Here is a 72089-nt window from a genome sequence, read left to right on the forward strand (position 1 = left end):
GTAGTAATGAACTATATTCAATAAATAATGAACCAAATGAAGTTTGTTATGAAGTAATTTTGACATGTTATTGAAATACATTAATGATACAACAAATTTTAGTGTTAAACGTTAAGCGGTAGTAATGAACTATATTCAATAAATAATGAACCAAATGAAGTTTGTTATGAAGTAATTTTGACATGTTATTGAAATACATTAATGATACAACAAATTTTAGTGTTAAACGTTAAGCGGTAGTAATGAACTATATTCAATAAATAATGAACCAAATGAAGTTTGTTATTGAAATACATTAATGATACAACAAATTTTAGTGTTAAACGTTAAGCGGTAGTAATGAACTATATTCAATAAATAATGAACCAAATGAAGTTTGTTATGAAGTAATTTTGACATGTTATTGAAATACATTAATGATACAACAAATTTTAGTGTTAAACGTTAAGCGGTAGTAATGAACTATATTCAATAAATAATGAACCAAATGAAGTTTGTTATGAAGTAATTTTGACATGTTATTGAAATACATTAATGATACAACAAATTTTAGTGTTAAACGTTAAGCGGTAGTAATGAACTATATTCAATAAATAATGAACCAAATGAAGTTTGTTATGAAGTAATTTTGACATGTTATTGAAATACATTAATGATACAACAAATTTTAGTGTTAAACGTTAAGCGGTAGTAATGAACTATATTCAATAAATAATGAACCAAATGAAGTTTGTTATGAAGTAATTTTGACATGTTATTGAAATACATTAATGATACAACAAATTTTAGTGTTAAACGTTAAGCGGTAGTAATGAACTATATTCAATAAATAATGAACCAAATGAAGTTTGTTATGAAGTAATTTTGACATGTTATTGAAATACATTAATGATACAACAAATTTTAGTGTTAAACGTTAAGCGGTAGTAATGAACTATATTCAATAAATAATGAACCAAATGAAGTTTGTTATGAAGTAATTTTGACATGTTATTGAAATACATTAATGATACGACAAATTTTAGTGTTAAACGTTAAGCGGTAGTAATGAACTATATTCAATAAATAATGAACCAAATGAACGTTAGTAATGAAGTAAATATGACCTTTTATTGAAATACAATGTTAACTGTGTTAAACGTTAAACAGTAGTAATGAGGTTATTACTTCATTTAGTCATGTTATTACTTCATTCCATTAGTTTAATACTTAATTCCGTCAGTTTATTATTTCATTCAGTCATGATATTACTTCATTCCATTAGTTTATTACTTCATAATATGTTATGACATATTTATCTTTTAGTTGAAGTAAATTCGGTATGTAATGAATGCGAAAAACTACTTCATAACATACGTTCATTTAGTTCATTATGTAGTTAATATAGTTCATTATTTACTCCAGCAAGTTTTTATTGAATAAAAAAATAAAAAAAATTTAAAAATAACAAAAAAAATTTAAAAAATTTAAAAAATAAAAAAATTAAAAATTAAAATAAAAAAGTTTTTATTGAATAAAATATTAAATTAATTGTAAATTAATCCTAACCAAAAGATTAAGAAAAATGGATGGTCCAAATTTGGTCTCAGGTTCGATCTTTAAGACTATATTTGAGGATAATGGGACTCTCTCTCTCTCTCTGCAACGCTGTCTCTTATCCGTCCCTTAACCGTCTCTTAAATTACTATTCATGGGCCCCACTGTACTTTTTAACTTCATCTCTTAACTAAGGAACAGAACCCGCAACCCTTCATCTATTATCCGTCCCTTAACCGTCTCTTAAATTACTATTCATTCAATTTCATTTTTTATTTTTATTTCCAACAAATTCAATTAATAAAAACACACTTCATTAAATAATATAAAATTACAACATAAAATTCGTAAAATCCTAAAAAATTAAAAATACATAATTTAATAATTTCCTCCGCCAAATTTTACTCAAATCTGCTCCATTAGATCATCTTGAAGTTGGGAGTGGGCGGTAGAGTCACGTGTCCTTGCTTGAATAGACAACCTTTCTTGTACAGACGAATGCACTCCACTGCGAGGCGGACTACTTGCGGTAGAGCTTCCGGGGGCTTCAGGGTCGAACCAATTTCCCACCTCAGGTCCTTCGTGTTGGACAATCATGTTGTGCAACATTATGCACGTATACATGATGTCGACCATACTCTCCATGAACCACGTACGAGCCGGGGCTTTGATTATGTTGAAGCTCGCTTGAAGAACCCCGAACGCCCTCTCCACATCCTTGTGAGCAGCCTCCTGCTTCTGCGCAAAAAGAGCTTGCTTTGCGTTCACAGGCATGTTGCACGTCTTCACAAAGGTTGGCCACTTGGGGTAGATGCCGTCGGCAAGATAGTACCTCATTTTATACCGCCAGTTGTTAGCGATGAAGTTGATGGCCGGCGCTTTACCATCCAAAACTTCGGTGAAGAGGTCGGATTGGTGGAGCACGTTTATGTCGTTGTTCGGTCCGGGGACCCCGAAGTACGCATGCCAGATCCATAGCAGGTAGCCGGCAACGGCCTCGAGTATAACGGTGAGGTGGGTGCCTTTGTGGCCGCTAGTGTACGACCCCATCCACGCCACAGGGCAATTCTTGCATTGCCAATGCATGCAATCGACGCTGCCAAGCATTTAGGGGTCCGTGCACTTCTTCGTCAAGGTGGAGCAGAAACTGACAATCTGTCGTGCTAGGCCTCCGGAGAAATTCGTCGGTGAAGGCTGCCCGGACGCCTTTGCAAAATTGGATCAAGCACATTCTCCTAATGCTTTCTCCAATGTGGAGGTATTCGTCGAACACATCCGTCGTTTGTCCAGTCGCAAGTTGACGGATTGCTGTAGTACATTTCTGCAGCGTCGTGTTGCTGTGACGGCCGACGGCGTCGAACCTTTCTTGGAAGAACTCTTCCCAAGCTGCCAATGTATTTGCGAAGTGGAGAAATAGCGGTTTCCGATTGCGGAAACGTCGACGGAAGTAGGTATCTCCCCAAACCGGGTTATCGCAGAAGTAGTCGCGGACAAACCCTGTGGCGGCTTCCTCCCGGTTACGATGGATGTAAGTCCGGGAGCGTCTTTGGGGCGGCGCGGCTTCCTCCGCCTCCCCGGAGTCGATCTTCTTCATGTGATTCTTCCATTATTTGACGCATTTGCTCATATGGATCCATTAGATCGATTAACTTTGGGGAAGAATAAAAGAGTTGATTTGAGATGAAAATTGGAGTTGAAAGAGAGATGATTTGAGAAGAATAGATGTGTGTTTGTGTGTGAAATGAGGATGAAATAGGAGTATTTATAGAGTTAAAATTTTTTAAAAAAATAGGAAAACGGTCGAAAAACGGTAATATTACCGTTTTTCATATTTTTTTTAATTAAATTCAATTTTTAAAAATAATTGATTTATTGTGTCAGCGTGCGAAACCCACTCGCGGGCCGGCGAGTGGGCGTCACGCATGGCGCCGGAGCGCGCCACGTCGCGCACGCGCGTGGCGAGACGTCTCGCAGGCCGTCTCGGAGAGACGGGTGTCTCGGCGGGCTGGGGACGCTGCAACGCGTCCCGCGCGCGTCTCGTCACTGAGGAACGGGCTTCGGGCCACCCGCGTAACGCGTTGCGGGTGGCATTAGAAGTTAAATAGTAACTGTTAATTTAATTCTTGTTATCATCATTGCATATTGATAATCTTGATCAAATTAAATAGTACAAGATGTATTGATATATAAGGCATCATTTGATTGTGATGGTTAATTATCATTAGATAATTAATTTAAAATTAAGTTTTGAAATTATTTTAGTTGAAAGGGAATAACTATAACTAATTATTACACAATTATTTATTCAGAATTAAACTGTAAGACTCGGTGTCATGAACAAAACAAAATATATATTTAATTATGAGATCTAATTTTGCAAAGCGAATAACTTCATAGCTTATAACAATGCATATTTGAATGTGGGAGTAAACATTACCGATGCATTTTTTCCTTTTCATGTTTATTACTCCCTCTATTCTTTGAAAATGAAAAACTTCATAAATGAAAAAGATTTTAATGCAAAAATAAAAAAAAATAAGAGAAAAATAGAAAAAAAAATAAATAAATTATTTAATAGTGAAGAATGGGTCTCACTTAGGGTGCTGAAACGGGTTACTCGCGGTACTCGTACCCGATTTTAGCCAAATTTGTTGCCCAATACCCGCCCCGCTACATACCGGGATTACCCGATACCAGTGTCCGGTATCCTGTACCCGACTCGAAATCCTAATATAAAATTTGAAAACCATAATAACCGTCAATATTCCCTAATTTAGTTTATTAACATCGATGGTAAGCTTTGAATAGACTAGGAATAAAAATGAGGGGACACTCTATAGCTAGTTCCGGTGAGTTTTCAACTGTATATCGTTGAAATATAAAAATGTTTCAAAAGAACTCATTTTGGAAAAATACTCTTCTATTCCGCCTTAATAGAGGCGGAATAAAAAGTTTTCAATTCATGAATACTATTCCGCCTTAATAGAGGCGTTTCATTTTCTTCACTCATTTTAGAAAAATAATAATATAAATACTCTTCTAATAATAATATAAATACTCTTCTCTACATTATTGTCTCTCGTATTTTACTTTTTCTCCATTTTAACTATTTATTTTTAATTTTTCAAAATAATTGCTTATATGGCTATTATTATTTAACTATTTACTTTTTATCTCCCCTTTAACTATTTAAAACACCTATATTAATATGGAACAAAGGGAGTATTAAAAGATGGTATATGACTAGTACTAATAATAACGGGTAATATCGGGATTAAAGGGTATACCGGTTACTCGCAAAACTCTAAAACACACTACCCGATCCTGCCATGTTTCCTGTTATCGTCGAGTAGCGGATACCTGATACCCAGCGGGTCGAGATGGAAATTACCCATTACCTGCTACCCATTTTACCACCCCTACTCTCACTATATATATATATATATATATATATATATATAGGGAGATGATCAAAATAAGTATGTGTTTAAATCCAGAAATGCAGACCAAATCTTGGCCCTAGGATTAGATGATCTAATGGTCAATAATTAACCAAAAACACGGAAGGTCATAATTAAGCAATTTTAGGTCATATTATAATATTTGGGTTTAATGTCATGCTAAGATCGTTTTAGGTCATGCTTTGTTAGCATGACCTAAAAATTACCTAATTATGACCTAAAAGTGACCTAATTATGATATTGTTCTGTGTTTCTGTATTTAAATCTAGTTTTGCATAGATCAAAACCCTATATATATATATATATATATATATATATATAGGGATGTATTCATTTTCTTTTCCTATATTTCCTCATTTTTCCTTCTTAATATCAGCCATTAGATTAGAGAAATGGACGGTCAAGATCAACATTGGGTAATTAATCTCGTGTTGCATTATTTGTCCTATTTTGTGCATTATGAGGGTACAATAGTAATCTAATAATGGCTGGAAACCGCTACGAATAATGCACCACATGGTCACGAGTAATGCATATAATTGCCTATATAATGCACAATATGTTAACTGCAATGCATACGAATAAGATGTACCATGTTATGATGTTTGACACACGTTTCTTGTTTCCCCTAAGGGTTTAATAAGCTTAGGGGCTAGGGTATAGTACGTACGCATTAATAACAAATTATAAAACGATACGAATAATTCACCAAATTGTCACGAGTAATGGATGTTATTAACTATATAATGCACAATATGTTAACTGCAATGCATACGAATAAGATGTACCATGTTATGATGTTTGACACACGTTTCTTGTTTCCCCTAAGGGTTTAATAAGCTTAGGGGCTAGGGTATAGTACGTAGACATTACTAAATGCACGTATGTAATCTTCAATCCGTTGATTAACCCATATACACAATACCTCTAATAATGCATAATATACTGAGATAATGACAATTAACAGCTACATAATGCACTACCTAAACCAAATAATGCACATACGTATATTCCAATAACAACAATTTGTTAGTAATGTCTACGTACTATACCCTAGCCCCTAAGCTTATTAAACCCTTAGGGGAAACAAGAAACGTGCGTCAAACATCATAACATGGTATATCTTATTCGTATGCATTGCAGTTCACATATTGTGCATTATATAGTTAATAACATCCATTACTCGTGACAATTTGGTGAATTATTCGTATCGTTTTATAATTTGTTATTAATGCGTACGTCCTATACCCTAGCCCCTAAGCTTATTAAACCCTTAGGGGAAACAAGAAACGTGTGTCAAACATCATAACACAGCACATCTTGTTCATATGCATTGCAGTTCACAAATTGTGCATTATATAGTCAATTATATCCATTACTCGTTACCATGTGAAGATTACATACGTGTCTACGTACTATACCCTAGCCCCTAAGCTTATTAAACCCTTAGGGGAAACAAGAAACGTGTGTCCAAACATCATAACATGGTACATCTTATTCGTATGCATTGCAGTTCACATATTGTGCATTATATAGTCAATTATATGCATTACTCGTGACCATGTGGTGCATTATTCGCAGATACCAAAATGTGGCAGTTACTTTTCCGTCAAATGTCAATAATAACCCTGTAATGCATACAACCACCTTCTATAATGCAACACGGAACCAGTTTTATAGAATCAATCTGATCCGTTGATGCCTTAGATCTAATGCGTAATATTAAGAAGGAAAAAGGATCTAAGATGTGAAAATGAGAATAACGCTCCCCTATATATATATATATATATATATATATATATATATATATATATATAGAGGATGTTGATCAAAACAAGTATGGCTTTAAACAAAGAAATACAGGTCAACTTTCAGCCTTAGGATCTGGCGAGATCATCTTGATATTAAAAGATCTAATGGCTAAATGAATTCCTTAAATCTTATTATTTTATTCACTAAAAATCCAATAAGGTTAATTAAGTCATTAGCTACATCTCGTTGGTTATGACATCTCCTATAATTTTGTCATTTCTCTTTCCACTAACAAATCATATGCGTCAATTATGATTTGAATTGACTCAACTTCTTCTCCTTCGTATATACATCTTCTTCAGCCACAGTACCATCAAACTTCCATTACAATTGTTCCAGATTAATCTATTCCATTCTCAATTCTATATCATCGTCATTGGAAGATCCCAACTCCAATCGTGTTCCAGATTAATCTGTTCCATTTTCAATTCTATATCATCCACGTTGGCAGATCGCAACTCCAAAAATGGAATCCGACACACATTCTACTTCGCCCGTAGATAATCAATCACACTCCGATGACGTTGTTGGGAATACAGGTTATGGTTATGTTTTTTATTTTCATTTGTTTGTTATGCTCCGATTCACATATTTGTATCTGTGTATGTCATCGTCTTCGGTTGTATGAATCTTTTCAACTATATTATTTGATCGATTTGTCCGCTATGCTTCGATTTGTGTATAGTATGACCCATTTTCGTATAAGATAGTTGTATGAGTTGTATGCCACGATTTCTTCATATTATGACATATTATCATTCTACATCCAGTAGATGGAAACTTGTCTTTTCTTAATCGTTAGTTTTTTGGTGTTTTCTGATTAGGAATTATTACAGATTTAAATACACCAGAATGCCCTATAGAAGAAACTAATTGAGGAATTTTATGGGGCTAAGGCACCCCAGGAAGTAGATGTTCAACCACCCGAAGTCGTCAGCACGAAGGGATGTGGTAGTAGACTCCATTCAAGAGTGGAGAAGGCTTTGAAGCTTAAGAGGAAGCCTTTGCGTCAATGCAAGAAATGTCAGGAGTGGGGTCACCACGATTCAAAGAATTGTGACAAATTCAAAGAGAAAGAAAAGCGACGGTCTAGAAGAAATTCTGAAGTAACGTCAGTTTAAGTTTTTTTTAGACCATTTTATTTGCAATGTCACGTTGTTAGAAATTACTGAGTTCATTCATATTTGTATTAGGCATTCTATTTCTCAGTTGTTTTATGTCATGACTGGAACATTGGATTATTATGACTCAGTTTACCAGTAAGTATTCATGACCCATATATTCATCTAGTATGACCCAAAAGAATAGATTAAGTTTTTGGCATATAAAACAGTAGTTTTACGTCATGACTCTAATATTGCATTATTATGACCCAATATACCCACATACTTTTATGACACATAAAATCGTTTAGTATGACCCAAAAGCATAACTGTTGTTTTTAATAATTATTTTTGCATGCTTCAACCGTACTAGCTTTTTTAATATGTTTAAAACATGAGTAGAATCGCGTATTTGGTTTTTTAATATGTTCAAAACACGAGAATATTCTTCGTTCGTACTACTAATCAGTTTGTTTCATGCAAACATATCTATCAAATTGTATGAGGCATTCTGGTATTCAGTAGTTTTACGCCATGCCTCGACTGTTGGTATATTATTACACAAATTAACCTAACAATTCTATGACACACATATTCATTAATTATGACCCAGTGTATCGAGTAATGTTCATCGCATGGACTATCGTCTACAAGAAACAAGAGGAAAGCATTCAAAGGTCATTGTAATGGAATTTTTTCTCATCTTATAGATGAAACAATATATAGTACCAATGACATCCAGCCGCCGTATAAACATGATTCAAAAACAAGAGAAATACTATCTTTAAAGAAATGAACAAAATGTTTCACTAATTTAAGTTACGACATAACCATTTGGCGAGATCCATAGTTAGCTATCATATTTTCTACGTTGATCTTTTTTTCTTGTTCTCCTTTGCATAATGTTTAGATGCCGCCTCTTTATTCAGTAATACGCTATGATTATTTCATGCCACCATCAACACACGGTTGTATTTAGCTCTTAAATACTGAAGCACGCCTTTGTTTTTAGTCGATAGTCCACAATTCCACTGACCCTCTCTTTCACTCATGTAGACTTCAAGGTGTCTAAGCAAATAAACCCCGTTGTCATCAACATTGTTTGTCATTCTCCAACTCATCTTCAACCTCTGAATAGGTACGTTGATCACTGATTTGCATTGATTGTGACAACCAATCATTGCTAAATACTTACAAAAGAACGTCCTATGTAAAACATGCAATGTGTTAGATCTGTTTACGTATGTCATAGATCTGCAATAATAATTTCTACATATCGTACGATAATACCATTATAGAACCCTATTTATAGCATTAATCAATAAACGTAAAGAATTATTACACAAGAATTACCTTGTTTACTCCAGCCTGTGGTGTAACAACACGATTTTGTAATTCATTTATGTTAGTTCTGTTTCCTTGTTTCACACCGATTCTTCTTGCGAGACCACCCTGCAATTCACTATGTTTGTCGAACCGAATACTTTGGATAATGGTATCAAACATCAAACTAAAAGAGCAATTGTATGAAATATATCAGATAAGCTGGTCATGGGTTCCAAATATTAGTACGACCGAAGAATACACTAACAATAACCAAAATCAGATAAGCTGGTCATGGGTTCCAAAATATGCTTTTGGGTCATATTAATCGAATATTTGAGTCATGGAAACATATGGTTAAATCGGGTCATAACAAGCTGGAACTGGGTCATACGACCAAAGCATACACTAACAATAATGAAAAATATCAACAACGACTTTTGGGTCATACAAAACGAATATTCGAGTCATGAAACATATGGTTAACTTGGGCCATAATAAGCAGGCCCTAGGTCATACGACTAGAGAATACACTAACAATAACCAAAAACCATCAGCTATGCTTTTGAGTCATACTAAACGAATATTTGGGTCATGGAAATATATGGTTACACATCGTGCAAAATAAGTTGGCCCTGGGTTCCACATTGTCAATGCACCATTACAAATTACATAATTCTCACACACAACAGTGTTCAAATATATAACTTTAACCTTGATTTATGTCATGGCTAGCAGGAATCACTTCAGTTGAGGGTTTGGTGGAAGTTTGGCCTTTTGCTTATGAAACAAAAAACCACAATTAAATACCAAAGTTCCAAAATCGAAACAAAACTACATGCATCCAAATCCCAGAATGTGAAATCAACTTACCTTTCGGTGCTTTTGGGATCCGCGGTATCTTCTTCTTCGCGTTCGTTCTCTGATACACTACGTGTCGAACAACGAACTGAAGTTAAAGTTTGGCCTGATTTTGACAAATTTAAGTCAAGGGTAACAAAAACTTACTAACCTTTTCCGTCATGACTAGCAGATCCAGTTGCTCGAGTGTTGACCATTGTTGAATTAGGTGTTTGGTTCCCCTTCTTCGTCGATTTTCTGGAGTAGGAATAGAGTTTTTGTAGAGGAAACGATTTTCTGGAAGAGGCGACGTTTTTGTGGAGGAGACGACGAATTTGTGGACGAGACGTCGATTTTGAGCCGCGACGATTTTTTGTTGGAGGATTTTTTTTTATTTGGCGGTAGAAGAAGAAGATTTGAGGGAAATTGGAGAGTTTTTGTTTAATGAGAGTGAAATTGAATGGCGTGGGAATCCAAGCACCAACTTAAGCGTGTGCAGTAATTACTCCCAAATCCCAATTAATCAGCGCCTAAAAAACGAAACGACGGTTCCTAATATTTTCGATTCCTAAATTACCCCGCACATGACACAGATCGGTCTTATTATGACCCATAAAAAACGAGGAGTCACTCCAAATCTTAGCCATTAATCTCCAGATCCGGCGGTATAAATATAGTCTGTATTTCTATACTTAAGGACTTATTTTGGTAAATGAAGACCCTATCTATATATATATATATAGGATTGTATTCAAATCTTTTTTTCATATTTTCTCCTATTTCCTTCTTGATCTCAGCCCCACGATTTTGTCATCCGACGGTTAGATTGATGCCACGTATCATTTAATAATGCAGATTTTCAGTTAAATAATGCACACCGACTAATAATGCACCGTTATAGTGTAATAATGCAGATTTTCAGTTGAATAATGCACACCGACTAATAATGCACCATTATAGTGTAATAATGCAGATCATCTGGACCGTTGATGAATGAGATCTAACGGTCCAGATTAAGAAGGAACTTAAATCTAAGGGGAAAAAATGAGTTTAACACTACCATATATATATATATAATAGAAAAAAATAATTGAATTATTTAATAGTGAAGAATGGGTCTCAGAGAGAACAAAATTTTTCATTTTTGACTAACGAACTAAAATAAATATAATTTTTTATTTATAAAAGATGTAGAAAATGTAATATTAGGTTGCATCGTCTGAAAGATTACGTTAAATTTTTTTAACCGCATGAAAAATTATCTCATAATTCGATGTCGATTTATGACATATAACACGAAATTACTGAAACAACATTTATCAGGTCAATATTGCATGTATTCCATCCTCAAAGAAGAATTAGTACACATTTCAGTGTTCAGGCCAAAAAGTTGTCCACCCTAAAATATCACAATGAAATGCAAGACGAGCCTGGATTATTTAACACATGCTTGCCACATACTACAACTCAAATTCTAAAGATCCACAACATAATTAAAAGTTTCACAAAGGTTAAACTAAAAGGAAATGGATATTAATGTGAAATACGTTTATAAACATAGCTAGCAAGTTCAACAACCATACATTAAACCTTCAACATAAAATCTAAGCCCCCATGGAATACTGTAAAGGGCGTACCATATTAACATAGCCAACCATTTATTCATATCCATTATATGTATGGATCTTTAACCATCCTAAACATCCTCCTCTCCAGCGATAAGGTCCATGACGACGCGCTTGATGCTCCCATTATTCTTCTTCAGCAACTTCTTGTTCATTTCTGTGTTACGAAAACCCTACACGTTACAAATGCACACACAAGAAAGTTACATAAGTAACGCAGATGTGGGTGGTAAGGCAAGCAAACGTGATGATCAAGTTAGGGAGCCTACCATCTCTTCGAGCTCTTCGAGGATGGGATCCCACTCAGCCACACCACAGAGATCATCCACTGCTTGCTCGAGATCATACTCGTTCATCCTCAAGACTTCCTTGTTTAGATCAACCTGTTTGAAGCCCATTTCAGCGAGTTCCTTCAGAAGTTTATCCTCCATTAGATGCTTTTCGGGAAGTTCAACAGATTCGGGTACAACGGCAATGGGTACTGCAGGAGGTGGTGGTGGTGGCGGCGGCAGCATGGGGATGTACATAGCAGGAGATGCCGGGAGGACAGGTAGTTCCATATCAGAAGGGACAGGTGGTTCCATATCAGTCAGGTCAATGATAGGATATGCAACTGACGAAGAAGCAGGAAAGGGAGGAGAGTTCCATCCAGCTCCATTGCCAACCAACAAGCTATCATTAATAGGGAATTTCAGCTCATTTTCTGTGTTTTTCAAGTTATCAGCCTTCTGACGACTGGCCTCTGCTACTGCTTCACAATCCACGCTAATAGTTTCAAGACCATTCAAGTAGCTGCTTGCCGGGGGCAAGTTAAGGTTCAAATTTCTTACAGCATCACGAGGCGATTCTTTAACAATAGAAGCATCAACCTAAGGAGAAACTCACAGAACCAATCTAAAAATCAGCTTTCATGAAATACGCTTAAAATGCAGTCACAATGACATCAAAGCTACAGACCTGGATTAAAACCCAAACCCGCTGTCCAAACTTTTGGCCAGATGGCGAGGCCATTCTCCAATATGAGATATAGCGCCCTGGAAGCTCTGGAGAGATGAAATCAATGGTGACATCAAGCTCCTGGTCTACTTGCAATCCAGCAGCAAGAACCTGGCAAACAAACGCAACCAGATGCATATTAAGAATTTCTCTTGACACGACCATATAGCTATCTAGAGGGAAGGGAACTACATGAAAAACATACTAGATACACAACAATTTAGAAACATTAGCAAAGAATCAATTACTATACAAGGTTATATAAATTATAACAACCTAACTGCCCATGTCATCATCCCAGCAAACCTTATCACATCACCCCCCCCCCCCTCAAACACGCACAGACGTACGAAAAGGCAAACACCATATGTAAAAAAAAATGCTAAACAAGGAACCATACAAACTCCTGAAATGGAATGTAGTTCTAGCAAACGAAGATATTTAATGAATTAAATTTCTTATCATATGCAATAGAATATCACTTACTTGAACTTCAGTAGAAAGGGTATCAGTCAATTTATCACCTCCAATCCAAACAAGTTGTGTTTTTGGGGGCCATGCAACTCTACCATTGTTCCTCATCCGCCATATCTTGGTAAATGGAGTGAAAGGTGCCATAACAGTACCATCAAATATGTTAACATCTTGAATGAAGCGACTATCTAGCTTCACCGAACTTAGTTTGACCTTAGAACCTCTGTAAACATGAGGGAACACACCCTGGTCCCTAACCCGAAAATGTGGCAAATGATGTCGATAAACTACTGGGGTTTCCATTCTGACATAATCATTGCCATTCCCCATTTTGTCATAGCATACACGGCACAAGTCATAATTCACCTTCCTGCAAGTGGAAAACTCTTGTTAGTAACAATAACCCAAATTAAAATATGTATCCAACTAATCAAATTCATAAGTAAATAGACTCATATGAGTTTTTACACTTTAGACTTGAATCTGGGGCCAACTATAGGGTGGACGCCACAACCATCACAACAAACCCCCCGATGGACGATATTCCCACCAGTATCATTTTGACAATGACTTCTCCTAAAGAGATTTGCCTCAGAAGGAGAAAGTGGTGGAACAGCTGAGATATTTTCCAGTGGTGTACCAGAAAATGGGCATGCATTCATGCCACCAAAACCACAAAGTGAGCCCAACCCTTCACTTTTGTAAGGAGATGTTTCCTTCTTGAAATCATCAATTATGGAAGATCTCACATTTCCGGGGCCATTCAAGCGATCAGAGAAAATATCACACTGATCACGCGGGTTCGGTCCAAATTCTGCAGCCTTTTCAAACTGATAATGGAGATTCGGACCAACTTCTGCAGCCTTGCCGACATTAATTGCAACAGATGGAGGGTTACTCGTCAGGTTCGACTTTCCATTAGAACATTCACCACTCAACCTGACTTTTTCTCTGCCACGAATAGTAAAGGGAACACCATCTGATTCAGGCTTGCCACTGGAATTCTCAGATTCAAGGGCTGCAGCCACAGCATTAAAGTCAAAAGTTGGACAATCCTTCCTCGGCCCAGTAACATTTTTAATTTTGACATCCTTCTTTTCAGTGCTAGCATATGTCTTAGGCTTTTCCACTGTGGCAGAAACCGTGACGTCTTCAGCATATTTGTTATCTGCAGCTGAGCTACTCTCAGGAACAGCATTCCGCATATTAGACATCGCAGCAGGGACCGATCGCTGGCCCAAATAAGATAAGCTGACTTTTGACAGGTTTTCAACCATGTCACAGATACCAGGAGAAGTGGATGTAGCCTTAGATGCCAACTCTTCAGAAAGTTTCACAAGTGCTTCACGCAGAGGCTCAGGGACATTCCTCATAACCTCAGACACACCAGCACTCAGATTGGGTAGAGGGTGCACAGGAGCAGACCTTAGAGGTGTGGAACTAAGGTTAGGATAAGTTGGACTGTCAATTTTATCCCTATTCACTTTCACAGTTACTCTTACGGGATTAAGGCCCTGTTTCACGACGTCACGAAGATCATCATCATCAACAAGAGCAACAACATCCCCATCTTCATCAACATACGAAAGCATGAGCTCGGTATCAGGAGAAAAGCTGAAGAGGGAGAGGATCTTCCCTCTCAGCACATCCATGTTCACAGTAAGTTTGTCATCAATGGGAGCATTGAAACGCCTAAGAATATCCCCATACTTGACCTGCGGAAAGCAACACAAAATGTAAGAACTCCAAGAAAGAAAATAATAGTAACAGAGTTCAACATAAGCGAATAAATCCCTTAAAACAAGTACTATACAAAAGGATGCATTTTTTAGAACACGTGATTGATTCAAAAAGCAAGATTATGAAATATAAATTGCAGCCATATGCCATAACTATTACAATTAAAGTGTAAATGTGAAAATTAATATTGTCAACAAAATCAGTAATTGATTACAGAACCAAAAATACAGAAGTAAAATACACGCATAGAAGAATCCGAACCACAAACTCCATTAAAAAACAAACACGAAGGTACAGTCAAGATTGGAATTTTCACCACCAAATTCACGAATAGAACAAAAACACTCACAGCGCAAAGCAGAAAAAAAAATTACAAAACTCAACACGCAGAATAATAATTTAAACCACAAACTATATGAAGAAAACAAACAAGAAGTACAGTCAAGTAAAGATTATACCAACCAAAAAATTGCAAATAAAAACGAACAAAGATACATTACAATTACTCGACCCAACGAAACAAGCCAAAAATAAACCACAATTCCAAATAAGCACTAAAAAGGAAAGTGATAATGGACTGAAAAAAAAACCTTGATCACCACAGTAGACGGAGCCTCCATAGCTAATAGCGTTCCAGGTAAGCCGCAAACAGAATCCAGCACTCAATCGAAGCCAAGCCCCAACCCTAGAAAACAAAATTCGTAAATTTTCCAACAATAAACACGAAATCAACGGCGAAAGAACAAATATTCGAAATCCTCACAACGATTAGGCAGGTTTTGATCGAAATCACGGCGATCCACGCGTATCCGTGAGCCGCGTCAAAGTATTGATTATCTCAACGAGTGAGGGAGAGGTTAGAGAGATACTGAAACGCCACGCATTTTGTGTGTATGAGGTTATGTATAGAAGGAAGGTGACTATGTATGTGAAGAGTGTGATTGAACTATTGCAATATCGATTTACTCTTTATTTATTTTTTATTATTCGATTAATTAACATTTCTTAGCCAATTAATTCATTGCTTTTCTTGCTGCCAAAGGAAACGAGAAAATCAATGAGCTTATCAAGTGGAAGAATCGAGTGGTTGAGTAATTGGTTGATAGCGTGTGACGCGGTCCTTTAATTGGTGAAATTAATGAAGTGGATATAAATTGCGTACATGTGATGCACTGGATTTTAACCCTATTTGGGCCCATTAGTTAGTATAGAAAGGTGGTCATTAACCAATCTTATCTTACCCCAAAAAAAATACTCCATCCGTATCATAAAACTAAAAATATATCCCTTTCTACGTTGATAAAAATATCTTCATTTTCATTTATAAAAAGTTCTTCCAAACTCATTATCTGTATATATTTTAACTATCATTCTTCTCATCTCTCTTACTTACTAATTATAAATTGATTTCTGTGTCATTCTAAATATTCATATTTTTTTGGAACGGAATAGTTATTTTTAAAATGAATTTCAAATTTAGTAGTCATGAGAAATATAAGTAGAATCAACTTACCATTTTTTCAATTCTCCATATTTAATTTCATTGAGTCAAGACACATATTATAAGAGAAACAAAGTATCATTTAAGATTTTTAACTTGTTTTTGTTATTGAACCATAAAAGGATAGGAAAGACTTTCTTGAAGTATCAAGAGCAAAAATAACAAATAAAAATAAGAAAATAGTAAGTCTTTGATTTTATCGAAATATATTATATGAAATAAAAATTATGTATAGCAAAGTACACTTGCACAATATATTAGTATCAAGTAAAGAATTTTCAAACTCGGTGGAAAATATTTAGAAGGAGCTTTTGATTTAGTTGCTTATGCAACAATTAAATGATGTAGCGTGTATATTTAAAACTAGGCTTAGACAACTTTATTTAAAGCTTTTGACTTTTCATGTAACCACAGCATATTATTTATTGAAAAGTTTAAAAATTAAAAAAATGGGCCATTAATATCATACAATTTTTTAAAAATTGAGTTTTTCCCATAAATTTTAATTTGATGAATAATATTACGAATTTTATCCGAGTTTATTATTTTCTACCAGTAAAAAAATTCTGGCAAATAATATCACGATAAGTATTTTTTTCGTTAGTCACACATTCCACTCACATTTCATTTAAAACTAAGACTCCCTCCGTCCCGCTATAAGTGAGACGTTTCTTTTCGGCCGTTGTTTTGCGAAAGGATAAAATAATTAGTGGAGAGAAAGTAAAGTAAGTAAGAGAATAATGTAATTACGGCTCTCTTCTATATTATTCTCTCTTATGCTTTGCTCTCTAACCACTTTAACTACTCCTCCGTCCCATGTTACTTGATGCGTTTCTTTTCAGCAAGTGATTTAAGAAAGTTGTGTGGTGAGTTAAATAATGTAGATGAGAGAATAAACTAAGAGAGAGAAAAGAGGGTAAACTAAAAGAAAGAATAAAGTAGTTGTGATTAGATGTTTTGTTTTTAGTCAAAAAGAGAAATGACTCAAGTAACTTGGGACAACCCAAAATGGAATACGACTCAAGTAACTTGGGATAGAGCGAATATTTATAATCATCTTTGCAAAACAATGGCTAAAATGAAACGTCTAACTTATAATGGGACAGAGGGAGTATATACAAGTGAGACCCATATTCCAGTAACATTTTTCCACCCATTTTTTAACATTTCTTAAAACTCGTGTCGCAGAGAAATGGGACTCCAAATGGCGAATGAAAGGGAGTATTAGTCAAGATCACGCTCTTCCTGCAAATTGATAAAGCTATTAACTTATGATGACTCAGTTGGTTAGATCAGATTTGAAATGATAATAGCTAATATTAACTCTCTTCGTCCGCTAATAGGAGTCCCATTTTTTCATTTTGGTCCGTCCGTGAATAAGAGCCCGGTTCATAATTACTATAAATAGTTAAGAGGTCCCACATTCTACTAACTCAATCCACTCACATTTCATATAAGACTAATATATACAAGTAGGACCCATTTTCCACTAACTTTCTTCCACTCACTTTTCTTAACATTTCTTAAAATCTGTGCCGAAAAAATGGGACTCCTATTCGCGAACGGGGGGAATATATACGAATGAAAATTTCAAATTTGGTCTCTGAAAAATATATTTTGCGTCTTTTAAGTCACTAAACTTGAAAGAATATTGCTATAAGTCTTTGGAAAATGCAAAATATCATTTGGGATCTTTTTTTACCCATAAGCCATAAAAGGGCACAAATGTCAAATTCCTTTCCCTTTATATCTTCTATGTCGTGCATTGCCATTATATGTACTACGTGTTGAATTCCTTTCCCTTTTTATGATTGACATAACTAGTATTACACTCGTGCTATGTATGAACTAAAATAATTTTAAATATTAATTTTAGAATGTAATTAGTTACCTAAAATTATAAACAATATCATTATATGAAAATTGTTAATTTTAGAAATTTGTTGAATTTTACTAAAAAGTTAAATGAATCCATTACAATGGAACATACCAAAATGACAAAATACCTCCACTATTAAGAAAGGAGGAAATAGTATAATATTATATGTTTAAAAATATTATCACCATTTAAAACTTCTAACTCCACATTCTTTTCAAAAGCTAGATTAATTTAATATTATGAGTTAATTTACTATTAGACACATGCTTATTTTGTATTTTATCCTTTTAAATTAGTACTATAATTTTTATTAATAATATTGTACAAAAAAGTTAACTAATTCAAGTAATCATTCTAGAATTATTTCTAATTAGTAAATCAATTCATGAATACGATTTTATAATTAGTGATTAAATTTTAAAGAATACATGCTCCCTCCGTTCACGAATTAAAGAACATTTTTGCTATTTTGATTTGTCCACGATTTATAGAACCATTTACTTTATTCCACGTTTAATATGCGGATCTCACATCCCATCAACGTTTTACACTCACAATGCAATATAAAACTAATAATTTAAATGGGTCCCACATTCCACTCACTTTATCCCTTTACTTTTCTTCACAAAGTCAAACAATTTCTTAAAACCCGTGCCGAGTCAAAATGACTCTTTAAATGGTGGACGAAGATAGATAGCAAGTGATTTATCTCTATTAAACATAACACAAGATATTTAATTTAATTAATCCATAACTATAGGGATAGATTGTGCCAAACCAATTTATTATAAATAGAATTTAATAATTTTGCCAAATTAAAAAATTGAATATTGAGCCAAATTAGATAAAGAATCCAAAACCATAGAACAACTAAACCCGCAGGGCAGGGCCCCAATAAGTAATTTCTTAATATCAAATATTTGAACAAATAAAATTACACAAATTTAAATTAAATTAATTAAATTGGGCTAAAAATAATTACTGTGGCAAAATAATTATAAAATTGACCTATGTCTATTTAGTGTTAAATTAGGTTAAAAATTGATAGCCTCCCTCTTTCTCACGCACGCGGTGCCCCCTCCATCATCTTCTCTACATTTCATCGCCTACAATTTCCACCAACTCCTCCATGCTTAATCTGTTATTTCCGGTAACTCCTCAATCTTCTCGGGCTCAACGTTCGTTTTCTTTCTTCCTTCAACAACGCATTTGCTAGACTTTTGCCGGGAAATCTTTCTGTTCATGACGACGATAGCACGTTTGAGGCAGCAATACATGAGAATCACGACACTTTTTTTTCATGTTGTGCAACTCCGTAGTGTGACGACATACCACATACTTCACACCAGCCGCTGATCAATCCCAGCGGCCCGCTGCACCACCTCGCAGCTGTCCGCCGGAAATTCCCCAGCCAGCCGAGCCTGATTCAGACACTGATACAGAGCTGCCGCCAGCGGCCGCTGCACCACTTCGCAGCGGCCCACTACTCAAGAATCAGTCTCTAGATCTGCAGTCCCCAGCACTATCCCCATCCCGTATCCCCAGCGATTGGAGAGCAAGAAGTTAAACGCCTAGTTTACCAAGTTCTTGAAACCCATAAGCAAGGTCCACATCAACATACCATTAGCGAAAGCATTGCAACAAATGCCCAACTATGCCAAGTTCTTGAAGGATGTGGTGGCCAATAAGAGAAAGTGGGGGGAATATGAGACAGTGGGCATAACAGAGAATTGCAGTGCTTTAATTTAGAGAGGATTGCCTACCAAACACAAAGATCCAGAGAGTTTTACTTTATCTTGTGTTTTGGGAAATAATGTAGAGTGAAGCAGTTGAATGGCGATTACTACAAGGCTGGAAGGGAGAGGAAATTTTATCTAAACTTGCTTGAAGAGTTAAGTAATGAGGCGTTTGAGAACTCTGCAATCTACAAGGAGCGCCTCAAAACATATCATGATAAGATGATCGAGAAGAGGGAATTTTCCCCGGAGATTTGGTGCTACTGTTCAATACACGGATAAAACTCTTCCCCCGAAAAGCTCAAGGTGGTCCGGACCTTTCAAAGTTAAAACTGTGATGAAGAATGGAGCTTTGGAGCTTGAAGCCGATGATGGGAGAGTGTTCACGGCAAATGGTCAAAATTTGAAGAAATTTCATATTGTGGAGCAGAAGGAAGATGTATTCCGGCTCTCGTTGGAGGCCCAGTAAAGCACTATAAAGATGTTGAGATAACGACTTTAACCAAAAGTGCTTTAGGGGAGGCAACCCCTAGTAGGTAATTTTATTGCTTTTGCGTGTGATTGTGTTTTATTGTTTTTGGCGTATTTTCCTTATGTTTTGCTTGTGTCGTTTTTGTTTAGTGTGTTTTTGTATGTTGAGTATTTGGAATTGGTGTTCTGATGTGCTTGGTATTGAACTTGGTGCAGAGATTTGAGAAGGAAAAATGAAGATTTCTACATAAATTCACGCCCAGAAGTGCCACCCGGCCGGGTGGGATTTTAGTAGAAATATTATACCCGGCCGGGTAGACCGAAAGCCGAATAAAAATTCCCGAGAGTGTCAGACTAATATCACCCGGCCGGGTCCGTCGCGTACAGTAGTTGACGTGTAGGAGATGGTCTAAAATTTCCACCCGGCGTGGATTTTTGGTACAATAATTGGACCCGGCCGGGTGCGACGTCGGCGAGCCTTAGGTATAAATACAGGTACACCCACCTATTTCGTTTCTTCTCACCCAGTGCCTTCTTCTTCCCCCTTCTTTCTTCGATTTTCAACACAAAACACACAATTTCACACTAATCTCTCACACCCCTCTCAAATTCACCCTACCCATCACTTGTGCTTGTGTTTTGGAAGGCTTTCACTGTTTAATTTGGGGGTTTTGCTTCAGAATTCAAAGGGGAACACTTAAATTCAAAATTTCTTCCATTCTAAGTAGCAAAGGTATGTGTTTCCCTCTAATCTTTACTATCCTTGGTTATATTGTTGTATTTGGTGATGGGTATGAAGTTGTTGCCTCTACAAGTTGATTTGTTGATAGTCTTGTGCTTGAATTGTAGAATTATATGAGCTATGGTATATGGTATGAATTTTGCTTGTGATGAATTTGCTTGTGACTATGACTTGTTGAGTTTTAGGGTTACATTGTTCATTACTTGAAGTTGATGCTTGATATTGATTATGTTGCTCTTTGCTTGCTAATAATAAAGTGTTGGATTTGTGATTTGAGTATTCACTACATAATGGGGGGTGAAATTGATGGTTTTGGTGAAGTTTTAGGGATTAAGTCTTTCTCCCTTTATTGATTGTGTGGGAAATGGGCATAGGGATCGAGTCTATCTCTCTAATTTGGTTATATAGTGTTATATAGATTTTAGAAATTGAGTCTATCTTTCTGAATTCTAACTAGCTTGCTTGTTTGCCCTATTTTCTTTGCTTGGTGATGGTGCCTTTGATTTTGGGAATTGAGTCTATCGTCGTAACTCTATATTGTGGACTTAAGTTTGGGGGAGTTTGAGAGCTTTATTGATTATTATGTTAAGGAGTATGACCTTGTTCTAACATTCCTCATTGTAGGTACACTGTCACATGGCCCCAAACACCTTCAATCCTCAAAGAGTTGGTGTTACCCTTCGGAAAGGAGAATCAAAGAAATGGGACACATTAGCTGCATTGGATAGCTTACCTTCAAGATATCCCAACTGGGGCACACTTAATGGCCTCGGTATCAAGCAATCATGGGACCTCCTTAATGAGTCAGGGCATCTCACACACTTGTTCAAGCAGAAGTTCGGGTCCTACAAGGCCTTAACGGTAATCCAAGCCTCCTAGCTCAACTGGTTGAGAAGGGAGGCAAGGATATGGCGCCATCCAGGAGGTCCTGAGTTCGAATCCTGGATGGCGCAACCTGGGATTAATTTCCCTGTGGGCTCAAGGCTTATTGCCTTGGGACTTTGCAAGCGTACAGACCTGGACCTGTCTGAGGGTAGTCAACTTACATGCCCGGGACCCGCCTGAGGGTAGTCAACTTACGAGCCAAGAGGAGGCTAGTTCGGACATGACCACGAGGGGTTGAGGCCTGAGGGTAGTCAACTTACGAGCCAAGAGGAGGCTAGTTCAGACGTGACTACGAGGGGCTGGGGTGGGCTAGTTCGGACGTGACCACGAGGGGCTGGAAGAGGCTGGTTCGCTTGTCAATGTATCTCGAACTCTGTTGTGTGTGTAAAAAAAAAAGGAGGCCTTAACGGTAGAGTTCTTCACCACACTAAATGTGGAGTCCTCAGGGAAGACAATTGAGTCGATGTCTTTCCGACTCATGAATGAAGAACACAACCTCACCGTTGCTGAGTTCAATGAGCTCTTCCAGCTGACGGAAGAAGGTGAAGAAGGACTTCTTGATGACCCTCAGTCCGCAGACTACAAGCGAAATGACTTTTGGAGATTGATCAGAAACGAAGAGACTTTCAGCCTATCGAGAGCCAAAATCAACGTGATCAGAAACCTAGTCCTGAGGTATATGGCTAATGCCTTGGTCTATTTCTCCTTCGGCCACATTGAAGCAGAGAGCCTCTCAACAGAAATGCTCAGCCGTAGGAAGGTCAACATGGGTCACTACATGATCAAGCACTGTGAGAGGCAGTCGAGGAAGAAGAATGACAAGCTATGTTGTGGGGGAGTTGTAGCTGCCTTGGCCTATAAATATGGGGTCAGCTTTGAGGGACAGACACAAGATCCCGGGTCCATGGTATTGGACTGGGACACAATTAAGAAGGCCGACAATATATTGGTTGATAGCCGGAGTGCGGGGTACTTCAAGATAGAACCAGGGATGTGCATCAGGTTACCCGACCCACAGCTCTTCACGGTCAGAGGATGGGGTTATCAGGCCAACAGGAAAATGAACACCCCGACTCATTTGGAGAAGATCGAGAGTGATCCCCCTAAAGGAGAAGGACCTTCTGATGCCGTGCCGGCTTATGTGGACCCCAGCTATGTCCCATAGCCTCATATCCCCGAGGAGCCCTTGTAGATACAAAATACTCCAGCAGCCATAGACGAAGATGATGACGAAGCTGCCACTGAGCATGAAGAAAGCTCGTTCGCGCGTCGCCGCGTGATCACCTCTCTTGCTCCCACTACGTTGACAACCCTACTTCGGGCGCATGTAGCACGATCCGTCTCGGCGTGAGCGCCGACGGATCGCACGTCTCGTGTGCTCGAATAATTTGCATTCTTTGATTCGATTGTTCTTGAGTTCATCATGCATATAAAAATAACAACTAAAACAAGAACATGCTTCGTAATCAAATAACACATGCATACATTAATTTTGTGAAATTTAAATCCAAATAATCAGAGCCAAAGACTGGCTCTGATACCAATTGAAGGGGTTGGCAGCGGAAGCGTGCATCAAATAAATCAGATAATGAAAGCGATCTATTTAGCAGATTATTTAGACAAATTCTATTCAATCAATTATCACATGTGTCATGCTCATAACTCAAATAAAATCATGCTTTAAGAATAATTGAAACCTAAAACATGCTTTTCTACGGATTAGCCATTTTACCTTGAGTATTCTCCAAAGAATCGAAGATAGCTAGTGCCTTCTCCACGTGAAGATCTTGATTACTAAACCACGAATCTTCTGACTAGTTCTCGGACTGTATGCTGATATCAGGGTGGGCTGATCTCACCAGAATACTCAGACTTAAATAAAGAAGACAGAAATTCTATCTCACGGAGGAGAGCTGAAGGAGAAAATTTAGTCCCTCGCAGTGTAGGAGAGGGGGATGAAAATTATGATTAAAAATAAGTGTATTTTTTGTCTCCTTTATTCTCCTATTTATATTAAGTCACATATTGAGCCCAAACAGAGATCTGTGGAAGGTTTTGGATATGGACTCCCCCCATTATCTTTTTACTAATTAAATTGAACCCACAATTTAATATAAGCTTATATTAGAATATTACGAGCAACCACTATAGAAGTAATATTGCACTGCCCATCCAAATCTGAAATTATAAGTAATTTGAGTTTACATTATTTGTCATTTAATTCCCGCGCTTAAGATAGAAACATCCATCAATTAATTAGTGCATGCTATAGACTTAATTAATCATCATCTTATTAATTCCAAGAGTGGACTCAACAAGAAACGCTTATTTATTATTCATAGAGTAATCAAACTCCAACTAGCTAGGATTCGAATAATAAAACCTTATTTCGAGCTCCTCTTGAGGACGTTATCAAACGAGACTCACCTCGCGCACAATTCAATATAATAGCAATCCTAGCACCGCTTGATATTAATCACCACTACCCAATGTACCAGGATTATTGGGTTGCGAAAAACCCACACCATTTGGCAAGTTAAAGTAGTGCATAATCAATACCGTATGCTCAATGTTAACGTACATTGATTAAGAAATAAATAATTATCAAGACCTCGTCTTTCAGTAGATAGCATAGAGACTTGTCTCGCTGTTAGATACAATTTAGTGCTCTACCACTCCAATATCATCTTATTTCAGTAAGGCTTAGAAATATGTGGACTGACATTGCAACCTTTCACGAAATGTAGTTTAGGCCTATCTGGGTTGTGAAATTCTTATTTTTTTTTGTTCAGAACTGACCGTGTTACCTTAAAGTGGACGACGCCCACAACCGGTCTATTAAAACAAAGACTTAGACTTTGTTAAGTTACTTATACATTTAAACATGCAATAAACATCCATTAAATGTAAAACATAACAACATTATGACAAAAATAATCTGTTTTATTCCTTGGAAAATAAAATAAGAGTTTTACAGTATTCAATCACGTGCTGCCAACACATGCATAAAATTTTGGCATATTGTACGTCCAATCCCATGCTAATGTACATCCAATCACGTGCTGCAACATGGTATGAAAAATGCAATATTGTATACACAAAAATGCAATATACATTTGTAGAAGCTGTATATGAATTTTGGCATATTGCATTTTAGATATAGACTGTTTATTTGCATTTTATATATAGACGGATTGCATTTATATATAGTTTATTTTGCATTGTAGACAATTTATGTTAACATGCAAAACTCAACAATATAAAATGCAATTTGTCTCTAACTAAAATATAATCTGCGGAAATGCATATACAGCTTCACAAATGTATATTGCATTTTTGTGTATACAATATTGCATTTTTCGTGCCACGTGGTAGCACGTGATTGGATGTACGTTAGCACTCTAATTAAGAATGCACCATAATGCTGCCCTATATATATATAGGGGAGGTATTAAGGTCCTAATGCCTCCTTAGTCTTAAACTTAGCATCCATTGGATTCTTTAATCTAATGGTCAAGATTAAAATTAACGCGCTACATTATGTTGTTGGTTTCGTACATTAAAGGGCAATGTTGGAATCATTTTAATTGGCGGTTTATTTCTCCAAAAATCATGCACTAAGATCGCTTTGCTACCACCAGCAAGTTTTACTTCTGTCACCTCGACGACGAGGTATGGACCAAAATAAAATCTTTTATTCAATTTCAATTCGATTCTTCACCTGACGAACCGGTATTTCACTTGTTTCCGTACATTATTTCATACCTATTGTTATGTCTAGTGTAATCTAATTTTGTTGAGGGTTTTTCGGTGATTCGGAGGGGGATTCCGAGAATATTTGTAGTGATTTGATTTTTGGGTGCTGTTATTGAGTGTTGCTCTAAAATTCCCTTTTTTGATTTCGTACATTTGTTGGAGTTTTTGTTCTTTGTGTTTTTGTTTACATTACATTATTCATCACATGGTGTACATCAATGTAGAGTAAATCATACATTGTATATGCATAGTTGTACATGATTTAAGAACACCCTTCTATGTTACATCAATTACATTGAGTTGTACATGTGAAAATTGTATGCTTGTATGGTAAACCTGCTGCTACATCACGTTTTACCACATTATTCAATCATATATTATTCATCACATTGTGTACATTAGTATATGGTAAGTGATACATTATACATGAATACTACTTGTACATGAGTGAAGAACATTCTTCTCCAGTACATCATTTAAATTATGAAGTACATGAGATCTTCTGCTTCAATACAGAACCTGATGCTACATCATGTAGGTTGAACTGTACATTATGTTCTAATACATTATTCAATGTCGGATGTACATTCTCTTACCTGATTTGTACATTACCTACAGTAGATTGTCTACATTATTAGCTACTGTATTATTTTTATGTTTACTGTAGTCTAATCTCCTCAAGACAAATGTTTTTTAATAGGGTCGAAGCACCGAAGAAATCTTCTGGATGATGACTTTGTGGAGGACATGGCTATTGCATCAGGGAAACAAATGGAGCAAGATATTGAGGCTGAGGTTGTGGCTGGTAAAACTAGAAACAAGAAGGATAATAATTTGTATTTCAGGAGATCTACGACTGAGTTTGTGAAGTTTATAAAAAGACTCAATCCACGACAAATAGAGTCAGTCAATGAATTAGGTTTTGGACCAATCCTCCACTACAACATACCGTACATTCCCGGTATGTTGGCCCACTGGATACTGTCGGTGTTCAACCAAACCCGGTGCAAGATCAAGTTTTCCTCCGATGAAAGCCTACCTCTATTTGAGGAAGACGTTCATATGACGTTCATCGGATGTACTTGTTTGGATTGGCTGTAGGTTCTATGAATGCATGTACAAAATTGAATATGTAAACTGTAAGCTGAATAGGTTCAAAAAATCACCGTGAGTACTTCTGTGAATTTAATGTATGATTATGATTGTTTAATGTATATGTCACACTTATTAATATAGATTATAATGGGTTTAATGTGTTGCGAAAGTTAAATCCATCCCCCGAAGGGTTTAGCAATCCATGGGGCTTGTTAATCCTAGCTACAGATTGTCGAATGTTGGGAGAGGAAAAAAATCAAGACTTGGAAATCGAAAGAGAATTTTATTCACCAGAAACGGAAGATGAAAAATTACTGAATAAAGCAGAATCACAAACTATTAAAAGGTCAAAACTAACTAACGGCTATTTTCCATCTAACGGTCAGGATTAAACATGACTAACTAAGTACATCCAACGGCTGTTGAAACGAGTTGTTATAACAGCCGAACTCTTCTTCATGTTTTGATCGTTCTCTCCAGACCACGGAGCTGCCGAGCTACCGAACTTGGTGCCGAACTACCGAACTCTAACACCGAACTCGATTAAGCTCGTAACACCGAGCTCTGACACCGAACACCATCACCGAGCTCAAAAACCGAACTCAACAGCCGAGCTCAAAACCGAAGCTATCACAATCTACCAACAAACTCCACCTGTGATAGCGGAGTCACCAACCAGAACTCCTCCTCTCCAGTCCCACCAGTTTCAAACATAGCAGAAACTTTTCCTTAGGTAATGGCTTAGTCAACATATCTGCCGGGTTTTCTGAAGTGTGAACTTTGAAGACTTTCACATTGCCTCTTTCAATCTCCTCCCTAATGAAGTGCAACCTCACGTCTATGTGCTTACTCCTCTCGTGATATACTTGATGCTTAGCCAAGCTCAATGCACTGTTGTTGTCACAACCAATGCTCACACTACATTGCTTTACACCAAAATCCTCCAAAATCCCCTTTAACCACTTGCTTTCTTTCACAGCAGATGTCATAGCCATGAACTCAGCCTCTGTGGTTGATAATGCAACCACTCCCTGCAAGCTGCTTTTCCAGCTGATGACGGATCCATACAAAGTAAATAGGAACCCAGACTGAGATCTCCTGGTGTCTAAGTTACCAGCAAAATCAGAGTCACACCAGCCAACCAAAGCATCCCCTTCATGGTCTTCTCCTCCCTTGAACAGAATACCAACATCCGATGCTCCTTTCAAGTATCTCATCAACCACTTCAGTGCAGCCCAATGCTCCTTACCATGGTTGGACATATATCTACTTGTTACTGAAATAGCTTGTGCCACATCCGGCCTTGTGCTAATCATAGCATACATGATGCTACCAATGATGCTAGCATAAGGGATCTGTCTCATCTCATCTTTCTCAGCCTTACATTTTGGTTTCTGGTCTGCAGACAATTTATATTGTTGGCTCATAGGAACTGAGACTTCCTTGATGTTACTCATCTGGAACCTCTTGAGTATTCTCTGCACATAATCAGTTTGAGACAACACAATCTCTCTCTTCTTTCTATCTCTGAAAATAGACATACCCAGAATTCGTTTTGCAGAGCCTAAATCCTTCATCTCAAAAGCATTACTGAGATCAGCCTTAACTTTCTGAATTTCTTTCAAACTTGCTCCAGCCAAGAGCATATCATCCACATATAAGAGTAAGTATGCCACAGCAGCTCCACCTACACTCTTAATGTAGACACACTCATCATAGCTTGATTTCAGAAAACCACTCTTAACCATGTGATCATCAAACTTCTTATGCCACTGCCTACTTGCTTGTTTCAGACCATATATGCTCCTTTTCAACAAGCACACCTTTCCCTCATCACCTGGCCTCTCAAAGCCTTTTGGTTGTGCCATATAGATGGTTTCTTTCAAGTCTCCATGCAAGAAGGCTGTCTTGACATCAAGTTGTTCAAGCTCCCAATCTCTTCTTGCAACAATAGCCAACAAGATTCTGATACTAGTGTGTTTCACAACAGGTGAAAACACTTCATCATAGTCAATACCATGTTCTTGTGTGAAACCCCTAGCAACCAACCTTGCTTTAAATCTGACACTTTTACCATCAGCTCCTTCCAGCTTCTGTTTGAAAATCCATTTGCAACTCACTACCCTTCTACCATTGGGCCTTTCCACCAGCACCCAAGTCCCATTTCTAAGCAGTGAATCAATCTCCTCAATCATGGCTTGCATCCATTTTTCTGCATCTTTACTGTCCATAGCCTCTTCATAAGTGCTTGGCTCTGAGAACTCTATTTCCTCAGCTACTAGTAATGCATAAAACAGGAACTCAGCATCAGAGTATCTCTCTGGTGGCTTTCTGATCCTTTTACCTCGGTCTCTAATCAGCTTATAGCTTCCTGGCTCATTTGGTGTTGCTGCCGTCTGAGTTGGTTGTCCAAGATCAGAGGCATCAGGAAACTCAGATTCTCTTTCATCTTCATCCTGCTGCTCCTGTTGAACTCCCCCAATCTCCACCTCAAATCCAGAACTATCTACTGCAGTCTCTGAATTTTTCTTAAAAGGCAGCTCACCTTCCCAGAAAGTTACATCCCTACTTATCACAACTCTTTCATTTCCTGGCTCCACACACCACAACCGATAGCCCTTCACACCCGATTGGTATCCAATCATAACACATTTTATGGCCCTTGCTTCCAATTTACCTTGCTTCACATGAGCAAAAGCTTTACAACCGAAAGTCCTCAAGCCATCATAGCCACTATGCTTCCCATACCATCTGAAATCTGGTGTGTCCCCTCCAATGCTGGAAGAAGGACATTTATTGATCAGTTTAACAGCTGTGGATGCAGCCTCTGCCCAGAACCGCTTCTTCATCCCAGCAGCCAAGATCATGCATCTAACTCTCTCAAGGATAGTGCGGTTTACCCTCTCGGCCACTCCATTTTGTTGCGGATTTAATGGAACTGTTTTGTGTCTTTTGATGCCTTTTGATTTGCAAAACTCATCAAACTCTTTGGACAGAAACTCCAACCCGTTATCTGTCCTCAAGCATTTCAAACTCAGCCTTTTCTCTGCCTCAACCTCACTGCACCATGTTTTGAAACAGCTGAAAGCCTCTGACTTCTGCTTCAATATGTAAATCCAGACCTTTCTACTGAAATCATCTATGATGCTCATGTAGTATCTGCCACCTCCAATTGAATTCTCCTGTGCAGGCCCCCAAAGATCACTATGGGCATAATCTAGAGGCATTGTTGAAGAATGTGTGCTGTTGGGATATGGCAACTTCTTGGCTTTCCCTAACACACACTCCTCACATTGAGTTGTATCAGTCTGATCTGAGCATTGCAATACACCCTTCTTGACCAGTTCCTTTATACTACCAATTGCTGGGTGCCCCAATCTGGTATGCCACAGACTCAAAGAATCACCAACCACATTGTGTGCATGCCCTGAGTCTCTTCTCTGAACAGCAGCCATCATGTAATATAGACTGCCTTTTCTAGTTGCCTTCAAGATAGATCTTCCTGCCTTACTAACAACCATCTGCCCACCTTCAGAGACAAATCTGCATCCCTTTCTTTCAAGAGAGCCTAAGGATATTAGATTCCTTTTAACATCAGGAATATACCTAACATCACTCAGAGTCACCATACACCCATTCTCCATCTTCAACTTGATGGTACCTATGCCTTTTATCAAGCACACTTGGTTGTTGCCTAGAATGACAGTTCCTGTTGACTCTTTAATGTCTTCGAACCAGTCCAGATTCGGGCTCATGTGGAAGCTACACCCTGAATCCATTATCCAAGATTCCTTTCCCTTTTCCTCCATCACATTCAAAGCAACAGAAACTTCATCCTCTTCGCAATATTCTGCTGTGTTGACAGCTTTTCCTCCCTCAGCCGCTTGCTTTTTCTTCCACACGAAGCAGTCCTTTTTGAGGTGCCCTGGTTTCTTGCACCAGTGGCAGGACCGAGTTTCTCTCCCCTCCGAGCTTGAAGGCTTAAACTCATTATTTTGGTTTTTCTTGAAACTCTTATTCTTGAATTTCTTGACATTGAGACTCTCAGCCTGTGTCTCCAATGCCTTCCCACCTGTCAATCGCAGCATCTCTTTCGCCATCAACGCAGCATGAACCTCGGCATATGTGATTGGCTTATCTCTGCCGTAGATTATTGCATCGCTTAGCTGATCATACGAACTTGGCAACGCATTCAAGACCAGTATAGCCTTGTCTTCATCCGTGATCTTCACATCCACGGACCCAAGATCATCAATGATCTTATTAAAATCTTCCAATTGTTCGACGATCGATTTTTCGGCTACAAAATTGTACGAATACAGTCTCTTCTTCATATAGAGCCTATTGGCCAGGGATTTTGCCAAATAGACCTCATCTAACTTCGCTAGCACCTCAACCGCCGTGGTCGCTTCTTGAACCTCCCTCAGAACTTTATCACTGAGACAAAGAATAACCGCACTGTGAGCTCGCTGTATCATTTCATCGAACTTCGCCTGTGCTTTCTCATCAAGAACTGGCGCATTCTCCTTATCTACCGGAGCCAAAACCGCCGCCAAACCACGATCGATCAGAATCGCTTTCATTTTCATCTTCCACAGACCGTAATCATTCTTGCCTGTGAATTTCTCAGCCTCAAGCCTTGTCGCCATCGAGATCGTTTGAATCGTCCGCAAACCAACCTCCTTTCACCTCTTTCCCACAGACGGCGCCAATTGTTAATCCTAGCTACAGATTGTCGAATGTTGGGAGAGGAAAAAAATCAAGACTTGGAAATCGAAAGAGAATTTTATTCACCAGAAACGGAAGATGAAAAATTACTGAATAAAGCAGAATCACAAACTATTAAAAGGTCAAAACTAACTAACGGCTATTTTCCATCTAACGGTCAGGATTAAACATGACTAACTAAGTACATCCAACGGCTGTTGAAACGAGTTGTTATAACAACCGAACTCTTCTTCATGTTTTGATCGTTCTCTCCAGACCACGGAGCTGCCGAGCTACCGAACTTGGTGCCGAACTACCGAACTCTAACACCGAACTCGATTAAGCTCGTAACACCGAGCTCTGACACCGAACACCATCACCGAGCTCAAAAACCGAACTCAACAGCCGAGCTCAAAACCGAAGCTATCACAATCTACCAACAGGGCTAGAGTATAGTACTGACTCACTAACAAAACCTTGTTGTTTATTATTTTCATATAGACTGCTACATTATACAATCCCAGATGTTCGTTATTTACCTCTGAACTTGTACATTATTATGTGGATAGTTTTCAGAAGTACATTGATGGAAAACATTAGATCAGTCCTTGATATCTGCTACATTAATATGTGTTATGGTAGTTTGAGTTATATTGGTGAACATTGTTTGTACATTACGTACAATTTATTATCTACATTATTATCTAATGTACTTTTGTTTGATGTTTCTTATAGTGTAATCTCCTCGTACTTTGGTTTGATATTACTTGTAGTCTAATCTCCTCAATGTCAATATTTTTTTATTGGTACAAAGCGCCCAAAAAATCTTGGTGATGAGGACTTTGAGGAGGACATGCAACCTTCCCCAACCCATGATACATTATACGTGCATAATTGTACATAACTTTAAAATATCATTCACTGCGACAACATATAGCTATATATGTACATACATTATTCATTAATTTAATTACATTAATGTCTGAGATTCATACATTCAAATACCATTTTTCATACATTAACATCGACATTAACATCAAGTTCTGAATGAAACCAAAACGAAGGAAAAAATTGAAATTATAGGAAAGTGTTGGTAATATGCCCTAGCCAAATGGATTTCTAAACCCTAGGGAAAAAGAGTTATCTCCCTGCACTTGGTGAAGTTTTCGTTATGTCGATACTACAACCTAGCCCGATGGATTGCTAAACCAAAAGAGTATGGATGCAACGTGCTGCAAGACATTAAACTAAGCCTTTTGTACATTAAACTAAGTTGTTCGTACATTACGAAACCATATTCGTACATCATGTAGTCATGTTGTAGCACCCCGAAATTTTGCGACTTCTATTTCTATTAATGTGGATGTTGAATAAGAATTTCTTTTGTGCAAATTGAGTCTCTATGTGTTTGAGTTAATTATGTGAAATTAGTTGTTGTGGGTTATGTGAGTTAATATGATTAAGCTTCCAATGTGTGAATTAAATTAAATGGGATCATGCATACTTTCTTTCTTGGATTTAATTAATTGCTTTGGGATATTTATCCAAATTAAATCCAAACCAAATTATGCCATCCCTTGAGATTTTCGAAATCTCCTAGTAATTAGGAGAAGGAATTATTTTGTGGATTTAATTGGTATCTTGTTTGTCTCCTTCCTTGATTTAAAATCCAATTAAATCTTACCATATCTTACCAAATTTAAATCCTATTCCTATTTGATTTGAGGATTTAACTATTTTTTTCCTTGATCTCTCCCATTACACACGCCTATTTTCATTTTTAATTGTGGGATTTTATTTTATTCCCCCACAATTTAATTATTTTATTTAAGTGTGAGATTAAACCAAGAGAATAAATAAGCCAAACCCTAACCCTAGCCCCATTATTCACGCCGCTCTCTTCCTCTCCTCTCTCCCACACGATTTTTTTCTCCCCTTCTCCTTCTCCACCAATTCTTCACCAACCCTTTGTTCTTGCATCAATTTGGAGTTGGAAATTCAAGATTCATCGAAGAATCGCATCAATTATCTTTCCTACCGATTGTTATTGAACAAGCAAGGTATATTTGAATTCTCTTTCTCATCCTTTCCATTGAACCCATGTTTCTTGATTCCCTCATGCATATAGTGAGTCTAGAAATCATAGATCTAAAAATTAATCGGTTGGGATTGATGTTTTGCATGAGAAAGTATGTGGATATGCGTTTATGTATATGTATGTGTGAGGTTGTGGATGATTCGTTGGTGAATGATATGTGAATATATGAGAACTTGGTTGTGAGATCGTTTTGAAGCATGATTATGTGTTGGAAACATGAATATATGTGTTTGGATGAATGGTAGATAAACCTTAATTCGAATTTGTGAAGCATGAAAATTGTGGTGTTCGGACAGTAGATTCCGACGTGTGTTTGACCGACAAAACGGTCTTATTTTGGCACGAATTTTTAACTGCGTAAACTTTGAGATATCTTCGGTGTTGTGTATAAATTTCAGCCTCTTTTGACAAAGATAAATTTTAAATGAATTTTTAAAGTTAACTGCGCAGTTTTGTCAGAATTTGTATTCTCGTCCAGTGAGTTTCATTTTTGATTTGACCTACCTAAAGATGTTATTTTAATGTGAAATTTTAACTAGATGATCCTTGATGTGTCTACTGTGTTGTGATAGAATTTCAGCCCCAACGGAGGTCGGATGGACTTTTAATGACTTTTATAAAACGACTGTGCAGTTCTGCCAGATTTCTGTCATGTTAAAATAATACTTGTTGTCAAGTTTTGAGTGAATAAATAATACATATGTGAATAAGAAACTGTTAGGGTTTTGTATACTAGAAATCACCTTTCGAGTGATTGCATACTGTAAAACTCTAATGGTTATTTTCCAATAAATGCAACAGATTATTTTTGTCATAATGTTGTTATGGTTTACATTTAATGGTTGTTTATTGCATATTTAAATGTATGAGCAAAAGTAACAAAGTGTAAGTCTTTGTTTTAGTAGACCGGTTGTGGGCGTCGTCCAATTTAAGGTAACACGGTCAGTTCTAAACAAAGAAAAATAAGAATTTCACAACCTAGATAGGCCTAGACTACCTATCGCGAAAGGTTGCAATGTCAGTCCGATTATTTCTAAACCTTATTGAAATAAGATGACGTTGGTGTGGTATAGCACTGAATGGATCTAACAACAAGACGAGTCTTTATGCTATCTACTGAAAGACGAGGTCTTGATAATTAATTTCTTAATCAATGTACGTTAGCATTGAGCATACGATATTGAGTATCCACTACTTTGACTTACCAAAGGTGCGGGTTTTTCGTAACCCAACGATTCAAGTATATTGGGTAGTGGTGATCATTATCTAGAGGTGCTAGGATTGCTATTATGTTGAAACGTGCGAGAGGAGAGTCTCGTTTGATAACATCCACAAGAGGAGCTCGAAACGAGGTTTTATTATTCGGAACCTAGCTAGTTGGAGTTTGATTACTCTATGAATAATAAATAAGAGTTTCTTGCTGAGTCCACTCTTTGAGAATAAAATATGTTAATTAATTAAGTCCATAGCACAATAATTAATTAATGGATGTTTCTATCTTGAGCACGGGAAATAAATTGAACGCGAATAAAGGAAACCAGGAATACTTGTAATTTCGGATTTGGAAAGGCAGTGCAATATTACTTCTGTTGTGGCTTCTTGTAATATTCCAATATAAGCTTATATTAAATTGTGGGTTCAATTTAATTAGTAAAAAGCTAATTGAGTGAGGCCTGATCCAAATTCTTCCTTAGATCTCTGACTGGGCCCAATATATGACTTGTATAAATAGGAGAATAAAGGAGACAGAAAATACACTTTTTACACAAAATTTCCGCCCCCCTCTAGAAAGAGAGAGCTTGAAATTTGAGCTTCCTCCATGAGCAGTTTCTGTCTTCCATTATCGAGTCCTAGTACGTTGCTGAGATTTGCCCACACAAATATCAGCGTATAGTCCGGGACACCAGTCAGAAGATCCGAGGTCTTGTATTGAAGATCTTCACGTGGAGACGGAGCAAGCCATCATCGATTCTTGATTGAATCTACGAGGTAAACTGGCTAATTCCGTAGTAAGCATGTTTTAGGGATTTTATATGCTAAAGCTTGTTTTAATTCAAGTTATGAGCATGATACATGTGAAAATTGCGCGAATAGAATTTGTCTAAATAATCTGCTAAATAGATCAAATTCATGTGATCGGATATTGAACGCACGCTTCCGCTGCCCACCCCTTCAATTGGTATTAGAGCCAGCCTTTGGCTCTGATTATTTGGATTTAAATTTCACGAAATTCATGTATGCATGTGTTATTTGATTGCGAAGCATGTTCTTGGTGTTTTTGTTTAATTTTATGCATGATGAACTCAAGAACTATCGAATCAAAGAACTTGAATTGCTCGAACGCACCACGTGCGATCGAGGTAGGGATGTCGAGACAGTGGGAGCCGGGAGCCGTGATCACGGGGCGACGCGCAGACGAGTGGGGCTCGTGCGCGGCGCCGGCTGAGACCACACGCCCCAGACACAACCCGGGTCGAGATCAACGAGGTGGTGCCACACGCGGAGTGGTGGTTCGTCCGAGAACCACCGAGACACCGCGTGACACCAGGCCAATCCCTAGGCGGAAGGACCGAGAGGGGCTCCGAGCCGCTGGCCGAGACAGACGCGCAGTATCGCGCACCGTGTGCCGAGGCAGTGGGAGCATCGTGGCTTGGACAGGCCGCGATGGGCGACGAGCCACTGGCCGAGAGGAGCCGCGCCACCGCGCAAGCTCCTGGCCGAGGACCGCGTCACCCGACAAGCTGAGACGGCTGAGGAGCGTCGGCACCCAACGGTCGACACGACCCAGACGGGCGCTCGCAGCAGGCCGAGACGCGACGACACCCGAAGGCTCGACGGGCCGAGACGCTGGCGCGCCACCTGCGCGCCGGTGGCCGAGACGCTACGTGCGTCGTGTTCCGACGACGAACTCGTTGGATTTTCATCGTTCATCGTTCGTGCGAACCTCGTGCGATGAGATAACGATGAATAATTATTTTAATGATTATTTGATTATTTTATTAAAAGATATCATTAAAATATTATTATTTAATGGAAATAAAATCTTTTTGGAAGATTTGTCTAGATTTTAGGAATATTTTTATTATTATCTATATCTATGGAAATAAATAATATTATTTTATTCCTAGATGATATAAATGAGAATAATTTAATAGTTTCCTAATATTTATCTAGATTTAAGGAATATTTTTATTATTATCTATATCTATGGAAATAAATAATGATTATTTTATTCCTAGATGATATGAATGAGAATAATTTAATAGTTTCCTAAAATTTTATATATCTAAGATCCTAATAAGGATAAATATGTATGAATACATTAAATAATAAAATATCTCTTCCTAATCTTGAACAAGGAAATAATTTGAATTTATTTTTCATGTCTTATTAAGGATTAAATAATTTGTTTATTTTAGATATACCCTATAGTAAACATGAATGAGAATAAAATTCTAGATCAACAATTTCCTACAGGAAGATAACAACATTAATCTAAAGATTTAATTATCCAGTAGATTAAATACCAACAGAATTTAATTAAGCTTTAAACTGCCTCAAGGCTAAGGATAATTAAAGTAAAACCATAACCCAAAATATCTAAGCTATAATTACGAACTCAACGTTTGTATATGGTCTCCATCAATTGGTCTGCAATTTATGAAGCCTTTTTCTAATATTATCGCCACCTGCTCTGTGGGGACAATAATCTTAAGGAAATAGCAAGTTCATGAGGGCGGACTTCTCAAATATAAATAGTATGAACTTGAATGTAGTTTCCAATATTATCGCCACCTGCTCTGTGGGGACAATAATCCTAAGAAACTGCGAGATTCAGAAGTTCACACAGGATTTATGAGATAGCTTGATCTTGTTAGCAGCACATGAACATTGTTATGGGAGTGTGTTGTAGAAATGAGACTCTGTAATGCTAAAGAGATGGTCTTGCTTAGGCAACATTAGGCGGCCATGCCACTCTGTGGTCTCTGGACTATTCGTCGGTGTTGTGACCAGTAAAATTGTAAGATTTTAATGCGTATTGACTTCCCCTGGAGGGTACAAAATTTTAATTTTACAGTTGTAAGATTTTGAAAAGTTTTATGGTTAATCTAATCAAACTTCTTACATAAGTTTATGACAATAGTAAAATATTCTGTTTTGCAGTGCAAATCAAATCGTCAATATGTCGTTTAATCCTCTTTCCACAATTCTCAAAGAAAATAAACTCGAGGGCCAAAATTACATAGAATGGAAACAAAATTTGGACATCGTTCTCACAGCAGATGAGTACATCTTTGTGCTCACCACCCCGCGACCTCCAATGCCACCGGCTAACGCTGCGGTAGGAGTCAGAGATGCACACAGACGGTGGCATAAGACGAATGAGATGGCTAAGTGCTACATGTTGGCTTCTATGTCTTCGGTACTCATGCATCAGCATTCAGCCATGGAAACAGCCGCCGAGATTATGCAGAATCTCAAAAAAAATTTTGGTACTCAGAATCGAACGGCTAAATCTCAAGCCTTTCGGAGTATCATGTCGAAGAAAATGAAGGAAGGCTCATCTGTGAGGGATCACGTCCTCGAGATGATGGGCCACCTCAACCAAATTGAGGTCTTGGGAGGGACCATCGATCCCGAGTCACATGTGACTATCATCCTTCAAAGTCTTCCCCCTAGCTTCCAACAGTTCAAGCTCAACTTCGAGATGAACAAAAGGAATTACACCTTGGCAGAGCTGTTGACTGAACTTCAGTCGGCAGAGGACCTTATGGTCCAAGCTAAGGCGGCCATGATGATTTCGGCGCCTCGTTCCTCTGGCTTAAAGCCTAGCAAAGGAAAAAGGCAGGCACCGAACTCAGGACTGGCCAAGATAGCTAAGGGAAAGAAGAAGAAGAGGGCTAACAAGAAGCCCACGGGGAAGTGTTTCAAGTGTGGAGAGAAGGGGCATTGGAAGCCAAACTGTCCTAAACGGGGCAAGGCTACAGGTATGCACCAGGCTCTAGTTGTCGAGTCTTGTTTGACTTCGACATCAATTTACACTTGGGTTATTGACACAGGAGCCACTGATCATATTTGTTTTGATCCTGACTTAATGCAGGTGACAAGACGGCTACATGATCGTGAAATCGAAGTCCAGCTGGGCGACGCTACCAAAGTGGCGGCCGTTGCAATGGGAGACATTTATTTGCGTTTTAGTAGTGATAGATTTTTGATTTTGAAGAATGTTTTGTTGATACCTTCTTTTAGAAGAAATTTAATTTCAGTTTCTAAATTGGTTTATGATGGATATTCGATTTCTTTTAATGACAACTGCGTTATTAAGAAAGATGGTTCTTATATCTGTCGTGGTATCATGGAAAACAATCTGTACACAATCACTTCTACACAATTTAATAATCGCAAATCAGAACTCAATACAACATCGAAAATTTCAAAGAAACGAAAGGAACCTTCAAGTTCAATGAACGAAACGTACTTGTGGAACCTTAGACTTGGTCATGCCAATGAAAGGAGGATCCATTCTCTTGTTCAACAAGATCTTATCAAAGGTCTAGAGGAGGAACCTTTTCATAAGTGTGAGTCATGCTTAGAAGGCAAGATGACCAAGAGGCCTTTTAAGGCTAAGGGCAATAGGGCCAAGGAAGTACTTGAGCTCGTTCATTCCGATGTATGTGGACCAATGTCTACTGAGGCAAGAGGTGGTTTTCGATACTTCATCACATTTATTGATGACTTCTCGAAAATTGGATATGTCTATTTGATGCGTCACAAGTCAGAGTCTATTGACAAGTTTAAAGACTTTAAGACTCTTGTGGAGAAGTATCATGGAAAGAAAATCAAATGCCTACGATCTGATCATGGAGGCGAATACCTCAGTGCCGAATTTTTGGACTACTTATCGGAGTCGGGAATTGAATCCCAACTGACTGCGCCGGGCACGCCCCAGCAGAACGGCGTGGCTGAAAGAAGCAACAGGACCTTGTTAAACGTGGTTCGATCGATGATGAGTTATGCACGTCTGCCTATTTCGTTTTGGGGACATGCCTTGCTTTCTGCAAGTCACATTTTAGACAATTTACCATCAAAATCCGTACCTAAAACTCCATATGAGTTATGGACTGGGCGTAAGCCCAATCTAGCACATCTCAAGGTTTGGGGTTGCCCGGCTCATGTATTGGAAAAGGATCCAACTAAGCTAGGATCTAGGACGGAGGTATGTTTGTTTATAGGGTACCCTAGAGGGACGAAAGGCTATGAATTCTTTAGCCTCTGAGACAAGAAAGTCATTGTGAGTACTTACGCGACATTCTTAGAGGAAGACTATGTAATGAATCATAAACCCAGCAGTGAAGTGGCTCTTGATGAGCTAACTTCTGTCACAAGTTCCATTAACCAAGAACAAGTACCAAGTGTACAAACAATTCCCGAAACTTCAACTTCTATTCAAAATATTGTAGTGCCGCGCCGCAGTGGGAGGGTCTCACATGAGCCCGACAGATACATTGGTTTGGGAGAATCTATGGATCACTCCTCGGACAGCAATGTATTAAATCCCTGAAACTTTGCGGAGGCGCAGACAGATGTCAATCATTGCTAATGGGTGAAAGCAATGGATTCAGAACTACAATCTATGATAGACAAAGACGTCTACGATTTGTCCGTCCTACCCGAAGGCTGTACTGCCATTGGGAGCAAGTGGATATATAAACGTAAACGTGGACCCGATGGATAAGTTAAAGTCTTCAAAGCAAGACTAGTGGCCAAGGGGTATACCCAAAAGGAAGGCATCGATTATGATGAGACCTTCTCCCCAGTGGCCATGCTCAAATCGATCCGGATACTGTTGTCTATTGCAGCTTATATGGATTGGGATGTATGGCAGATGGACGTTAAGACTGCGTTTCTAAACGGCAGTCTTGAGGAGACCATCTACATGGAACAACCCGAAGGATATGCCATAAAGGGCAAAGAACACATGGTTTGGAAGCTTAAGAAGGCCGTTTATGGCCTCAAGCAAGCATCTAGATCGTGGAACCAATGTTTCGATCAAACTGTTTGCAAGTTTGGATTCGAAAAGTGCCCAAGTGAAAGCTGCGTGTATAAGAAAGTTGACAAGTGGAATGTAGTGTTCTTAGTTTTATATGTAGATGACATTCTTCTAATTGGAAACAATAAAAAGATGTTGTCATCAGTTCGAACATGGTTATCAAACCAGTTCGAGATGAAGGATATGGGAAATGCGTGACACATCCTCGGGATCAAGGTTCTTCGGAATCGAGAGAAGAAGATGTTGTGCTTATCTCAAGAATCTTACATCGAAACAGTACTTAGTCGTTTTAGCATGCAGGATGCCAAGAAAGGTTTCTTACATTTTAGACATGGCATCCATATATCTCAAGAGATGTGCCCTAAAACGCCGTCTGAGATACAGGAAATGAGAAGGATTCCATATGCTTCGGCAGTTGGAAGTCTCATGTATGCTATGTTTTGTACTAGACCTGATATTTGGTTTGCTGTTGGCATGGTGGCAAGATATCAGTCGAATCCGGGCCAAGGACATTGGACTGCCGTAAAGAACATACTCAAGTACCTTAAACGGACTAAGGACTATGCTCTAGTTTACAATGCAGCCGAGCTCTGTCCTTTGGGATATACTGACTCAGACTTTCAAGCTGATCAGGACTCGATAAAATCTACTTCAGGATATGTGTTCACCTTAGGAGGTGGAGCCGTAATTTGGAAGAGTGTGAAGCAGAAATGCATCGCGGACTCGACCATGGAAGCCGAGTATGTGACCACTTCGGAGGCTGCAAAAGAGGCTGTATGGTTCAAGAACTTCCTTATGGATTTAGGTGTGGTTTCGAATCTGCCCAAGAGCATCACCATTTATTGTGACAATTCTGGTGTTGTGGCAAACTCGAAAGAACCAAGAGCTCACAAAGCGAGCAAACACATAGAGCGGAAGTATCATATCATTAGAGATATAGAGCAGAGAGCAGACATAAAAGTGGTCAACATTGCGTCAAAGAACAACCTGGCAGATCCTTTTACAAAGGCTTTGGCGGTGAAACCGTTCGACTGCCACGTTGAAGGGATGGGAGTTCGACTCATTCAAGACCTCAACTCACTTTCAGTATAAGTGGGAGAAATTTAGACGTGTGCACTACCATTTTGTATACTCGAAAGCTGTTTTGAGTATAAGTGGGAGATTGTTAGGGTTTTGTATACTAGAAATCACCTTTCGAGTGATTGCATACTGTAAAACTCTAATGGTTATTTTCCAATAAATGCAACTGATTATTTTTGTCATAATGTTGTTATGTTTTACATTTAATGGTTGTTTATTGCAAATTTAAATGTATGAGCAAACGTAACAAAGTCTAAGTCTTTGTTTTAGTAGACCGGTTGTGGGCGTCGTCCAATTTAAGGTAACACGGTCAGTTCTAAACAAAGAAAAATAAGAATTTCACAACCTAGATAGGCCTAGACTACCTATCGCGAAAGGTTGCAATGTCAGTCCGACCTTATTGAAATAAGATGACGTTGGTGTGGTATAGCACTGAATGGATCTAACAGCAAGACGAGTCTTTATGCTATCTACTGAAAGACGAGGTCTTGATAATTAATTTCTTAATCAATGTACGTTAGCATTGAGCATACGATATTGAGTATCCACTACCTTGACTTACCAAAGGTGCGGGTTTTTCGTAACCCAACGATCCAGGTATATTGGGTAGTGGTGATCATTATCTAGAGGTGCTAGGATTGCTATTATGTTGAAACGTGCGCGAGGAGAGTCTCGTTTGATAACATCCACAAGAGGAGCTCGAAACGAGGTTTTATTATTCGGAACCTAGCTAGTTGGAGTTTGATTACTCTATGAATAATAAATAAGAGTTTCTTGCTGAGTCCACTCTTTGAGAATAAAATATGTTAATTAATTAAGTCCATAGCACAATAATTAATTAATGGATGTTTCTATCTTGAGCACGGGAAATAAATTGAACGCGAATAAAGGAAACCCGGAATACTTGTAATTTCGGATTTGGAAAGGCAGTGCAATATTACTTCTGTAGTGGCTTCTTGTAATATTCCAATATAAGCTTATATTAAATTGTGGGTTCAATTTAATTAGTAAAAAGCTAATTGGGTGAGGGCTGATCCAAATTCTTCCTTAGATCCCTGACTGGGCCCAATATGTGACTTATATAAATAGGAGAATAAAGGAGACAGAAAATACACTTTTTTACACAAAATTTTCGTCCCCCTCTAGAAGAGAGAGCTCGAAATTTGAGCTTCCTCCGTGAGCAGTTTCTGTCTTCCATTATTCAAGTCCTAGTACGTTGGTGAGATTTTTCTACACAAATATCAGCGTACAGTCCGGGACACCAGTCAGAAGATCCGAGGTCTTGGATTGAAGATCTTCACGTGGAGACGGAGCAAGCCATCATCGATCCTTGATTGAATCTACGAGGTAAACTGGCTAATTCCGTAGTAAGCATGTTTTAGGGATTTTATATGCTAAAGCATGTTTTAATTCAAGTTATGAGCATGATACATGTGAAAATTGCGCGAATAGAATTTGTCTAAATAATCTGCTAAATAGATCAAAATCATGTGATCGGATATTGAACGCACGCTTCCGCTGCCCACCCCTTCAGAAACGTATCCTATGATGTGGCTATGTGTTACACGTTGATGTATTCTTGAGTGTTCGTTTCATTTTTTTATGAACGTTTGGGGATGGGCAATCTAAGAAAACGATGAAAGGAACGATAGGGCATGCATGAGTAATGTGTTGATAGAAAACTGATTGTGTTGTATTATGTGGTTATGATGTTGATAAGGGTTGTTGTGCGTACGTGGGTACGAAGAGCAAGGATTTCAATAAAGTTGTGAACCGTGTTTGTAAGCAATCGAGTTGGGCTTTCTTTACTAAACTCGTTTACGTTTCAAAAGTATGATTGTGGAGCTATAAGGGTGGTTTAAAGTGTTATGTCATGCCGTGATTGTTTTGATGTTGAGATTGTTGCTTGATGCCTAGTTCGTTTGAGCTTGCTCCGTTAGGCTATAGGGCTATGTTGAGATTGTGCTTGATGCCTAGTTTGTGAGTTCGCTCCATTAGGCTATAGGGCTATGATAAACGAATTCGGGTCTGAGTAGGGCCGTAAACACTATCAGGCTGTGTACACAGAGGGGATCGTGAGCCGTCCTTGCTAGTCGGCCGGTCTCGTGGGCGAATAGTGTGGCCACACTTTCGTCGCACTATGGTAAGATGATGTGAATCATTGATTGTTGAGAAAGTGGGGAGATTGTTTTGCGTGACCAGGCTATGAAAATCTTTTGTGATACTCGATGATACTTCTTTTCTAAAATGTTAAAACTCGAGTTCACCATGGTATGGATGAAATAACTTTTATCAAATATTTTGGCGTGTGTTCACTGAGTATATCAAATACTCAGTCCTGCACATGTTTTCTTTATGTGCAGGTTGAGGGGGGTGTTGCGATGGATGTTGAGTCGGCTTAGGAAATTTGAATGGGTTGTGTCTTCATACATAGGCGTCATCCTATGACTCTCTTTGATAACTTATTTCCGCTGCTAAATTTGAAAATTGATGTCACAAGAGTTTACTTTACTTCGTATGACTTTATTGTGTCAAATACTTTGAGACTTTATTCCGCTGCTTACTTTTGATAAACTAAAATGTTTTTGTAGACTAAAGTATTTTCCCTTTTGGAAGTTAATCAAATTTTTGCATTAAGTGTCAACTTTTATTGTGTCCCCCATTTCTTCCCCGCTCCTTAGTCCCTCCCCTCGTCACGTTTTCCCCGTCTTCACTATCCTTAGTAAGGGCGGCCGTGACACATGTACTTCCTAAACGAATTATGTACATAAAATGCATAACTAATGTAGTTATTCACTAGTGAATAATGTACGAAAACTTATTAATAATGTAATCATTCAGTAGTAAATAATGTCGATCTCGAATTAGCTATTAGAAACAATATGTTTGGAAAACAGACGAAAAAATATTAAGATTTCTTCTTCCACTTACGCTTCTCCTTGCTTATATCCATATCTTTATATTGACATGATCGCGAATCATGATGGCACATCGCACCACATGTCCTAAACTTTCGAAGTGGTCTGCTCGCCTCCTTTGTAGCCTTTTCTATCTATGAGATCATACAACTAGCATCTGTACACAAAAAACAAATATAATTGTCACCAAACAGAATCCAAAACAATATACATTATACGATTACTTTTGTACATTATTCACTGTTAGGAATGTACATTATAAGACTATATTCGTACGTTATTTCCTTTATAAAATCTAAAACACACAATAGAAAGTGAAATATTATGCATGTGTTGGTAATATGCCCTATCCCCATGATTGCTAAACCCTAAGGGCATGATTCTAACTCCCTGCAATTGGTGATTATTTCGTTTGTGAGTGGGTACTACAACCTAGCCCCATGGATTGATAAACCCAAAGGGTATGTATTCAACTCCCGCCAAACATTAAATCCTTACCCATGTACATCATTTAGTATTACACATGTACATGAAATGCCAATTTTCATACATTATTTACTATATCCTAGCCCCATATACTACTAAACTCTTTGGGAAATTAATTTAACTTTTGAACCTTAGCAAACAAATAAAAATCTACATTGATATCTGTAATAATAGTACATTACATCACGTAATGCAACTTTTTGACGGATGCAATTTCGACGTTCCATGATACTTTTAAGACTGCAAAATTTCTCATTGAAGAACTCATAGCAAATACATGTGATTCATAATCATGAGATTTCAATACATATATGGAATTGATCTAGACCAATTACTCATAGATATAACACGAATTACCTCCTCCCATCGATGCTAAAACATGATTTGAAGATTTGGACTGAAAATCTGTAGAAAACGACCACAGAAGGAACCACCAGATGTCTACAATGGAGAGCGAGAAGATAGAGAAAATCGAGTATAGTTCAGAGAAAAAAGTCTAAATCAATTTCATTAGTCATGTGCTCAAAGATTTGGAGTACAAAAATATAAGAAACCGACCTACAGTTTACACAACCAGGCATCTACAATGGAGGGAGAGAAGAGAGAGAAAATCTAGTATAATTAAGGGAAAAAATCTGAATCAATCTAATTAATCATGTAATGATATTAGAGGGAGAGAATTAAGGGAATGAAATAACTGATTGATTTGTGTCTTCCCAAAATGACCTTTTTCAATATTTTTATTATTATAATTACATACATGTGGCAGGTATTTCGGCCATTAGATGGAATAAATCTATGGACTAAGATTAGTTTTGTGTTTAGACAATATTTAGCATAAGGATATGAATACATCCCTATAGGGAGATGATCAAAACAAGTATGCATTTAAATCCAGAAATGCATCCCAAATCTTGGCCCTAGGATTAAATGATCTATTGGTCAATAACTAACCAAAAATAGGAAAGGTCATAACTAAGCAGTTTTAGGTCATATTATAATATTAGGGTTTAATGTCATGTTAAGATCATTTTAGGTTGTGCTTTGTTAGAATGACCTAAATAAAACCAACAATGACCTAAAAAGGTCCCTACGTATGATATTGTTCTGCGTTTCTGTATTTAATTCTAGTTTTGCATAGATTAAAACCCCATCCATATATATATATATAGGGTCCCCTTATACGCACAATACCTCCTTAGTGTAGAACTAGAGACTAAATTTTGATCATTAGATTTAAATTTTGATGGCTAAGATTAAAGCTACTACATCTTAATTCTGTCATTCATCCAGTCAATTAATTAGTTCATCCAAGGGACAATATAGTCATTTTGTATATGAGTCAAACCTTGTGAAAGTAATTATGCGTAATTCATGAGAGTATGAATTAGGGTAAAACAAAAAAAACCCCACTTTCTTCTCCCACAATGCGGCGCTGTACTCTAATCATCTTCAAGAATCGATTCTTCCGTCTTCCTTCTCAACCGTAGCCATCTGTCGATTCTCACCATGGTGGGCACAAGGCGGGCCAAGTTGAACGGTATTTGTTGTGTTCTACGACTTTAACAATCTACGAATTTAACGATATTAATCTTTTAAATTTTAGTTGTAGATAAGCGGGATGTTGTTTTCTTGAACTGCATCTGTGCTGGTGAGTTCAATGCATATGTTAATTTAGACCATCGAAATTTTTTTAGAAAGCACGTTTTTTCCAATTAGTCCACTGCATATGTTAATTTAGTTCATCTTCTATGCATTTTCATTCACGTTTTTCTTCAACTTGGTTCCCCATCATTCAATTGGAAAAACTATACCGAGACGTCCTCCTAAAACCAGAACGAGGTCTGCCCCGAAGCGGATCGAACAAGATCTTTTGGCTGAGCTAACCACAATCCTGGACAAATTGAAATTTATTTTGATTGCCGAATAAATTGAAGTGATTTCGAGACAAGATGAATAAATTATTTCATTGGCTGAAGTTATTATGTATATTGGATTTTTCATTGTAGATTAAGTTGAACTTAAATCATCACAGTACGAACTATGTGTATTATGTAATGAAGTAAGTTTTTATGATGTCATGAAGTGGGTGTTGGTTCAAATTTTTACAGCTACATTTATAAAATTTGCATTTTTGTGTGTTTAGCAATTTTTTTTTTGAGGGTGTAAATTTGCTTCATCATAAATTTCTAATGTGATTACATTGATGTACAAGATGTAGTGATTTCAGGACAAGATGAATGAATTATTACGTTGGATGAAGTTATGTATATTGGTTTTGACAATGTAGATTCAATTTAACATAAAATCTTTTCTTATTGCAATGAACTTATTAATTGCTATGATGAACAAAGTTATATATAGATGATGCAATTTGGTATGCTTTATCTGGACATTTTGTATTTGTCGTCGGTACTGTTTTTATCTGGGTGTATAAATTTTTTCCATCTTAAGTTTGAAATGTATTTTAATTGCTGAATAAATTGAAGTGATTTCGGGGCAAGATGAATAAATTATTTCATTGGCTGAAGTTATTAGGTATATTGGATTTTTCATCAAGAACACAGATTTACATGATTGGAGCACGAGTTTGTTTCATATATTATAGTAATTTTTAAAGGACTAAAAATTGTATAAAAATAAAAAAGGACATATTTTATCATTGAAGTACAACTACAACAATAAACACATTCATAGCAATTCAAATTTATTTTTATGATAACTATATGGAGTGACACCTTTTAGTTCATTATTTAAAATATTAGGTTCATGCAGAAACTTCATCACATATTGGAAAACATTCATAATATAATGTCGATACAGTACACATCAAACAAATACGAAAAAATGAAGTACAACAATTTTTATAAAATTCCTCGTTCAATGTCAATCCAGAGAATGAAATTTTAATATAACAGACATACTGGATTTCATAAATACTTCATTGTGTATCTAAAATCGTTCATCACAATTACAATTAAGTTCAACTACGTAAAAAAATAAATCAGTTCAACAATGAGGAAATCACATCGAGACGTAATGGCATAACTGATCTTGAATTACCTTTTGTTCTGCTTCTCCTTTATCTTGTCGCAATTCATAACAATCATTTTGGAAATCTCAAATTTCCAGACCACACGAATTTTTTTAGGGTTTAAGCTCTGTCGCTTCGTTCACATCATACACACATAAATTTATAAAACAAACAAAATCATTGAATTAATTTAATACATTAATGAATTTACTAACCGGGATCGTCTGATTCTTCGGAGGAAGAATCAAATATTGGCAGAAGCATGTCCATTTGTAAGACTCTGATTAATCTAGGCAGAAGCATGTCCATTCGATGCTTCAGATGGAAAATCAGTTGTCTAAGAAGGAGTGCTTGATGCGTCGATTGACGTACTTTGGGAGATCAAGGTATAAAGTTATGAAGATTAAAACACGATATTGGATCTGGTGTTGGAATGGAATTGGAGATTTAATTGAGAATAAGAGATTGCACTTTCATTGTATAAAAATATTTACCATATTTACGTGGCTTTCATTATGGAAGAACAAATAACTACCAAAGTAGGAATTACAAAATAATCCCCCAGCAATGATTTTCAAATTATTTAATAGAAATATGTAATATTTGATATTATTTGCTTGAATTAATTATGACCACAAGATTATAAACAAGGGTGGACAAGATTCAGTCTCTAGTTCGGTCTTTAAAATTAGTTCGACATTGAATACAATCCTATATATATACATATATATATATATGTGTATATGAAATATTGGAGGCGGTTTTAAGGGTTAGAATATAGAAATTCTTTTCTTTTTTACCAAATTTGTATATACAATATTGGAAACGGTTTTTAAGGCCTATATATTAGTGATGCACTTTTTATTAGCACTAAATAAATCTGCAAGTATACAGAGTAGATCTAGTATAGCTAAAGGTCAGTACCGGATATCGAACACAGGGAAAATAATCACAACTTGGCTACCTCCTACTAAGCTTCTTTCACTATTTGGAACCAGGAGAATTTTGGAATTTTGAAATAAAAAATTTAAAAAGCGCAATAAACAACTAATTGCAATTAAATCACAAAGATAAAGTATGAGAGATAAGGGAATCCAGGGATGTGCGTTCACAGTTATGGTTATACAAATTGCTACTACAATACTGATAGTGTTTGATTTCGACTCAGCTTGTGTGGTGCGCAGATCAAACAGGTCTAGAGGATTCACTTGACCGCTAAGCCTAGGAACTCTCTAACTATCTGACTGTGTCGTTGGGAGACTCTCAATCGCTATCAAAACCTTAACTCATTTAATATTGGCTAGTATAGGGAGAAAGGATCGATCCCATAGAGACAGACGGGGTAAGCAAGTGTTCAGAGGATATGGAAGGTTTCGGCTGCTGCCACGTAACTCATGGGTTAAGACTTGTTTAACTACCAGATATGGAGAAATTGAAAATGACTATTCTACCTGCTAGACCAAGGGAACAAAAAGAGAACGTACGCATGCATGGGTAAAAAAAGAATTAAGGTTTAACTAAAGAAATTTAATACTAAACTACCTTACCAGGTAAACGGGTTTCCTAAAACGGCTAATCAGAATGTAAACATGCAGCGGGAACCATTTTCCCGAATTAACTAGTACGACGTTAAAAACCTGCAAAAAGTAACAACATAGTAATAGATCTGACCCCTAACTAACTTCTACCTTCATCTTCTCCAACAATCTAACTTAACAGAGACGGAACAAAGCATCAAGCATACGAAAACAGACTAATCATAAATCCAACTTCAAACATTACGATCCAACGGGAAATGACTAGATCTAAACTACTAGGCCCAGCAGAACAAGGTGAAAACAGTAAACATCCATAACCATGCAGAATTCAAACATCAGGACTCAGAATCACAACTCCGTTAAACAATTCAACTCAGATCAGCCAAAAATCAACTCCGATATGTCAAATCCACATTCCCCAACTCCCATTCAACATATTCAACGACAAATCAACTCCGATCTCCACTCAAAAACAAACATCAATTGCGAAAAACATCCAAAACAGTAAATATGAACAATCAAACATCAGAATCAGCTGAACAAAAAATATAAATTGCCATAACTACTATATCCATGGAACACGGAAACAAAAGACATCGAGCTTCAAAAACGATGAAGTCTCGGCTCAAAACAATAGAAAACAGTAAATTGTATCTTCACCCTCTGCAAGGACGGTGTTACACCACAGAATTCAGACTAGGCTACCACGAAACTCCCGGAATTTACCCCATAAGTTCTTAAGTGTGCAGAGAAATGTGTGTGAAGTGATGAGCTAAGAGCGAAAAGTGAATGTGGCGAGTGATTCTACTCTCTTCATGTTGTGTCTCTATTTATAGCCGAGGCTCGAACTTCTAGGGTAATTTCTCTGCTGATTTGTCAATTTTTCCTTCCTAGAAAGTCCTCCAGAAAGATACTCTTCCGCTCACAACTGCTTCCGCAATCTCCTAGATCACGTTGCAGCTGTCTTCTTTACTCCATTTTCCTTCAGTTTCCTCTGCCTGGTAGATTTTTCCTTCGGTTCCCTTGACATGGCAGATTCTCTACGCATCTAAACTTAAAACGTGTATTAGTCGATTCGAAAGAATTAAGCTCAACTTGGTTAACTAATGGATGCCCTTACAATGAGGAGGGTTCGGTCGATTCGAAAGAATTAAGCTCAACTGGGTCCTCCTATTGCCTTTAGTTCTCACTCCCCTATGTCATTTTCCCCTAAGCATCAAGTGGCAGCCTCTCTTCCCTATTCTAATAGTAGAAAGTGTTCTACTCTAGGCTTTTAACTCACTCCTAGAAGGCTTCACAACTAGATCAAAACAAGGCATTTTCTATCGTTCTCACTTCGTCCAAACTGATTTTGATTTATTAAGGGAAGAGGTCTCAAAATTGACATGCATCATCTCTTTGATTACTCTCACTAATGGAATCTTGCTTTTATTTTGCCAGTTTATACTTAAACACAGAATCCTAAAAAATACTAATACTCTACTGACTCAAAACTAACAACCTTTATGCATGTTTGATTGACTGCACTAACTCCTCCCCCCTCTCACTTCAATCCTGCCTGTCCCCAAGCATTTCAGGGAAGTGGAAAACAGGATAATTAGTGCTCACATACCAACAGACCCTACAGACAAAAAATAAACACAAACTTCTCACACTCAGACCAAGAATTGGGCTAAGTGGGAGAAGTAACATAACAACAACCAACAAACAAAGGCACAAAACGAACTTCTCACACTTAGGCCAGGCAATGGCTAAGTGGGAGATGAAACAATTACAGAAATAACAAAAACACAATCACGGGAATAAAAACATTTTATATTAGTAAAAACTTCTCACACTTAGACCAAGAATTAGGGCAAAGTGGGAGAAAACACAGAACACCAAAAATAGATAGACACTTAAGACATGAAAGAAGATAGATAAACATGATAAAAAAAACTAAAGAGAAAACTACTAAAAAGTAAAATTACGTGTTACTGGGGTTTTAATTCGGTGTCTGCCCCCGTGGGAGCCAGACTTATGGGGTGCTTTCTTCTGGTGGTCAGCCTTTGCTTTCTTAGAAACTGATGGGGCTGGTTCCTCCTTCTCCTTCACTGCTTGCTTTGGTACACTCTTCTTAACAGACATGGTGGTGGGATTGGTCACTACTTCCTTTCTCTTCTGGGTCGGGGTACTTGCTGGAGTACTAGAGGCTTTCTTGAGAGATGAAGTCTCAGGGCCTAGCTGTTTAGACTCGCTATTGGGTCTGGGAGGAATCATTTGCTAGGCCAGGGGCAATCTCTTCTCCATCGAAGCAATCATCTTCATCATAACATTGATGGCCTTGGCCATCTGTCCATTATGCACTTCCATGCTCCCCGTGAGCCATGCGATATTTTTGCTTAATGCGCTCACCTCACTTCGGACTTCTACCATCTCACGCATCCATTCCTCACGCTCAGCATTGGATGGACCTTCGGATTTCTCCAACTCCCTCTTTATGGTTACCACATCAGACTTGCCCACTTCATAAAACACAATCTCCACAATCTCACACACCTGTAGGCTAGGAACGGACTTTGCCAACTTCATGCTGAGATTTCCCTGCAGATAAGCACCAAGAAAGTGGCATGTGTAGAGATGGCGAACCGCGTGGCTAGTCATCGAGTTCCATGCGTAGGCCAACCAATAAGCAAGGTGGACCTTTACACCCTTCAGCATGCACCATGTAAAATAGAGCTCAGGATTTGTGAGGGTTGTGCCTGTCTGACCTAGCAGATTGTAACCCAAAAAGACCTGCGTGAAGCGGAGGATCGGCTTGGCTATGTGGTATCTCTTCGACATACTCATCTTAAATTTCCCTTCGCGCTTCCAGGTAATGAGGTCCCATGCCGTCTGCATATCAAAGCCCGCAGTCTCCCGTTCATTCTCCCTCTCATTCTATACGCCTTCATCATTTTCCGCTTGCGTAAACAACCCCATCCGCAAAAACCACTCTCGGATGCTCATTTTTATGTCTTCACCGAAGAGGCGGAAACTGATAGAGTCGGCGTCAGGGTCCATGGTGGACTTGAATTTGTATGAGATGAAGAACACCTTCGCCAGAACAACGGGCACCTCAGCAGTGCAGTGATCCAATAGCCACTCAAATCCCATAGCGCGGATATACAGTAGGAATTCCTCCTCCGACTCTATTTCCTGGAGGGATGGGGGTTCGTACATCTTGCCGGCCTTTGTGAAATTTCCCTTTGAAGTGCGCCCACTACAAGTCTCTGCCAGCTTCGGGTCATCAAAGTGGACCATGGCCTCAAGTAGCCTCTTCGTCAGCAGTAGTTCCATTGGCTCATACACCGGCTCCACCTCCTGGTTTATTTCCATATCCTCATCATCTTCATTCTCTTCTGTTAGTTCGGCAAACTAGACACTAATTGGTTATGAGGAGCCTTCTCTAATCTTCATGGTGGAGGAGGCTTGCCTTTGCTTCTTAATTAGGGGTGTAGCCTCTTGCTTCCCCTTCTATTTACGCTCCTGTGCATAGCATTTCTCCTCGACCTTAGGAGAGAACTCCTCTGTTCCGGCTGGGTTTTCCTGGGCTTGGGGAATGTCCTACTCTGTTTTCTTGTCATGACGGTTATTCCGTTGATTTGACCTGGGAGTGGCCGGTGTATCCTCCGACTCTGGGCCCTCGTCCGGTATTACGATCAATTTGGTTCCCTCAATAAGTTCGGGCCTATCGAATAGTTCGGGTCTGTCTACGTCCATATCGACCTTCTCGGTCCCCTCTTCTTCATCATCGTCTCCCTCAACAATCTCCCGTTCTCTTTCATCAGCCATCAACTCCTCTGGGATTTCTCCCTCAACATCCTCATCATCCGGGATCTCTCCCTCAACATCCTTACTGTGTTCACTACTCTCAACATCCTCACCAGTCCTAGCACCACTACCCTCATCCCTATCAATTCCTTCCTCCTCAGATTCTCCATCTCCTTCATTCTGATTCCTTGTACCCTCTACTCTCTCTTCCCGCCTCCGTCTCTGCATCATCCCTTTCCTCGCGCACATCCCCCTCCCCTGTCTCTACTCCTTTATCCGCTACATTAGCGGGTGGAACTGTAGGCGTGACCTTGTGGGACTCGGGTTGGGTGGATGGTATCACCGGTATATCTTCAGAGATTAGGGTTTCAGGCAGAGATATATGGGTTTCTTCCTGGGCTGAGATGGCTTTGCATGTATCGGTTTCTGATGGAGCATACAGGTGTACATATGTCGTGTAAAGCAAGGTGTATCCTACTGATCAGGATAAAAACCTCAGCTAAGTCTGAACCTGGCTATCAAAGAAATTCCTCAACCCACTTTTACTGGCTAGTATAGTGGAGGTAAGGGTCGAATCCCACAGAGATGATGCGTTTGGGTAATTGTGGTGATATTCTGGAAGGGTTTGGTTAGCTACCACGCTTGGGTTGAGATTCTACCTAGACATGAATTAAAGGTGATACTCTACTGACTAGGTGGAGTGAGAAATGATCGACATGCAGCTGTGTACGTGAGAGTGGGGAACATGGAGTTTTAGGAACACGTGGGAAGTACTGGGTTACTATAAAAGGATAAACGGAATATTAGAGAAAAGGTGGTAGTTGGGTGGCTACACTGTTAGATCTGTAGGGTACCAGCTGAAAAAGTAAAGGTCAAAAGCAAAAGTAACTAAAAAGTAAAAGTGGTCCCAAATTTGGATGTGGACATTGTCTTCTCCAACAAGTATGAACACAAATCAAACAACTCAGATTTCATGAACGAGAATTTCAGGTTAAGAAACTCCACAAATCAGATTCACGATTAAAACTCTAAATCAAAAGATTAATCTAGCGAAACTGAAATTACGGTCACTAGGTGACATGCAAGGTGGCGGAAATCACGTAAACTAAAATTCCGCACTTAAACACTTCAGGAATTAGATCTAATTAACAAACTTAACTACAAACTCAGATCGAACAACTCCAAATGAAATCATGCCTTCAACACTTAGAAACAACTGCAACAACTAGATCTAAGCTACCTAGGTAGAATGAAACAGATTCAACAGAAAGAGATGCATAAAGACAACTTCATTGCATAAAACATTTGGATCTGAACGAAACACTTCAAAAGATCACAAGTACTGAAACTGCAACAGATCCAATTAAAGGAAAACAAGTAAAGGTTAACTAAGAAAGCGAATAAAGATTGTTTTGCTACTCCGGGCGATGAAACTGCTACGACTACGGAATAAACTGGCTGGAACGGTGGAAGGTGAATCTCCGGCGGACTTCTGGAAACTTCAGGAGATCATGGCTGTGGCGAGAAATGAGAAGATGTAGGACAATGCTGAAGGAAACTGATCTACCGAGAGAAAATATTCTAACCAAGAGTGGAGTGTGTCGATCCTCCTTTCTCTCTCCAAGTGGCTTCCTTTTATAGGGAAGTCTGCCATTGATTTTTAAGGTACACTCTCTTCGTGAAATGACTCTTTTGCCCTTGTTTGTGGTTGATCCTTCCCAGCAATCCTTCTTCTCCATCTCGAGCCTTTTCTGGCATGCATCCTGATCAGTATTGCACCCTTCTGGCGCTCTTTTTACTTGAGTTATCCGAAACCCTTCCTACTGACTGGAACCCTTTCCCTGCACACTTTAGCAGCTGTTTTGCAGATATAATCCAATTATGCACGTATACTGACCAGTAACCAAGGCCTAGAATGCGACTTATCAAACTGCTCACACTTACCACAGGCTTGTCCTCAAGCGTGAAGAACAAACAAAAAGAAATAAGTCGAATTATAGCCTGGTTACACCCCTGACCGACTCTATCCTAAACTAGACTTTAAACTATGACGCAATGAAAAACACATTCACGACGGACAAACACATACAAACAGACACATAAGTACTTAAACACATTGAACGAGCTACATTTTCAACCATCCCTCCCCTTGGGATCAGGTGCAATCCGGCCTTAGATAGCCTTGAACTTCTATCGCCTCCCTTTTCCTTCCCAGTCAGTATATCTGCTCGTCAAGATCACCCAAACTCTCGGCCAAACAACAAATTCGCTCAGTCACTCATTCCTCACCGGGGATGTTAGGACTGTTTTATCTTAAAATACTGAACCACAGATGCTTCGGACTCAGATCTCACGTGCGGCTCCCGAAGGGCTTTAAGGCTTGTAATGGGGCTATGGGTTTGTAGTGTTTGGGGTGGATGTTCCTAAGGCTCTAAGGTTCAAACAACTATTATTTTATTTCGATGTGCGGGAACTGTGTGCATTTGGACTCTTGGTTGTTGCTTCTTTTCGGCTGGACGTTTCCTGATATTGGACTCCAACTGGTCAGTAGCTTCTTTGTGGCTTCTCCACCTTTATTCCTGTTTCCTTCTTTCCGTGGTCAAGTGTGTTCGACCTTTTTCTTCATCATTTTTTTTATTGTGGCTTCACCACCCTTATTCCTTTTTTTTTGGACCCTGAATTTCTCCTAGTTAATTTTCTCATTTCCTCTTGATTTCTGTCTCTAGTTGGAATTTCTTGTATGTCCTCCTGGCCAATTTCCTTCTTGCCTTATGCCTCGCACACACACAGTCCCAGTGGCTAGGGGGTTATATCTGGGTATAGATTTGGCTAAAAAGGGGGGTTCTAAGGCATAAGTTTTTGTTTTTTTTGTGTGTTTCGGATGGGGGTTTCCTATTGCCTTCAGGACTTGCTACACGCGGTCACCTTACCCTAGGCATCATGTGGCAGCCACTCTTTTCTTGTCTAAATTGGTGGAAAGTGGTTCCACTTAGGCTTATAACTCAACATTTAAGAGGGCTTTTGTATCTGGCTCTAAGGATGGGTTTTTCTCTCATACTTGCATCATCTATACAAACTTGGAGATACTAAGGGGGGTGGTTTCCATTTTCTAGCATGCTTTATCTCACTCAATTCCCCTCACCGTCAGTTCGAGGCAGTTGAGTTTTAAGCCCATTCAATACGTATATACAAACCTAGACCTAGACAAACACTGATACATACAAAAACACAGACCAAACATATATACATGTCATACTGGCCATTGTATCCCCCCTTCCACTTCACAAGTGTCTGCCCTCGGATACGGCTGTGAAGTGGAAAATTGGAATAGCTAGTATGGGCGACATACAGGCATAAAAATAAACAAGGAAAAAACAAACTTAGGTTAAAACTTCTCACACTTAGACTATGCAATAGGCTAAGTGGGAGAGTTGAAAACCTAAACAGAATTAAACAAACACAAACACATATATACACAAACTCCTCACACTTAGGCTATGCAATAGGCTAAGTGTGAGTTAACATGCACACGACAAGAAAATAAACACATACTCATGCGCCAAAGTAGCAAACCATGTACTTCTCACACTTAGACTATTGAATAGGCTAAGTGTTGTGAATAGGGTTTGCACTCACATACTACACAAAACTACTCTACCTAAAACAACAAAACAACAAATAAAACTAAAACTGAAAAAGATAAAGAAACACTAACTGGTCAGTGGTGTGGTCACATATTCCTTCTGCTCCTCCGCGGGGCAAGGCTGGATGCAGGTGGTTCTTCTGGTTCCTCTTCCTCGGCATTGGACTGACTCTCCTCAGATTCTTCCGGTTCATTGACACCTTCTTCTTCTGTCTCCTCTGCTTCCTTCTCGGTTACCTGTGGTTCATCATTCTGGCCTCCATCAGTCTGGCCTCCATCGCCGCTCGTTCCAGCTCCCTTAACTATCTTTCCTTCTGCCAACTCCTTCAGATTACTTTCCATCACATTCGTCAGACGGGTCAACTCCGCTCTGGCTTGCCTGTTCTCCTCCGCTAACTCTGCTACCACCCTTTCTAGGGTCGCTTGCCTCTGGGCCTGAACCTGCGCGCCTTGGCCTGCTACTGCGCGTCCAGTAGGGATAGCCTCTTCCGCCATAGCGTAGAAAAGCGGGACTCCCTCCCTGATGTAGACGGTATTTGTTCGGACGAAGAAGGGTATATCAAACGGGCCAGGAGGATCCACCATATTCAGGGGGGACGAATCGTGAGCCTCCACAATGGTGACATTGTTCTTAACATAGACTCCCAGCATGTGGCACAGGGAAAGATTTCTAGCAGGATGTGTAGCGATGAGATGGCACTGAAAGGCTGTCCAAAAACCCAGATGTAATCTCCTTCCGCGCTTAGCGTACCAAAGGAGGTAATGACTGAATTTGACTGCCCTAGCAGGTTTAAATCAAGATAGAGCTGAACCAGGCGCAGGATGGGGTTGTTGAAATGGATGGAGCGGGATATGGTGGATGAAAATTGCCCAGCGGCTGGGTGAGTGAGTTCCTCCCATGCTTCCTGGGGTTCAAAGTCAATGTGCCTGCGGGGAATAGCCCTTTCCATACCTCTCCGTTCCGGCCCTATGACCTCTTCCAAACTACACATCCCCAATCTGACCGTCCATTCAACCAAACTCATGCTCACCTCTCCTCCGAACAACCTAAAACTTATTGACTCCTCGTCCAAATCGGTAGTGACCTTGAATCTGAAAGTTGTGAAAACTTTCCTTCGCTAGCCTAACAGGGATATTTGTATCCCTATTCTCCAATAACCAATCAAATCCCAACGCACGCACATAAGATAGAAATGGTTCACGGGCATTCAACTCATCGAGGGAAGGAAAATGGAGTACCTTTCCACACTTAACTTGCTTGCTTCCGTCATCCTTATTAGCGAAAGCATCTTGGAGCTTTTTGGAGTCGAACAACTTCATCTCTTCCACCACTTCATCTGTGTGTTCTACTGCCCAGCGCCTGTATCTCAGCCTGTCGCCGGAGGGTGCGTCAACTCCCGATGGTCATGTGGAGATGCCTCTCGCTAAGTTCCTTGTCTTCTAACGAGATGTCACTTTCTGACCCTGACTCCTCGCTGGCTATGTACTCGTTGTCACTTGTCTCTTGTCGGAGTGGTGGGATTCCTTGCTCTGGCTCTCTGATCTCAATGGCGGTGTTACTCATGCGTTGTTTCTTACCTCTTGGCCTGGTTGTCACAGGGGCTTTCCCCTTCCTTTTCCTTTCTTTACGGTATCTCTCCTCATCTTCATTTTCGTTCTTTTCTAGTTGCTCTTCTGCGTTTGAGTGGAAGGCTTGTCCTGGGCAGTAGGCTGGGTCTTCACGCGGCCATGGGTACTGTCATCTCTTGGCTCATCGTGACCTACTGACTTAGATACGAAGTCCAGACCCTCAGTCATCTTATCAGTCTCCTCTCTCTGGTCACTCGGCGTGGGGTGACCACTTCGGTTGCCGGCAAAGCATCTTCCAAGTTAGTAGCTGATAAGGATTTCTCCCCAGGTTTTGTAGGAGTAGTCCTTTCTTCTTCACAAGAGATCTCCACTGCACTTGCTGTCGTGTTTGCTCCTGCCTTGCTGGATGTCCATTTCCCGAGGCATCTTTGCGATGGGGGTTTCCTACTGCCTTCAGGACTTGCTACACGCGGTCACCTTACCCTAGGCATCATGTGACAGCCACTCTTTTCTTTTCTAAATTGGTGGAAAGTGGTTTCACTTAGGCTATAACTCACCATTTAAGAGGGCTTTTGTATCTGGCTCTAAGGATGGGTTTTTCTCTCATAGTTGCATCATCTATACTGACTTGGAGATACTAAGGGGGGATGGTTTCCATTCTCCAGCATGCCTTATCTCCCTCAATTCCACTCACCGTCAGTTCGAGGCAGTTGAGTTTTAAGCCCATTCAATACGTATATACAAACCTAGACCTAGACAAACACTGATACATACAAAAACACAGACCAGACATATATACATGTAATACTAGCCATTGTATCCCCCCTCCCACTTCACAAATGTCTGCCCTCGGATACGGCTGTGAAGTGGAAAATTAGAATGGCTAGTATGGGCGACATACAGACATAAAAATAAACGAGGACAAAACAAACTTAGGTTAAAACTTCTCACACTTAGACTATGCAATAGGCTAAGTGGGAGAGCTGAAAACCTAAATAGAATCAAACAAACACAAACACAAACACATATATACACAAATTCCTCACACTTAGGCTATGCAATAGGCTAAGTGCGAGTTAACATGCATACGACAAGAAATTAAACACATACTCATGCGCCAAAGTAGCAAACCCTATACTTCTCACACTTAAACTATTGAATAGGCTAAGTGTTGTGAATAGGGTTTGCACTCACATACTACACAAAATTACTCTACCTAAAACAACAAAACAACAAATAAAACTAAAACTGAAAAAGATGCAGAAACACTAACTGGTTAGTAGGGTGGTCACATATTCCTTCTGCTCCTCCGCGGGGCAGGGCTGGGTGCAGGTGATTCTTCTGGTTCTTCTTCCTCGGCATCAGACTGACTCTCCTCAGATTCTGCCATTTCATTGACACCTTCTTCTTCTGGCTCTTCTGCTTCCTTCTCGGTTACCTGTGGTTCATCATTCTGGTCTCCCTCGCCGCTCGTTCCAGCTCCCTTAACTATCTTTCCTTCTGCCAACTCCTTCAGAATACTTTCCATCACATTCGTCAGACGGGTCAACTCCGCTCTGGCTTGCCTGTTCTTCTCCGCTAACTCTGCTACCACCCTTTCTAGGGTCGCTTGCCTCTGGGCCTTAACCTGCGCACCTTGGCCTGCTGCTACGCGTCCAGTAGGGATAGCCACTTCTGCCATAGCGTAGAAACGCGGGACTCCCTCCTTGATGTAGACGGTATTTGTTTGGACGAAGAAGGGTATATCAAACGGGCCAGGAGGATCCACCATATTCAGGGGGGACAAATCGTGAGCCTCCACAATGGTGACATTATTCCTCACAAAGACTCCCAGCAGGTGGCACAGGGAAAGATTTCTAGCAGGATGTGTAGCGATTAGATGGAACTGATAGGCTATCCAAAAACCCAGATGTAATCTCCTTCCGCGCTTAGCGCACCAATGGAGGAAACGTTCTGTCATCGACGTCCGGACGGCTGAATTTGACTGCCCTAGCAGGTTGAAATCAAGATAGAGCTGAACCAGGTACAGGATGGGGTTGTTGAAATGGATGGAGCGGGATATGGTGGATGAAAATTGCCCAGCGGCTGTGTGAGTGAGTTCCTCCCATGCCTCCTGGGGTTCAAAGTCAATGTGCCTGCGGGGATTCCCCCTTTTCCTACCTCTCCATTCCGGCCCTATGGCCTCTTCCAAACTACACATCCCCAATCTGACCGTCCATTCAACCAAACTCATGCTCACTTCTCCTCCGAACAACCTAAGACTTATTGACTCCTCGTCCAAATCGGTAGTGACCTTGAATCTGAAAGTTGTGAAAAATTTCCTTAACTAGCCTAACAGGGATATTCGTATCCTTATTCTCCAATAACCAATCAAATCCCAACGCACGCACATAAGATAGAAATGGTTCACGGGCATCCAACTCATCAAGGGAAGGAAAATGGAGTACCTTTCCACACTAAACTTGCTCGCTTCCATCATCCTTATTAGCGAAAGCATCTTGGAGCTTTTTGGAGTCGAACAACTTCATCTCTTCCACCACTTCATCTGTGTGTTCTACTGCCCAGCGCCTGTATCTCAGCCTGTCCGCCGGAGGGTGCATCAACTCCCGATGGTCATGTGGGAGATGCCTCTCACTAAGTTCCTCATTTTCTAACGAGATGTCACTTTCTGACCCTGACTCCTCGCTGGCTATGTACTCGCTATCACTTGTCTCTCTTCGGTGTGGTGGTATTCCTTGCTCTGGCTCTCTGATCTCAATCCTGATGTTACTCGTGCGTTGTTTCTTACCTCTTGGCCTGGTTGTCACAGGGGCTTTCCCCTTCCTCTCTCCTCATCTTCGTTTTCATTCTTTTCTAGTTGCTCTTTTGCGGTTGTGTTGAAGGCTTGTCCTGGGCAGTAGGTTGGGTCTTCACACGGATATGGGTACTGTCATCTCTTGGCTCATCGTGACCTACTGACTCAGATGCGAGGTCCAGACCCTCAGCCATCTTATCAGTCTCCTCTCTCTGGTCACTCGGCATGGGGGTGACCACTTCAGTTGCCGTCGAAGCATCTTCCAAGTTAGTAGCTGAAAAGGATTCCTCCCCAGGTTTTGTTGGAGTAGTCCTTTCTTCTTCACTAGAGATCTCCACTGCACTTGCTGCCGTGTTTGCTCATGCCTTGCTGGACGTCCATTTCCCGAGGCATCTTTGTGATACTCTCTTTGGCTTCGGCCGTTCTGCCTTAGGATCGCTCTTCAACACCAATTTCCTCTTAACTGCTTTCCGTTTCGACACTGGAGGTGCCACTGGCTCTGGCCCCTCTGTTCGTACTACGGTCTCATCCTTCTCGATGTGTGTATCATTCTCCCCTGCTTTAGGCTGGGGAGTCACTGACTTTGGCTCTTCTTCTCTGGTCTGCCTCTCTTCCAAGTTCTACTTTTGACGCGTCAGTATAGACGGCGAAGTCCTTGTCGGGTTCTGGTACGGCCACGACAGGTGATGTAGTCAATTTCTTCTTCAACAATTGAAAACTCGCCTCGCATTCCCGCGTCCAAACCGCCTTGATTCCTTTCTTTAACAATTGCATCATCGGTCTCGCAATCTTAGAGAATCCCTCGATGAAATGTCGGTAGTATCCTGCCAATCCCAAGAAACTATGGATTTCACTCGGCGTTTTCGGCGACTTCCAATTGGCACAGCCTCGACCTTCGCTGGGTCCACTTGAATTCCATTTGCCGTCACGATATGACCAAGAAAGTTCACTCGAGTCAACCAAAACTCTCACTTACTAAACTTGGCATAAAGCTTCTCTTTTCATAACGTTTCCAACATAGTTTGCAGGTGCCATCCATGCTCCTCCTCGTTCTTCGAGTATACCAACACATCGTCGATGAAGACTAACACAAACTTATCGGGATACTCGTGGAAAACTCGTTTCATCAAGTCTATAAAAACTGTCGGGGCATTGGTCAGTCCAAATGGCATCACAACGAATTCATAATGGCCATAACGAGTGCGAAAAGCAGTCTTAGGCACATCCTCTCGTCGGACCTTTAGTTGATGATACCTCGACCTCAAGTCCATTTTCGAAAATACGCCCGCTCCTCGAAGTTGGTCAAACAAATCATCAATCCTTGGCAGTGGGTACTTATTCTTCAAGGTAAACTTGTTGAGCTCACGATAGTCGATGCACATCCTCATCGTTCCATCCTCTTTCTTTACGAACAACACATGCACTCCCCATGGTGATACACTAGGTCGGATGAATCCCAAATCGAGTAGTTCCTGCAATTGAATCTTCAATTCTGCCAACTCCTTAGGGGCCATTTGGTACGGTGCTTTCGATACTGACCCAGATCCAGGCTCCAAATCGATGGTAAACTCCACTTGCCTATCGGGCGGCGGTCTAGGCAAAGTTTCAGGAAACACGTCGGGAAATTCTCGCACTACGGCCACTTCTTCCACCTTCAAATCCTTCTTTTCCTCTCCGTTCAAGTACACAAGATATGCCGGACGCCCTTTTCTTATCATTGTGGTTGCTTGTAATGCAGAGATTATGGAGGTTCATCGGTTCAAGGAAATTCCATACAAGATAGTTGGCTCGTCGCCAGGGGCTCGAAAAGAAATTTGTCTGTCCTTGCAAAAGTTGCATCAAGAACTCAGAATATGTATCAAGAACGCAAACTTTAATAAAACAGTCTTAACTTGGATATGAACCGATTTTGAATTGTTACAATTGGTTATGATCATCCCCCCGGAGATTGAAAGAACATAAGATAGGTCATGAATATGGGATGGAATCGAATTAGTGTCAATTCTCATAGTAGGCTACCAAACAAGATAATTCAGTTGTTCGACCAAATTTAAAAGGTGAACACATCAATGGATAATGACTTAAAGGGTTGAGGAGAAAAAAAAATGATCAGTTGCATGAGGATTGAGAAATGTAGGCAGTTGTCACAAAGCGGTACTGATCATGGTTCAACGAAAATCATAATATGGAATGATAGAATCACATCAATGGGTTCATAGGTTTGTGAAAGGCAACCAAAGTCGAAGGAGCTTTTGAAATAAAATCAAGTGGATTAAGTTTGTTAAGGCAAGGTACAAAATGTAGGCCTTAACTTCGTTTTGTAGAAAGAAAGGTTCTATTATTGAAAGGATACATATAGTGGAACTGAACCAAAAAGAATTTTACTCTGTAAGAAAGAACTTGACACAGACATGGTTACAAAATGAAAAGCTGAACAAAAGTTCGAAGAAGAATATCCCATAGAAAACATGTCTGCGAAACGTGATTATATTGAAGGACATAACTGCAAGCAGCCTTAGGAATGAAGTTCAATAGCAAAGGCTCACAAAGTCAAAATATTGTTCGTGTAAATAATAAGTCAAGAAGACTACAATCAATCCAAGTGTCCAAAGTTATGAAGGCAACACCACTTTCCAAGAACTGAAAGTGAGTTATGACTCAATGGAGGAAAAGAAATAATATGCATTACTTGTAAAGCAAGGGTCAACCAAGGGGTTTAAATAGACAAGGGCTCACGGTTATTCAATACATATCGAAAAGAACTTAGAATCCAAGTAAGAACTATAGATTAGAATAGTTTGTTCTAGCTATTAAAGTCGCACCCCCTCATTTATCTTTTGCAAGCCGAAACTGGTAACATCGCTCTAAGAACTGTGGATTCCACGCTGAGATTCTTCGTGTCATTGCCATAATAATGATAGTCGGAATCCATATCTTCATAATATTCTTCGCACGTCATAAAAACCCTTCTCTTAAAACATTGTAATTATACTCGCGCTCTCAACGTGTTATAACAATCGTTTTCGTCGCATCACCACTTTTGACATAAGAATGAGTTTACATATTAGATCACAAGTATGATCTCTCCCCGTTGTAGGATTAAGCCATTTAGCATCTCCTCTTGAAGTCATCATTGTACGTAATGTCTCTTCGTGCTCTCTTTATTCTTATCGTTCAGGAAAACGATAGTGGATTTCTAATTATCCAATGGAGTTCGCATTCACACCACATATTTCCATTTATCTTATCACTCAGAAAAGTGATATTGCAGTTGTAACAACTAAGTTCGATATCGTTCGATCAAACAAACATCTTGGGCATTCTATGTTTGCATACAAAGTTCATAGCATCATACTTTCTTCTATCAACACTTTCATAAAATACCTCACACTTTAACGTCCATAAATCATTACTTAAAACATGATTCACATAACAAATAATTCAACATGCATAAACGTATATCGCCATACATAACTACATCATATTTCTCATTCACTTTCAGATCTAAATTTTCCCAAAAGAACAGAACTAACATACTTTCGTTTAAGGTTCAAAGATTTTTTTTTCCAAAATTTCCAACAACTTTTCACAACATAAATATTTTTTTCCTCAATCAAACTCCACTAGAACAACTAGTCATTAATATTGCAAAACGTCAACCTCAAAATCCTTTTCCTTCCTTTTTTTTCTACATATCAAACACCATGCAAATCTTTCAAAACTCATAACACATTTGCACTCCAAACAAAACACTCATGCACTTCACATATATGTTCGAAACAACATTTTTAAATTACTCATTTTTTTCTCATTAAAAAAAAATTCAACATACTCAAAACAACTCACCAACTTTAATCCTTCATGTAAAACACTTTGTCATCCTATGTTCACGTGATTACGTCGTAACACTTTCACACACATAACACATACTTAGGACATCATGTCATTCATGCTCATGTTCCACATAATCATACCATAACAATATCATATTCGCACATACAACACGTGCTTAGATCATCCTTCCAATCATGCTCATATTCCACATAATCACACTATCACAATATCATTTTCACACATATAACACGTGTTTAGATCATCATGCCAATCATACTCATGTTCCACATAATCATATCTTCACAGTATCATTTCACACATAACGTTTATTCACATGCGTGCACTTGCCAAAACATCCTCATTATACCATCATCAATTTTGTACATCGATATCACATTCTTTCAACAACTTAAAACATACCTCACTTGCTTTGGTTGAGCGTGATGATTTGGATGTTGAGCCTTCGTGACACTTCTAGTCTAAGGTTCACTAATCTAGACTTAAGTTAAAAGAAGACTCTCGGACCAGAGCGAAAGAACGAAGCTCTGATACCACTCTGTCACGACCGCCCTTACTAAGGATAGCAAGGACGGGGAAATCGCGACCAAGGGGGGGGGGGACTAAGAAGCGGGGAAGAAATGGGGGACACAATAAAGTTGTCACTTAATGCAAAAATCTAATTAACTCCCAAAAGAACATTTGTTTTAGTCTAAAAAACATTTTAGTTTAACGAAATAAGCAGCGGATTAAAGTCTCAAAGTATTTGACATAATAAAGGACGACATTTAATATGAAAAACCCAATTAACTTCAAAAAAGAAATATTTTAGTTTATTGAAAGGTTAAGCAACAGATTTTAGTCTCAAGATACTTAATGTCATAAAACAATATTAAATAGTGCGGACGACTTCTAGAAATTTATTTCAAACATGGCAGTGGAAAAACAAGTATCAAAGAGAGTCATGGGATGACGCCCATGTATGAAGACACGACGCATCCGAAAATCCCTAAACCTCACTCAACATCCGCTGCAACATCCCGCTCAACCTGCACATAGGGAAAACATATGCAGGGCTGAGTACTTGTTGTGCTCAATGGGCTCATGCCGCAAACATTTTATAACAGTTATGTCATCCATACCAGTGAACTCGAGTTTTTCATCAATACAACTTATCATGCATGTCCTATTGTTCCTTTCATCAATACAACTTATCATGCATGTCCTATTGTTCCTTTCATCAATACAACTTATCATACATGTCCTATTGTTCCTTTCATGGTTTTCTTAAATTACCCACCCCAAACGTTCACCAACATAAGGAAACACACCATAGTATACCTCAACGTATAAGACATAACCACGCCATAAGATACGTTCCTTAATCACACATGCATCATGTAATTCATTCAAACTTGACAACAAGTATTATTTTAACATGACAGAAATCTGGCAGAACTGCGCAATCGTTTTGTAAAACTCATTAAAAATCCATCTGACCTCCGTTAGGGATGAAATTTTACTACAACATAGTAGACACATCAAAGATCATCCATTTAAAATTTCACATCAAAATCACATCTTTAGTTCTGTCAAATCAAAAACGAAACTCACTGGACGAGAATACAATTTCTGACAGAACTGCGCAGTTAACTTTAAAAATTCATCTTTCGTCAAAAGAGGCTTAAATTTATACACAACACAGAAGACATCTCAAGTATTACTCAGTTAAAAATTTGTGCGAAAATAAGATCGTTTGGTCGGTAAAACACACGTCGTAATCTACTGTCCGAACACCACAATTTTCATGCTTCATAAATTCGAATTAGGGTTTATCCATTCATTCATCCAAACACATATATTCATGCTTCCAACACATAATCATGCTTCAAAAAGATCTCACAACCATGTTCTCATATATTCACATATCATTCACCAACGAATCATCCACTACCTCACACATACACATACATAAACACATATCCACATACTTTCTCATGCAAAACATCAATCCCAACCGATTAATTTTTAGATCTATGATTTCTACACTCACTATGTGCATGAGGGAATCAAGAAACATGGATTCAATGGAAAGGATGAGAAAGAGAATCCAAATATACCTTTCTTGTTCAAAAACAATCGGTAGGAATGATAATTGATGTGATTCTCCGATGAATCTTGAATTTCCGACTCCAAATTGATGCAAGAACAAAGGATTGGTGGAGAATTGGTGGAGAAGGAGAGGGAGGGAGAAGAAATCGTGTGGGAGAGATGAGAGGGAGAGAGTGGCGTGAAAATGGGGCTAGGGTTAGGGTTTTGCTTATTTATAGTCTAGAATAAATCCCAAAATTAAATAAAGCAATTAAAATTGTGGAAGAATAAAATAGAGGTCAATAAATAAATCCCACATTTAAAATGAAAATAGGCGTGTATGTGGGAAGGAGGGTTTTCAAAAATTAGGCAATTCTTGGAGATAAATATCTTCACAAAATTTGGTAAAAAGATATTGGGTATTTCATAAATAAGGCAACAAGATAATTAAAATAACTCTCCAAGAAGGAATAAGAAGGGGCGTGTATTTTGAGGGAGTAGCAAGGAAATATTTAATTCCTCCACTAAAATAGGAATAGGATTTAAATTTGGTAATTAATTTTTTTTGTAGGAAAAGACTCCCACAAAATAGGTAACAAATAAATTTATTCTACAAGAAAAAAAAGCATATGGGGCGTGTGATAGGGAGAGAATTAAAAGGAAAATATTCACATCCCCAATGAATTTAGCATAGGAATTAATTTGGTATTTATTTCAATAGAAGGGATTCCACAAAATAGGAAACAAATATAAATCCTCTACAACAAGGGAGGGTCGAAAATTTGGGTTATATTCCCACAAAGAAATAATTCAAATCTTAATTTAATTAGGATGGGGAAACAAAATGTGGCAAGATTTAATTGTATTTAAATTTAATGAAAGGAATCAACAAGGCACCAATTAAATCAAAAATAATTCGTCCTCCTAATTAAATAGGGGATTTTTCAAAATCTCTCAAGAATAGGCTTAGGGTTCGAATTCCATGTAGCACAAATTAGGGATAGTTTGATTTGGATTTAATTTGGATAAATATCCCAAAACAATTTATTAAATCCAAGAAAGAGAATATAATTTCCAATAATTGAAGGGGCCGAAAATTACCACTAAAATAGCTAGAACAATATGCATGATCTCATTTAATTATTTCCCCAATTTGGAAAAAAATAATGACACTTCATTCCACATCACTCACGACAATTTATTCCACACAATCAACTCAATCACATAGGAACAAATAAATTCCATAAAAGAAAAAAAAAATTTCACTCGACATCCATATTAAAACAAAAGTCGCAGAAATTTTTGGGATGCAGTACGCTTTTGGGGTTCATCTTTTCCCAGTGGTGTTTCATCCAAGAAAAACGGATCCTGCATCTGAGGCAGAGGTTTGTTGAGCTCTCCTTCCGAGACAATGTCTCTCAGTAACTTTGCCCCACTAGGTTCTCCATTGGGTTTCCTCGGTTGGGGTCCCTCATAGGCAGTACCGGACCGCAGGGTGATCTTGCTCACGTTAGCCTTTTCAGGCACATTGACTGTAGATGGGAGTTTTCCTGAATTCCCATTCATTTCAGCCATTGAACTCGCCAGCTGGGCTAATTGCCTATTCATCATATCTATGTTCGCCTTATGCTCTTTCTGGGCATTCTGCATCCCCTGCACTACTTCATTATTGGACTGCAATTCACCCTTGATACTCTGCTGCGAAGCGAGCAGTTCTCCCATCATGTCCTCTAGAGATCTTCTTGACCTGTTAGGATATTGGGACTGATTTGGTCCTTGATGCTGGTTGTACTGGGAATTTTGGTTGTGCTGGTAACTCTGAAAGTTTTGCTGGTTCTGGTTAGGTGGGTATTAGTTATACTGGGCATGAGGGTTGTACTGGTCTTGGCGATTTTGATTCTGGTTCTGGTTTTGGAACTGGTTCTGGTTCTGCTGGTGTTGGGGACCTTGATTATACTGATTCTGGTAATTTTGGAAGTTTCTTTAGTGTGGTGGCACGTAGACAGAGTTTGAGTTTTGGTTCTGTGGGTTTTGGTTATGGGGTTGTTGGTTCCTTCCTGACCAGTTGGATTGGTGGTCGGGATTCGCTGGGCCGCGGTTGGGATTTTGGTTCGGGTGGGGATTGTATTGGTTCTGACATTGACCTTGGTTTTGGTTTTGGTTTTGGTTTTGGTTTCCATCTCCTCATCGAAAATTTGGATGGTCCCTCCATGGTGCGTCCCGCTGTCTCCCCAGGATCCAATTCCCACTAGAATTATAGTACCCTGCAGCATTGACTTGCTCCATATTGACGAAGTCATTCGGCTGAGCATAGGTTGGCCCTTGACTTCCCTGCTCTGTACCCTTATAGCTCCCAGTTGGGGAAGGTGGTGGAGTGTTCTTCTCGATCGCACTCAGGAGCGTCTTTTTCAGCTCTTCCATCTTCAAGTCCATCTTCTGCTCTATATTCTGGTCTTGATCAGTAGACGACGTACTCGCAATCCTTTCTCTGCTATATCCATCTCTCGAATTGTCGTACTCCTTCTTCGCGCTTAGAAGCTTCCCTAGGACCTTTTTCGCTTCGCTAACCCTCAGTTGCGTTAAGCTTTCTCCTAACGACGAGTTTGCCAGATCTTTTGTTGCCTTATTCATCCCTTCATAAAAGGTATGATGTATCTCTATATCTGCCTTACAAATCTTACAGAACTCATGAAGGAACTCGTAGGGCCCTTCATTGCTCTTTCCACAGTACGTGGGTAGAATTGTGATAACATGGGGCTTCACATCGTAGGCTGTCTATCCCGAGGTGACAACTATAGCTTGCGGCGGTTCTCCTTCGGTGTGCGCGTTCAGCGATCTGATCTCTGGATCATCATCTACCAGGGCAGCCATCCTCCTTGGATTACCTTCCAATTATAGTACCACTTCTGGTATTCCTCCTTCTATGGTGTCTTGCTCTTCGTGACTACTAGTGCCTAAGTCAGACAGGGCTGTCGACAGGCCAGAATGAGTGGTCACAAGTATAGTTCCTCGTTGGAGTATCTTCGGTCTCCAATGGTTAGGAGCCGAGATGCTTCTCATAAATTGAAATAAAAAGAAAAGGGAAAAGTTATACACAATATATACACCAAAGTATCACACACAATAACAGCTAACAACGCCATTCATCCCCGGCAACGGCGCCATTTGATGGAGCATACAGGTGTACAAATGTCGTGTAAAGCAAGGTGTATCCTTCTGACCAGGATAAAAACCTCAGCTAAGTCTGAACCTGGCTATCAAAGAAATTCCTCAACCCCTTTTACTGGCTAGTATAGTGGAGGTAAGGGTCGAATCCCACAGAGATGATGCGTTTGGGTAATTGTGGTGATATTCTGGAAGGGTTTGGTTAGCTACCACGCTTGGGTTGAGATTCTACCTAGACAGGAATTAAAGGTGGTACTCTACTAACTAGGTGGAGTGAGAAATGATCGACATGCAGCTATGTACGTGAGAGTGGGGAACATGGAGTTTCAGGAACATGTGGGAAGTACTGGGTTACTATAAAAGGCTAAACGGAATATCAGAGAAAAGGTGGTAGTTGGGTTGCTACACTGTTAGATCTGTAGGGTACCAGCTGAAAAAGTAAAGGACAAAAGCAAAAGTAACTAAAAAGTAAAAGTGGTCCCAAATTTGGATGTGGACATTGTCTTCTCCAACAAGTATAAACACAAATCAAACAACTCACATTTCATGAATGAGACTTTCAGGTTAACAAACTCCACAAATCAGATTCACGATTAAAACTCTAAACCAAAAGATTAATCTAGCGAAACTGAAATTACGTTCACTGGGTGGCATGCAAGGTGGTAGAAATCACGTAAACTAAAATTTCGCACTTAAACACTTCGGGAATTTGATCTAAACAACAAACTTAACTACAAACTCAGATCGAACAACTCCAAATGAAATCATGCCTTCAACACTTAGAAACAACTACAACAACTAGATCTAAGCTACCTAGGCAAAATGAAACAGATTCAACAGAAAGAGATGCATAAAAACAACTTCATTGCATAAAACATTTGGATCTGAACGAAACACTTCAAAAGATCACAAGTACTGAAAATACAACAGATCCAACGAAAGGAAAACAAGTGAATGTTAACTAAGAAAGTGAATAAAGATTGTTTAGCCACTCCGGGCGATGAAACTGCTACGACTACGGAATAAACTGGCTAGAACGGTGGAAGGCGAATCTCCGACGGACTTCTGGAAAGTTCAGGTGATCATGGCTGTGGCGAGGAATGAGAAGATGTAGGACAATGCTGAAGGAAACTGATCTACCGAGAGAAAATATTCTAAACAAGAGTGGAGTGTGTCGATCCTCCTTTCTCTCTCCAAGTGGCTTCCTTTTATAGGGAGGTCTGCCATTGATTTTTAGGGTACACTCTCTTCGTGAAATGACTCTTTTGCCCTTGTTTGTGGTTGATCCTTCCCAGCAATCCTTATTCTCCATCTCGA

General features: G+C 39.0%; 1 protein-coding gene across 2 annotated transcripts; it reads right to left on the bottom strand.

The window, feature by feature from the left end:
* Window positions 1-11586: 11586 nt before the first annotated feature.
* LOC121805089 (protein JOKA2-like) lies at window positions 11587-15875 on the bottom strand. 2 transcript variants are annotated; one of them, XM_042204869.1, is made up of 7 exons: window positions 15677-15875; window positions 15501-15595; window positions 13639-14885; window positions 13183-13540; window positions 12658-12807; window positions 11970-12569; window positions 11587-11873 (listed from the first exon to the last, which is right to left on the bottom strand). In XM_042204869.1, the coding sequence occupies exons 2-7, from the start codon at window positions 15528-15530 to the stop codon at window positions 11772-11774; spliced, it is 2487 nt and encodes an 828-aa protein (XP_042060803.1). In that variant the 5' UTR covers window positions 15531-15595; window positions 15677-15875; the 3' UTR covers window positions 11587-11771. The 2 variants fall into 2 exon arrangements, with proteins under 2 accessions (XP_042060803.1, XP_042060802.1); XM_042204868.1 differs by having other exon boundaries at window positions 15674-15875.
* Window positions 15876-72089: the final 56214 nt, after the last annotated feature.

This window comes from Salvia splendens, chromosome 5, assembly GCF_004379255.2.
Source record: "Salvia splendens isolate huo1 chromosome 5, SspV2, whole genome shotgun sequence".
NCBI classification, from domain to species: domain Eukaryota; kingdom Viridiplantae; phylum Streptophyta; class Magnoliopsida; order Lamiales; family Lamiaceae; genus Salvia; species Salvia splendens.

Coding starts and splice junctions, on each gene's coding strand:
- LOC121805089 (XM_042204869.1), bottom strand. CDS start 15,530: ATGGAGGCTCCGTCTACTGTGGTGATCAAG. Junction 12,808..13,182: donor CCCTTTCTACTGAAGTTCAA/GTAAGTGATATT, acceptor TTTGTTTGCCAG/GTTCTTGCTGCTGGATTGCA. Junction 11,874..11,969: donor TCGAAGAGCTCGAAGAGATG/GTAGGCTCCCTA, acceptor TGTAACGTGTAG/GGTTTTCGTAACACAGAAAT.